Raw genomic sequence first — 72,089 nt, 5'->3', positions numbered from 1 at the left:
TTCCTGGGCTTCTAGCATGCCATTTTTCAGCTATGAAAGAAGTCGTCTGCAATATAGAAATGAAGCTGTTTACCCAGCAGAAAATAAGTGTTGCCACTTTATTGTTTTTGGCAGGAGTTGGTGGTTCATCATTTGGACACATCAGGTACTTTCTTTGTGATGATCGTATAATTTAAAATGACAACGTTTCAAATGGTGACAAAATGACAAAGTACTGATCTGTGGTGGAAATTTAGCATGGTGAGAAAAATTCAGCCAGGCAATATTGTCTTGAAAAGGAGTTGGAAGAGCACTTTGCTTTCAGTTTATTTATTTACTGTTCTTTGCCTTTGCTGAATCACTACAAGGGAACTAGGAGCAGTGAATGCTATCTTGAAATGTCTCTAATTTGTGTTTGGGGTAGCCTGTTCATGGTATTCTCTCTTCCAACATTCTGAGGACTTAGTTATACAACCCTGTTCATCACTTTGGAAATGGAGCTAAAACCTAGTGCATTTGCTGTGGTTGGAACATTTTAAGTCCGTCCACACAGTAAGGAAAAAAAAAAACCCTGCAGTTAAAGCTCACTCGGCTGGTTTAAATTGTCACAGTTGCTTTTGTGACTCAAACAGTAGAGAATATAGCTTGCATTTCAGAGATATGTGCTCTGCTGATCTTTCCAAGAAATTGCTTGATGTGCACAGTAGTTGCATTATGACTGACGGGAGCACAGGATGAGCTGGTCAGCATGGATGGCTAATGGTAGGAAAGCGCCCTATGGCTGGGAATTTACGGCGGCCATTCCTGTGGTGGGAGCCAGACTGAAACCTTGACACAGCTCCGTAATCCCACACAAACTTTCTCCTGAGGGATTGAGTGGGACTTTGATGATGGGAGTGAAGACAGATTGTGTGGTCACAAACAAGGATTTTGATTTTTTGTTTTTTCCTGTAGAAAAATAGTGTATATTATTAATGTATTGATTAAATAAAGTCTCGCTAAAATGCCTTTAGTTTGGTGAGGACCAAAGTTAAATGAGATCCTTGAAGTGTACAAACACATACCAGACAAATGCTAGTGAATGATATTACAATCTCAGAAGCTGGAGTTATTTCTAAATGTAATATAACTGTTTGGATTGAAATTAATAGGCGTATTGTGACACATTTTTAAGTCACTTTTACTACTGTTCCCATGAGAGGCTGTGAAAGTGGGATGAATTTACAGTGAGGGTGCTGCCTGCAGTCATCTTGTTCCCCATCTTGCTAGCAGGTGTCTGTTAAAAGGGTTTCCTCTCCTCCTTCCCACCCCATGTCCCTGCTGGGTTGCAGGGGAGGCACGTGGGGAGCTGGGCGAAAGTATGCAAACCAACCCCCCAGCTTTAGGTCAGCAAAGGAAATTCTGTACGTGCCACCACCGTTCATCGGTATTGGAACCACTACTACTCAGGTCTAGGAGGGTGTCCCTATCACTAGTCATTTAGGAAATGTGAATTTGGTGTCTGACTGGCTGGTTTGTGCTTTTGCTTTACGTGGCCTTCAGTGGCTATGATGAGTTGTGATGTGCTGTAAATGGGACAGTATCTTGAATGAAGCTACATAGTGTCCTTCAGATTAAGAACTAGTGCTTCAAGTATGACTGTTGTAATGGCTATTTCACAAAGCTACGCTAACTCCTGTAGATCGTGTTTCTTTTGGTGAGCAAAGTGTTTCTCTGCCCAGGAGATGTTCTGTGGCTGTGTTCAGTTTGAACTTCTCTCATTATTTTTGTGGTTATCTTACATTCCTAAACAATCGTAAAATAAAAAGTTGGAGCCCCAAATATAAGGCTCATGCATAACACTTTGAAACAAAGCATTAAAAAAAAAAAATAAATTTCCAAGTAACGTTTCAAAGGCTGTTTCAGAAGTCAGGCTGGTGTGACTGGATAGCGATGCACTTTTGCAATTTAAAGTTTGATTTCTTGCTTCTACCTTCCAGCCTATGGTTTTAATCTTCTGTAGCGATGTGCCGAACAGAACAGCTGGCCTATAATTGGGAGAGATTACTGTAGACGCTTATCTCTGTGGGTGTTACTCCTGTTCTTGGCATTATTGCAGTTAAAATGTTTATGATTTTCATCTATAGTGTCTTTCTAAGACAAAAATAAGAATGTGCCACTTATCTTTTCAGTATTATTGAATCATTTCAGTGTTGATCGATTTACTTACTATTTTTCCCAGCTGATCCTAGGGTTGGCTACAGCATAGCAAAAGCTATACTTTGTTATTGTTTACATGCTATTTAGCAGAAGTGAGCAGGATCTGAAAGAGCACTTAAAATTTCTGTTCTGCATACCACAATTGGAGTGACAAAATCTTTTGTCCTAACAATCAGGAAAAATTCCAAAGTACGGAAGCAAACTGTGCTTCTGGATTCCACAACTTGTATCTTGTTACGCTGGCTGCTTTTCATCCCACATGTTACTGTTTTCTTATAACTCTGACTGCTCCTAGGCAGGTGCTCCTCTTGTGGAGAGAGTCATTTCCTAATTTGTACAAATTGGGAAGCCAGACTGGGGTGATCAGACTTCATGCGAGTGGTGGAAGACGGCTTGTACCAAGTGTCAGACTGGGACTGTAGAAATTTGATTTCAGTTATTACCTTTAGCAGATATTCCTAGTGTGATGTCACTCAATCCATTAAGCAGCCTGGGTGTGATCTGCATCCTACAAAGATTAGTAAATATGTTTCTTTTGGTTTTGGTGGACTTCAGCTTCCACATCCACTAAGGGTGGCCATTGCTTTCTTCTCTGTTTTACAGAAGATAAGAAACAATGCATAATGTACCTTTAGGCATCTGGGGAAAAAAACAAACAAAACCAAAAACAACAACAAAAAAACCCCAAACAAACAAAAAAACCAACCAAACAAAAAATGCGTGACTGATGACATACAAGTAATTCTACTAATGATGAAAGAAAACAACCTTCTGAAGGTCAAGTTACCACACATCCAAAATCCAGAAAGCATTTGTCATGGCATGAAAATTGATCCAAAATCTGATCAATCTTGGAGAGTAAATCACCGCAGAAAGCACACACTAGAAGATTTCTTACTGAAATTCATGTGGAACTGATTCTCTGGAAGCAGACATAAGGATAAGATTGGTAATAGGACTAGGATGCTGGAAAGAGGCTTGCGACTGAAAAAAAAAACAGCAGGGACAGCAGAAAGACCAATAAATACATCAGTACTTGCAGATAGAGGGACTAGAGCTCTGCCTTTCAGCACTGTGGTAAAGCTGGATCACTCTTCAGATGTGAAATTATAAATGTTGAGCGTATAGACCCCATTTTGACAGTTTAAATGCCAGTATTTTATATAGGATAACTTCGAATAAAGTCAAACTCCATGAAGACTTTAAAATAGGAAGGAAGGGATAGCTAACAAGGGTTGCTACCATCTTAGAGCTCCTTGTATTGCAAACTCTATGTGAGTAAAAAATAAGACCATATGACTGTTTCCTAAAGCTAAGCATATTTGGTGGTGCCATATCATAAAAACCCTGTCTCTTGAGACACCGTGTGTAATAGCTGTAAAAGTATTAGATTTATTCTAGGAATTCTCTGGGTCCGTAATTTTTAATTGCTTTTATTGCTTGCAGCTCAAGGTAAAGGGGCAAAGAAGCAATCAGTAGTTTGTCCTCTAGCCACATCATTTCACGCAATCAAGCCAATGCCCTACGTAAACAGAAAGCAAGCAAAACCCAAAGATGAAAGCTCTGTCTGGTATTACCTAGGATTAACTGGTGGAAAGAAAAAAGCTATTAATAAAAAGAAAAATAGTAGAGGACTAGCACAGGTCTTCTCCTCTGAACAGAGAATAAGACACAGCCTTAAACTCTGGCAGGTCTGCTCTGTGCCTAATCAAATATTTTTGGCTTTCACAGTTTGTGCTAACATGGGATCAAACAACTGTAATAGCTGTAGGGGGAGGAAAAAAAAAATCTTCTGCTACAGTGCTCAGTTAAAAAATAATTATTTTCAGGCAGAAGAAAGCTGAATGTAGCGTACAATACAATCCCTGCTAAGGGAAGGGGCTGGCTTGGAAAAGAAGGTGGCTGAGACTGAAAGCAATACAACATAAAGAAATTTGAAGTGCAGTGTTATAAACTGTGTATTTCTTCTGCTCCTTCAGTTTATCTATAACACTTTGTCTTTAAAAAAGAAAAAAAAAATGTGTCTGGATATTTTTTCCAGCTTTCTTTTGCTATTTGTATACTTACCTTTATTCAAACCATTTCTTTTCAACAGTTCTCTGCTTGTCTTTCATCCATGACAACAAAGAATCAGTGCTCCTTTGCACAACATAGTGTCTGTGCAAAAGTAGGTACAAATCCACAGCAGTTGTTAGGAATGGGTATTTATCTTTTGTCCAATAATAACGAGTGAGTTTCTAGCAAGGGATTATTAAGATGATAGTGTTAGCCATGGTAAGTGGTGATCTGTAAATTTTGTCACACCAAGGCAGCCTAAAAACCTTCAAATCGTACAGAGCTTTATCACACCTCCCCTCTTTTGAAAGCTATTACCTATCAGCCATTCTTCTTTTTCTTCCTTTTGCTCTCTCAGATGAGCAGAGATCTTTGATGCTTCCATTTGCTCGTTCTGTGAGTGGATGAAACCAACCAAAATCCACAGGGGTTTGAAACAGGAGGAGCGGTGAAAGAGAAAGATTACAGTCAGATAGGAGAGATGTACGTTTGTCTGCTGGCTGCTTGGTCTGGTTTTGATGTTGACATTTGCAAGTGCTGAAGCATTCGGGAGAAGTAGCAATGTCATTGTTAGCGTTGTGCTGCAAAACTAGCCAACTTGAATCTTTCGGTTTTGCTTATGGCTGTGTCAGATTCCCTTTGACCCCTCAGTCTTTCACCTGTGCTCCCCTCTGCTGTCTTCTCACTTACTGGTGTTTTCACAGAAGCAGTCACTGGAGCGGCAGTAAGCTGAACACAGCTGTTGCTTCAGCTACTGTTCGAGTACATCATGTTGCAGGTCATTGGGATTTTTAATGTTGCATTGTTTTGCTTATTTATTTTCAGTGTGCTTTGGCTCTTCTTAGATAACTTGGCCTTTTACATACTGTATCTTAATCTGCTAAAGTCCTACACAATAATAAGGAAAATGCTAATGTAACTTAGACTTAGCACTCTTTCATACCATTTAAATCAATTGTTTGTTATGAATTCTTAGGTGACTGTGGCACAACTCCGCGTATCACTAGTTTGCTTCCCTTTGATGTACAGTAAAGCTTGCAGAATATCACAAAGAGAAGTAGTTCAGAACTTCTAAACCATAACATCATCCATACACACACAGAGAAATGAAATGGTGAAGTCTCTGAACATTTCTGCTCGGTTAGTAGATGAAAAACATTATTTTTGTACTAAATGCCATTATAACATACTGTCTTGCAGAAAATTTCTAGTTATTATGAACTAGTAATTAGTGCTGAGTAGGTTTCTTTGTCTTAAAAGGATCCATAGGCTAAGGAGATTCTTGAGTGGCAGTCTAGATATGAAAAATGTTGTTTAAATTAAGCACAGTTTATATTCCTGTCCATTTTTATTGTACTTTCCAGAGGCCCTACTTAAGTTTTAGGTTTTCTCTATAAAAGCACATGCAATAAAAATGTTGCTGCCGCCAGCTTGTATGCCTGAAAGCTCTTCTTTTTTTTTTTTCTCCTAACTTTATCAGTTTCTTTAATAAAAGATATTAACTCTCTTCACAAACTTGTCTCACAGAGAGAAGAAAAATATCTCCTGCTCCAAAGAAAATATCAGTTACATTTAATGATTAAAACAAATCAGTGTAGGAGAAGACAGAAGGCAGCCACAAGAAAATTCTGGTGAGTAGCAAGATATAAAAGCTACAATTTTCTAGCCATTCTGAAAGTGTTTTTTGGTTTTTATAGGAGAATTGAGTTTTAAGGAGAAGTTCTAAGTGGCAAATATATTGAATATTAAACAGACTTCAGATCTTTCTCTACCAAATACCAAACAGATACTAGACTAAAGGGTAAACAGTCCTCAGCTGAGGACTCTCGCTTCTTTCTGAGGTACTGGTCACTTCAAGGTGAGCTCAGTATCAGCAGCTTCTAGGCAATAGTGAGATTGCAAGTGGAGTTACTGCATTCCACTTGCTGCAGCTGACCCTTTGTTACTGCGGGTAAACGAGAAGCACAAAATATACGGAGAAATCTTTCAAGACAGTGGTTTTAAAAAGTGAGTGGGTAGTGCTGCTTTTCAATAAGTCGGGAAAAGAAGATGGAGCAACAGGAGATGTTGGCTTATCTTCCCTGCAGTGGCTTAGCGTACTGCAGAGCTCTGAAACCAGTTTCTTCTGTTCTTTGGGCTCTCCCATTAAAGAGAAGCTGCCACTCATGTAACTTGTGCTCCTCAGGAAAAAACGGGTTATGTGTGTGTGACCAGGCCAATATTTGGATTAGCTCTCCAGAGGCAGAGGATTAGTGCACTAGGCAAAAATAATACTCTTAAAGGTGGAAGGCTTTAAGGTTTTCAACCATACATATTTATAAACTGTCTCAGAAAGGTTTGGCTAACCAGATAAGCTGTCAGCAAGGGTCTCTTCAACCTAAGGTTATTTCTTTCCTAAAGAAAAAAAATACTACCAAAAAAAAGCTGCCTGGTCAAATTAAACTACACATTTTCAGCTTCAGAGATTGTATTTCACTATGTGTATGAAATAAGTTTTACTGGAGCACGTGAAAAATTTGCAAGTGGTCTTTTTTAAATCGTAAAAAATATTGAAGTTGCTTAAAAATGTTTGGTCTAGATATAAAACATACAGGGTGAGAATATCTTGTTTCTCATCTATCTACTCAGAAATACCTCTACAACCTGCTGGGAGCCTGAGGTTTTAGGATCTGAAATAATTTTCACAGTGTCTGGCTGAGGATTGTCCAGAGAGGTCAGATTTCCAACTCAGAGGTTCTCTGCCTTGCAAACAGAAGCAAGGACATGAAAATCTCGGTCATTTACTCCCACGGTATGAAGCTGTTGGGCATCCAGCTCCCCAGGGCAGCTGGAGCTGTGCAGCTCAGCCAACTGTCAGGGGCGATGGACACAGGCTTCCCCTTCCATTGAGAGTTTTGTGTATTCACCTGATTTCTGGCTCAGAATCACCAGTTTTGAAATGTTAGCAGTCCCAAGTAGCATGGCAGGGAAAATGGAGGGAAAGAGGTGTCTCTCAGCAGCCTGTGTTTGACTAGAGTTTTGTGAAAAGTAACCCACTCATAGGACACTAAATTAAAATTTAACCAGGTAGAACTACTGTCCTACAATCACAAAAGGGTTTGGGTTGGAAGGCACGACCTTAAAGATCACCTAGTCCCACCCCCCCTGCCCCGGGCAGGGCCCCCTTCCCCCAGCCCAGGGTGCTCCCAGCCCCGTCCAACCTGGCCTTGAGCCCTTCCAGGGAGGGGGCAGCCACAGCTGCTCTGGGCACCCTGGGCCAGAGCCTCACCACCTGCATAGGAATGAATTTCTTCCTTACATCTAATCTAAATCCACCCTCTTTCAGTTTAAAACTGCTACCCATCATCCCATCCCTACACCTCCTGATAAATGAGTGCACGGGGCTGCCTCACGGGCAGTTTTCCCCCCACCAACCCCCCCAGTCCCTCTCCTTGGGGCTGCTCTCCAGCCACTCCTCGAGGGCCCAGCCTGGGTTTGTGCTGGGGATTGCCCCGGCCCACGGGCAGGACCTTGCCCTTGGCCTTGTTGAACTCCATGAGGTTTGCCCGGGCCCCCCTCTCCAGCCTGCCCAGGTCCCTCGGGATGCCATCCCTGCCCTCCCGCCTGTCCCCCACCACACAGCTGGGTGCCGTAGGTGAACTTGCTGAGGAAGACTGTCTTCCTTTTGCCCTATGTAGTACAACCTGCTGGCCTTCCTCCTTCTCCGACTTCAACTGCTCCAAAGGCTGTTTGGAATGAAATGATCTTCAAATGCTTTTACAGGAAACTGGTTTTGGTTTAGGTTATTTTGTGGGTTTTTTTTGCCTTTTTGTTTTTTTTTTTTTTTTTTTTTTTGGGGGGGGGGGGAGGAGGGATAGGGGGCAGAGGGTGGTGGTATTTTCGTTTTGCTTTTTTTGTTTTGGTATTAGACTGATATTGCTGCTTCCTTGGAAAAACACAAGCGATTGAGATGAATTACACAGGACAACAAAAAGACACTTCCTTAACTGAAAAGGATTCTGTCTGGCATGTATCAAAGGTGGCAATGCATTAATGAGAGCACTTCCAGGAAGAGCCATTTATAGCAGGGTCTGTTAAGCAGCCAAACCCTCGTCACCACACTCTCCTTTAACTAGTAGTGTATTTTGAGAAAAATAAAAACACCAATGACAGGAGTTAGGAATCTGCAGTTGGGGTAGTAAGTAAATTTTATGATCATGTTGCAGAATGGAAATGCAACTATGAAGCTTTTAGGACTAGAGAAATTTGCTTGATGGTCAGCTATAGGTATTTCATTCAGCTTCTATTTACTGAAGTTGGAAATAAATACATTATTTACCAAAGGGATTTGATATGTTCAAAATGACACTGTTATGGAAGTAATGATAGATATAATATCCTGCTGCATTATTAGTAAGGAATATAATTACCATCAACAAAGTACAATTGTATTAAAAAACCCTCTGCTCCTACAGATTGGGCATTCTGTCATCTGTGTACTATTGACTGCTTAAATGAAAGAAACAACTAGGAAGGGGGAAGGCTGAAGAGCAAGCAGATACTCGGCTAATCCTGCAAATGAATCGAGTAGCCATAGAGACATGCAGCACCAACAGTATGCAGCTTCTGTGCTTAGAAGGTACATATGAGTAAGTTGCCAGTCAATTGAACATGTTGTATCTGATCCATGCTGAGGTCCACAAACTGTTAAAAAATACAGCATTAGCCTCCACTTAGGCCAACTGCACTCCTTCTGGATTTTGCTCACTCAGTCCTTATATATTTGTCAGCTGCTACCAATGCAGTCCTACAGGGATTGTAGTGAGTGCTACATCCTTATTGTGGATGCACTGAGAAATACATAAAGCAAATGCATATCCCAGTTTAGATTCTCGATGAACAGAATTTTAAACTGTCTTTTTAATTCCTGGGGTGATTAGCACAAATAGTGGCTTACCAGGGAGTTTTAGCAACTAAAAAACCCCACAAGTATTTATAAATTTGGTTTGCATCGTAGAAGTAAGATGTAGCAGCACAATTGCTGAACGTGGCAAAAAAAGAAAAGGTATAAACAGGATGTCATCTTTACAACTAGGGCTCCTCTGAATACGGAAGCCACGCAAGAGGATTACATCTGGTTTGCTGATGCTGTTTTCCTACCGGATCAGAGCAAGTCCCGGGCGCAGGCGTAGCTCCGCGGCGTGCAGAGCACCCGGCAGGGCCTTGCTCGAGCCCTTCCCAGAGGCAGCTGCCCGTGGGAGCCCTTTTCAGAGCTGATCATCCAGAATACGGCCTCTGTGGGACCACGTGGTAAGAGATACCGTAGTCACTGTATTTAGGCGACTATGCAGAGGTATTTTTGATCAATTTTTGTGAACGTTTTCTGTGAATGCTCCTTCTGCTTATATATTGTGAAAAGATTAATGATGCATTTTACTTAGGTCTCTGTTCTGATGTCTGCCTCCATCTCTGCTCTCAACAGTTATGAAGGCATGGGTGGTTTATTTCGCCCTCAGTGAAATGCTTACTGTCAACAGCAATTTTAGAGAAACAAGCTATTATACAAAGGTCAGGGAATTTTGTAAAGATCATAATTGCCTAAAGGCTTCATTAACCTTTACAAAATAGTGGTTGCTGGATTACACAACATACAATTAAATGACCATTAACATCCAGAGCAATTAATGAAAGTAACAACCTCAAGATACCGCAACTCACATAGATGCTACCCAGTATCAGTCTCCAAACACAAGTCTTGTTCCAGCAAATAGGCTTGGAATAAGATGTTCTACAAATGACAAAGGCTACTTCCTGTGAAGCGCCCAATCCAGGCAACGTCTTTACCTGTATTTATTAGTGCCTGTCACAACACTACAGTGAGAATGAGTGGAATATCCAGTCACAATAGCGTTGTCCTCTTTCTGCAGGTATTCCAGAAATGAAGTCTTACAAGTAATAGCCACTTAAAGTAATGACTCTATCCAATTTTTTTTTTTCTTTTTTTTTGAGAGAGATACCAGAAAATGGAAATACGTATTTTCCCCAGAATCTTTTCAGGCACTAAGCCGATGCTCCATATTTCAGTAGAGGCACACAGAAGTGAGGGTAAAACCTCTTTAATGTACCTCCAGTCTGTTCAGCCTCAAAGAAATGAAGCTTACCTCATACTATTAACCAAAATGGAAAAGATTATACGGTTTCAACATTGTTATTTCTGATGATGTTGAGTGTTTCTTCATAACAAACCATCCAGCACTTCTCCTAATAAAACTTAATAACGAAACTTCACTAGATTTGTGACACTGTTACAAACTAAAAAAGGGAAAAATATTGGTGTATATATATTTACATAGAGCAAAACACAACCAGATAATGTTAAAGATAACAGAACATGTATTCGAGTTTAAAAAAGCAGAATTACGGTTCTCTGTAATCTTAATGTAGTCCCTTTGTACATAAATAAGGAAGGGTGCTGTCCGAGTGACTCTAGGCTTAATGTATTGCACACTATTCAAATTCTCTCTGAAGGTGCAGCTATTAATTTTCTCATGCTTTCACTATTCTGTGGCACTCATCGCTACAGTATCAAAGTAATTCTCAAACATGAATTAACTAACCTCTGCAATACCATTTTATTGGTGTAAAATTACACTCAGATGAAGAACAGAGATAGTAAGAATAATGTGTTATCTACTAATTCTGGATGTACCTTATGTCATGCTTTTTTGAACACCTTAAGAGTTTTATATACGAATATTTGAAGGTGTACATGCTGTTGCTTGTGACCTCATATGAAGTTATAAGTACCGAGCGCGGAAAGGTCAACTTCAGCTGGTGAAGTGTCTCAGGGCAACTGAAGAATAGTGCCTATAAAGAGCAGAGGGCGTAAACTTGTTTTCATGCTGAGAGTGTTTCTGTAAGAAAGATGAACCTGATCTAGCCTCCATCTTTGCTCATTTGTATTCTGTCTGTGTCAAGGTCGATTATGCTGATTTGAATAGGAGGTGTATAATCTGCATTGTACTGAAAAAACAGCCAAACAAATCTTTGGGCTCTCATGGGAAATAATAATTTTTAATTTTTCCTCATTTTGTTTGGTGGTTTGGGTTTTTTTGTTTCAATCCTTCCTTTACTGAGTGAAGGTGATTGATAGTACAAGAGGTGATGGAGAGGGCACTGCAGAATGTCAGCTGAAAGACCTAGAGGCTGAGGTTATGAAACCAAAGACACTAGAGCAGACACAAGAAGGTTGAGGGTGAGGCAGAGAGCTAGAGAAGTGCTGTCCTGTGAACTTGATGAACACCAGTAATTGGTTACCATTGTCAACTGCGTTATTACAATGTTTAAGGCAATGCAGCATCTGTGCTGTGTACATGGTGCAGTCTTCAAAAGGAAGTATATCAAATCCTAAAAGGATACCATAGGATACTGCATATGAAGCACAAAGACTGTCCTTGCTCTGCAATACACTTCTGAAGTACAACAAAAGACTGGTGCAGTGGGTTGGTTTTTTTCCTAGGGCTTCAAATTACAAGATAAACCTAATACAGGCAGTCTTGCTAAATACTTTCTTACCATGACAGTAGAGCCAAAACCTATATATGAATAGTTAAGCACTGTCAAATATTTTTCTACCCTTTCAGTAAATAGGCATGTCTGCTATCAGATACTCAACCATTTCATATGGAAAAATGCAGATCATATATCACATGGCCTTTCATTTTTTGTTTTCAGAATATAATCCTAATTTGTGATAACAGTTTTATCATCACATACATAGATGATTTCCTGAAATGAAATCTTTGAGTATCTCTTTTATAATGTCAGGTGGGTGTATACTTGTGAACGTGGGTTTTGGGGAAGAGCTCCTCTCTTTTCACCTTCTTTGGGTTGGCCCCTCTGTTTTTTGTAAAATTTTTACTTGGAATTCCTATATTTTTCATGCGGCTGTTTATCTAACAAAATGCCACTTACCTAGAAAAAGGTCTAAAGTATTTCATGAATATTTTTAACAGGTCTTAAATTTAGCTGGAATATATTCATCCATATAATAGCATTAGCAAAACAGCTTTTTTTTTTTTTTTTTTTTTTGGTTGTTTGCAAGTTTGGTTAAAACATTTAGAGGGGAATTACTACCTGCTCATCTCTAAAAGCAAGCAAGAAAGGTGAACTGGTTGCATAGCAACAGCACCTACAAATAACCAGGCATTTTCAGATATTATACAACATTACAAAGAAGAGAGAAATGCAATTTGAGCCATGCTGAATATTTTACAGAAAACTTATTCTTGAGCCTACCAATAGAACAGCCACTTTCCCTAAGCATCTTCACAGCAAAGAAAGGAACCTAAAATTGGACCTCTTGATAGCTTTGAGATCCAAAATGAGGACTATACTAAGCTTGTAGTGCTGCTTTTTTATTACCACAACTTGTTCTACAATGGTCCAACTGCAAAACCTCCCCTCAGATGAGGTACTCTAGCTTTCTACTAAAATCCCTGGAATGGAATCATTTCCAGAGAAAGCACGCTTCATTAACTAACTTTAACGGCAATCTGTGTCTGTTTTCTATAGCTAACTTAGAGCACCTAAGATTCAGACAGATCAGTAGTATCCTAAATCCATTGGATAAAGTTAGAATTAATCTTGGATCAACCCAAAATGCCATTTAGCGCTTTGAGTGCAGACCATCCGAAAATCTCCAGAAAGATACACTGGTGCTAAATCAAAGTATCAGCAGACTCTTTACCAAGTTAAATACTGTGGTTTCTACACGGTATTTTTTTGTACTGTCCCATATATCTTCTTCTCCCTTCTGCTTGCTGTGGTGATTACTGTAGGAAAGTGGCATTTCAAACTTTTAGGGTGGCTGTTATGTTTCCATTATTAGTTGTCTTTTCAGAAGCAGCTATTTCTTTGTCTCTGCAGGTCTACAGTTCGGGGATGTCAGGAGTCAAATAACATAGTTAGTTAGTTAGGATGTGTTTCTGATTTTTCATTGCCTTTCAGGAGCAGCTGGGCTCTAGGCCCACATTTTGAAACTGCACTCAGAAGTATAGAAAATACTCAGAATATACAGAATTAACCTTATTTCTCCTTCTTGTCTGCCCAGTCATTAAATCCTCCATCAAAACTCCTGGGCTGTTACAATAGCTGCCATACTCATTTCAGACGATGGGTGAATACAAGATAGTAATATTGACGGATTACTTCTATATGTTAGGATTCAAATTTCTAATCTGCAAGCTATTTGTGTTTTCTTCCCTTTTTTCATTAAAGAAAATGAAGATACCCAGAAATAATCAATGTTTTATTCTGGTTTCTTTAATAAAAAGAGTTACACTGTAAGTCAGACTTAAGCACTGAAGAATAAGTGTTTGTTATTACTTGTATTTATTTTATGTTGCTGCCCTTCTGCACAGAGGGGAAGACAGCAAGGTAAAAAAGTGAGCGAGAAAAAGATACTACTTTAGTACAAAAGACACAGGATAAGTCTGGCTGGCTTAATGTTCCCTTCTGAGCTGTCCGTGAGGTTCATGTTAGGTGAGGTTCAGTGTTAGCATCCTATGGTAACAAGTGTTTTCACAGAAGTGGGCTTTTGTCTTGAAGTAGTTAACTGGTAAAGAAGCTACTTAGTGTTATCAGGGGTATTGTAGTTATATTGCAGTGATGAGTTGGATTTCATTATGCTTCATAATAGAACTTATCCCAATTTTCCTCTACCAATGTAATGAGTCAACAAACAAATGCCCCAAACCATGCTGCTGGGAGGTAACCTCTCAGATAAGGTGACCACAGTTCAGACTCTGAATTTTAGCTCATGTTTAGCAGTAGCTTATAAAACAAGTAGCTCTGATACAAGCTAAAGGCCATGACTATGTGACAGAGAAAAAGTATCTTCCACGGTGCCTCTCAGGATGGGGTGCCTCTGGCTTGCGCCGGCTGGCTGCTTTGGGGAGGGCCTGGAGCAAACCCACGTGTCCCTGCGGCTGCTGACAAACCGGGAGGGGACTGGCTCTGAGGGGTGTCCCCCACATGCATCTCTGCAAGCCTGAGCACAGCACAGACTTCTGAGCTGCCTGGCTATGAAGTCCACCCATGGGCTACTCTTGGTGTGCGTCCCAGACAAGAGTCAAAGCGTTCATTAACAGAGTAAGGAGCTGCTAATCGAAGAACAGTGACTTGAATACGTTCTTAATCTCCATTGGCCTTGATCTGTTGGAAACAGAGGTAAAAAGAAAGTACAGAGTAACTGTATGAGTTCACACATAAAAACTTGATAGGTTTGTGGGGTTTTTTAATGGGAACTCTTGAAAGCTTTCACTTTTTCTTTCTAAACCTCTATGTGCTCCCACCAACAAATTACAGGAAAATCTGTCACATTAAAACACTTTATTGGAAGTCCATTTTTTCCAAATCAAAGAAAAAAACAAAGTCTTAGCAATTCTTACAGTATCTCAGAAATATTTGTAGCCTATTGAAAAAAATACTGTTATCATTATTGATATTTGCACTCTAGGAGCAGTGACAGAGGATTTATTATGCCCCCACTTTCTTGAGCTATGAATAAGCCAAGTAATTTAGTTGAACTTTCATTGACATCTTGCCAATGTATGTGCTCATTAATGTGATTTGTCTGTTGGGCTCATACTTGACTGGTTAATTTAATACCTAAATGGTAATAAAAATTACCTATACAGTAATCCTTAGAGTTAAATTGCTATGGGAGGGAACAGCTCTCCTATACTGATGGTTGTGCCTCAAAATTATATAATCCCTAATTAACAGGGACATAAGAAGTTTCTTTAAGCAAAGGATGTCATTCAGTAGATACGATACTGTATTTCCAGAAAAGGCAGACACAGAAGTAGTTAAATCCATGGAGGACTAATGAAGACAGTAGATGTGATTTACACGGCAAGTACTACATATTTATGCACATATCCCAGTGTGAGGCTAGAATAGACAGACTGACCAAATGTTAAACACGGAAGCTATTCACCTGCTCAAGTATGTGAATGATCCTCAGTTACCCCCAGCTGCACAACAAATACCTGATGTAAGATTGGGGTAAATGGTTCTGACAACAATTGCATAAATTCGTGTCTTTATCTTACATGACTTCAGTATGGAAATGTTGAAGCTGTAGGGTATTAGAGGGGGAAAATTTTGTGGAAATTTTTACTTTAGGACAAAATTTTTCTATGTTGGGTGTTTCAAAAACCAATCTCCCTTTCCCTTTTCCTCTCCTTCCTCTACTCATTCCTGCACAAGGCTGTGTACAACATTACTTGTTTTCCCTTTCAAATCCAAGGTTCTTTGCTTTGTCCTTAAGAACTACATTCCCACCTAGCAGTTTCCATACAGCCTAATTTAATTAAAGTTACACAAAATCCTTATTGCTTCTTTCAGAGAGAATCCTAGCAGTAATGATCACATCACATACTTGACAGTAGAAATAAACAAACTGAACTGCTCTATTCCACAACTTCTGGCACCACTATGATGACCATATTTGTAAATCAGAGTACAACTCCTGGCACTTCAGTGTTACATTGCATAAATGTAATCTACGCTTTTTTTTGTCTTTTTTTTTCCCAGTAAGAGCAAGTTCACTTTCAGCTATGCTTTTTATTGAATAACATCAGCAGTTTCAGAATATTCCATTTTTCCCCTTCCCACAGGGTTCCCTGTTACATGTGTGTGATCTGGTAAGTTTTTGGGTTTCTTTTTTTGGATGAATACCCTTCAGTCAGGCTACAAAAAAAACATGAAAGGAAGTAACATCTGTCAGTGTTGATCCTCAGCTGGCCAAATCAAGTGCTGTTTAGTGATACAATACAGTCTTTCTGTGTTGTTGCTAATCCCCGACTGGCACATGCAGACCTGTAGAGGTACTTGATCCCTTCAGACTACAGAAGACTGTTAATTATTCCTATGATGCTATTATCTCCTTAGTGCTCCTTCTAAAATGTTTTCATGACATACACATCTTAATTAATGTACATGTCTTTCTAAGTGAGGGAAGAGAAAGAAACAGAAATTCAACAGAAGGCTGTGCTGAATTTATCTTCCTGGTATTCTCTTTCTGAAGGATATGATATTTCACAGTATCTTTTTTTTTTTTTTTACCAGAGGAATAATTAATCTGCATAGCAAAAAATGGAATAACAAACCAAAAGAAGAAAAATAAGCAGCAGAGAATTGAAAGGTCAAGCTAATACACCATGCTCCCGTGACTGAAAAAAACAGACATTACACTACCCATGCATCATCTGTATGTGAAAGTTTGTAAAGGGACAAGAAAATGTTACCTTACGTCTCTCATCATGATAACAGAAACAATAATGAAAATGGAAGGTGTTACAAACTGTCCAATCTCATTTATAGCCTACGTGCCTTAATTCAAATCATCACCGTTTCAGTTATACACCTCCACCTTAACCTCTGCTCAGACGGACAGAAAAGGATACTGGCAACAGACTATTGTTCTACAAGACAACAGAGGATGGCTTCTAGGCATCTGCACGGATTTTGGCCTGCCGTCTACAGCAGCACAGATTTCAGATACTGGCTCAGGGAGTCCCTTAGTTTTGACCGGGCTTCCCGCACACTCAAAACCTTACGCCTTATTTATCATCAACAGCGAGGCGTGCTCTGCCACCGGCACAGAGGGGAGAGAAACAGTCTGGTTTCTGAGCACGCAGCCAGACAGCGCGGGCGGGCTGAGCGCAGGCTGCTGGGCGCTGCCAGGGTGGGTCGGTCGGTGCTGGCAGGCTGCGAGGGGCCGCCGGGCCCAGCCCCCCCGCGCCTGCAGGCACCCGCCCGGCGGGACACGCGCGCTCGCTTTGGCACAACTGTCAGGCCCTGCTGACCTGAAATAAACCCCTGTCAGCCCTCCCCGAAAGAAACACACAGGGAAAAGGAGCGTCAAGTGCACTACAGTGAAATGCAACCCCCCATAAGCATTACTGCACTATCCTCTTGTTACTGAAAGTGGAAAAAATGGACTTACTCTTACTCCAGACCTTCAGAAAGAAATGCAGTATACAGAACGTCTTTAAACCACCTCTAGGATAAAATTGACGAGCCCTGCAACAGTCAGTTTATTAACAAACAGTTCAACAGTTTATTCACTGTTTGCTCATAGTGTTTGCTATGGGGTTTTCTTTTTTTTTTTTTTTAAAGCATCAGTGAACCTCAATTAGCATGAGCTGTTAACATGAACAGTGTTTCACCAGTTGCTTTATCGTTTCTGTCATGTGAAGTAAGGAAGCATCAGGAAGTCTGAAAGGACACACTTGTGCCAGACAATTTTAAGATTTCTTTTGATATCATTAACCACAATTTTAAGATTTCTTTTGATATCATTAACCTAATGCCTATCTGGACACCGCACACTATATAGAACAATTAATATTGTGGTACAGATAGGAATTGATAGTTTTGCACTGTTTGTACTCACAATCGTACAGGGTTTGTTCATCATCAACAGAGCTGTACACTTTGCTTGGTTTTGACAATTCCTTCTTCATTTTGTGTAACTGTTTTATCATATGTGTCCTGTTACCTGTGAAAAAGACAGACAGGTTTTGGGAGACAAGCAAGTTGGATACACACTGGACAATGTTCACATATACTTTTCCTAGATCAGTTTTTACCAGGTGCATAGATGTCCATTCACTGGAGCTCCTAAATACGAAAGTCCAAACTGGGTAACACGTTCAAAATTCTTATTCATTACAGCAAGTGATCAAATAATAGCAAGGAAAAAAAAAAGAGCACTAAAATGTACTGAGTAATTTTTTTTACTTTTAGAACACTAGTTTGAGATGCAGTACTGAATAGATATCAAAGGAGACTGAACATTACTTTGCTCTGAGCTAAATGCTAGACGAAGCCATGCAGACTAACATCATTAATGAGCTTAACATCCAAGCATCACTCTGCACCACATGACATGGAAGAGGCTATCATGAGAACATTATTTCCTTCCTATTTCTTCATTTCCCTAATGACAGTCTACTAACAACAAACAATGTGCACATGTGCATGAGTGAGACTTGCGTGAGGAAATAGCGACCTTGGAGGGCAGGTTCTTCAAAGAGTCAAAAGGAGATTACTGAAAGCAGAAAGCAGATCAGGGAAACGAGGGTCAAATTCTGAACTGGGTTAGCCAATAGGTCCATGACTTTAGAATAACTGTGTTGGAAAATACTAGCAAACTTACAGAAAGCATTAAGAATGTGGAGAAGTACAAGACCCAGCACATTCAATTGACCTAAATTTTCAAGAGCTCTTTTGATCTCTGTGAAGTTCCTTTGTTTTATAATGGGAGACTAGCTGCCATTACATCAAGATAGCCAAAGTTCTTGTAATCATTTTCAGCATTGCATCATCCAGTGTGCAGAACAGATTTCTTGGATCACTGGGATGCTGCTCTCCAAAGTAGTCCCATCGAATCCAACAGAGCTACAACAATAGGACAGCAAAGGACACTCAGAGTACAGCCCTTAGAGTTCATCAGACTTACCATTACTTGTAATGCTTCCGTCACTACATGACCTGGGATGACTGACTGACCCGTGCTATGACGCACCACTGTATGAAGGGGGGCTGTGGTCTTTGGCTACAGCCGCTTTTTCTCTCTGTTATCAGAACCAATGGCATTGACATTCAGATCAAAAGGTAACGTCAGCAGACCATGTCCAGTCTGGATCCAATAAATGTTTCAGGTGCCTCAGTGTTTACAAATACCTCTATTTGCATAAGAAGTAGTATATTAAGGCATGAACAAGGGTACTTCAGTTCATCATTCACTAGCCTCTTGTTAAAAAAGCTGAAGATATTCAGTCAGGGAAGGGAAAAATCACTTTGTGTCTTGAATCAGAGCTAAAAAATTCTGAGAGAAGTCCACTTACAGATAAATCCGTATACTGCAATTTCTGCAGGCAAATGATCTGATGCACAGTTATGAGTAACTAAGACATTCAGAGATTAGAGCAGCCTGCAGACAAGAGGAAAGAAGCTACACTTCAAAACTACAGGGCCCATTATGTAGCTGACAAAGCTCTGTTATTTAACAACAACAGTTGTTTTCAGGAGTTTTTAAATGGTCAGCGCTACATGAGTTTTCTTGCATTACTGTGGTAAAATCTGTAGAATTCAAGGTAGTGCTAAGAATTTTCTTCTTTCTGTTCTGCTTTGCTAGAGCAGCAGTATAGACACCTCGACGCTCACAGACACACAGCAGTTTGAATCTGGCTGTGATTTATTGGTACATCTATTAACAATGAGGGGGTACCAGAGGATATGAGTTTGTAAAGATCCTACTGGGATGAATGTGAGAAGTTTCAGTTTGATGAATTTGCATATTTAAAATGGCAGAGGAAGATCTGGTAAGCAGGACTGAAGGTAATTCTTCTAGGTCACAAACTACATTCTGAGGCAGGGGGGAACAAGCATTCTTTATACGTGTAAACTAACAATAACTTTTTTGGACATCCTTTGCAAAGGGAATACATTGATAGAGTACTTAACACAACTGTTGTCCCAGAAGATGTAGCACCTACAGACATTAGTAACAACATTGTTGTTCTCTAAAACATGTGAAAACCCAGCATTTTGAAACCTTGCTCATCCTCTCTTGGGGGAGGCTTCTTTTGGGTTCTTTCCATGTAGGTGAAAAAAATGTGCCAGCAACTGGGTACATGCTTTTCTTACAACCTGCCTAACCATTTAACAACAACAATAGTAAAATTCCAGGGTTACACTTGCGCATTTGCACTTTGAAGTGCTTCATCTGAAAGATGGAAAATTAGAAGACAACCAGGAAACAAAGTGATACTTTGAACAGTACAATTTTGAGTCTCCATAATATATCAGTAATAAAAGGTCTGAGGGATTGGGGTTGTCAGTTTTAGTATTCTTCACAACATACTCTAAAGTAACTTTTCCTCTTACTTACCCGTCCTATTGCTGTCTTGCCCATATATTCCACCACTGAGGTCAGCAATGTTGTGGATGAGTGGAATGCACCTCCCTCAAAAGAAAGCAGCACCAATATATTTTATTGAGGTAAACTATTATTTTTGACAGAGTTCAGCAAGTTCAAACGAGTTGTAAAATTTTAACAGTGATTTGACAAAGTTCAATAATTTGACGGCAGGGTTCACCTTATTAATTACTGCATGGAAGAAACGGACGAGGGAAAACTGAGCTAGAATGATTCACACAGAGACCAGAGACACAAAGAATAAGGAGGACCCTCCCACTGAGTCACGAGGTTAAAACTCCTTTTTGGAGCCTAGGTGGGGCTGGGTCCAATCTTAGTCTGAGACTTGGTCAACGGTTTATGTCTAATGAAATTACGCATACAATGTTTATAATACTATTCAGTAGCTACCCAGATTAGTGATGTTTCATAGTATTAATTCAGCATGCTATCAGTCACTTACCGAGGATCTGTCACAGGCAAGGGCGCTCTCTGCCACGGGCAAGGAAGGATCGCTTAGTCTCTGGTAAGGAATCTCTAAACTTGAGAGGTGTCCCTGCTCAAGGGGAGAGTCACCCAGCATGCAGTCCAGCTGCAGTTCAGAGAGAGCTCAAATTGGACCCATCCCGATGGTGATATTTACAGAGTGAAGCAGTTGGCTGCTAGTCAATAGCATAGACAAGATAGATGTCTTTGGTTTAGCTCTGGTAGCGTGTTCTGCACTTCTATTATCTTGCATTTTGGGGTTTTGAAACCACCCTTCAAAATATTTTTCAGGTCACCTTCACTCCCTTGTATGTGAGCCAGGGGCTTTCCAGCTCACAAGTTCACTGCAAGGATGTGAGGCTTGTTGCTCCTTAATCAGCCTGAACCAACGTACAGCTAAGAAACAAGTGAATCCATCACAAGCATTCACACTTGTGATGTGTAGGCCATTTCAAACAACAAATTTGTGAACTCACCACAATTGCAAAAGTTGTAGAAAGAAAGGGAACATGTACCCCCAGGAAAGGCAGGACAGTAAGAAATCCTGACGAGCTGCGGACCCTTAGTCTTCTTCCACAAATGGAAATCACAGGCTGCGTACCCACCCCTGAGTTGTACAGAAACATCAATGTAGACAGTCTCAGAAGGTTTCTACCGTTGTCCACAGTGCTTGAAGAAAATCTAGCAGTGATTCTGTATTGAAAAAACACTGCTTTTCATTATAAAGCAGGCAGCGTTGTGTAAGTGAAGCAAGATCTACACTGGCTGCAATTACTGCAGCTCAGCCAATAGCTGGTGCCCATCATTAGGAGAGGAGAGTTGGGACATGCTGCCGACATATTTATTTTTGGGGTATGGACAAATGGAAATGTTCACCAGAGGCTAGACACAGAGGCTGTTAGCCCCTGCCATTCGTGTGTGATAACTGATAATACTGCTATGAACAACAGTTGCTTAAGCCTAAGTACCTAAGAGCTTAAGCCAGGGTATTCTAGCTTGCCCATGGACTCTACCAACTGCTACCACAGACAGAAGGTCCTGTCTGCGCACGGTGCACAATCCAACAGTGTTGAAAAGAAAACCTTGTACAAATTAAGAATCTCAGAGTGGGATTGATCAATAATTTGTATGCTTGTCAGCATGGATGCAATCATTCTGTGCAACCAGCAATGTTATTATTTACGTTCATATTTGCTCAATAACTTCAAATGTCTTCATATCAAGTTGGAAAGGAATTTCTGACATATTGGTCACTCAAATACTATAGAATTTTAAATTGCATGCATACGTGCTCTCTCTAATGGAATACACTTACCATGGTCCAACACACCAGGAATATCATGAAAGCAAAACGTTTCCAACTCTTTATGAACATCAGGATACGTGAGCTGCGATCTAAAGGGGTTATTAGAGACAGAAGACCAGGATCTCTCATTTACAGAAGCACCACAGAATCCACCTAATTTTCCAAGTTATGAAGAGACATGACACCCTCTTACGCAACAGCATCACTGGACATCAGTGTTGGGGAAAGAGATTACATCCATAGAGTCGTTAGTTTAACTATGACACTGCTTTTCCTTTATGCAAGAGCAAGTAGACATGGAGCGTTGATTACAATGTGACTTTCAACAATATCCCTTGCTTACATCAGACTAACTTCTTTCTACCAACAATTTCCTTCAGACAAATTACACTGAGTTTTGGAATTAACTTAGAAAAAACATCTTCAGGCTACATAATATGTCTTCCACATTTTTTAGAAATTAGTCAAAAGTGGAAATTCAGCACAACCCTTGTTTCAGAGAGCCTGTTCACAAGAAAAAGGTAAGTTGGCATAAGGGCCATGAAACCCTTTTGTGATGCCAGTGTTTTCCTCTCCGAGTCCCCTGGGTGAGGAGGTCAGGAGAGAGCAGGCACATGGAGAATTTTACTGTTCTCCTCCAGTGGCACAACTTGAGCATAAGGACAAGCTTCTTGCCTGGCAATCTATGAATTAAATGGTTCATCTGCAGGGGCTCATGTTTTAGAAGTAAATCCTGCCAATATGCAGATTCATCTAATTCCAGGGAAATTACAGACTGTTTAATTTGGTCTTTGTCCAAACTCAGGACGAGCAGCTCGCATGTAAGTAGGAGAAAGGGAAGCCAGTGCAATCAGACACCTTCCTTCTATTGGTTACTGTGTGAAATAGCTTAAGCCAGCAAAACTGTTTTCCTACAGTCACACACACCTCAGATCACTAAGACAGCTTTCTTTGACTACAATACAAAAGGACATACTGCACTTATTTCAAGTCCCTTTTTTCCCCCGAATACACACTAAAAGAGAAAGCTCGGCTCAAGGAGTTGATGCTCCACCCTAATTATCCTTAGGTTATGTCTTGTTTGCCTATGAAGAGAGAAGCACTACAGCAGTGACATGCAACTCCCTCTGTGACGATGTCTAGAGAGGAGCTTGGGGGCACAGCTGGAGTGGACCCACGACACCACAAAAGTCTCTCGCAGGCAAGAAAGCTATTGTGAAAAAGATTAGGAGACAATCTGCTCACAGTAGCTTTCAACATTCTTGTTCAGTTGCATTACCATCTAAATCCACCCTAACACACTTGTAAAACTTTCCTGCACCACTGTCCTTTAACAGTGTGCACCAGGATCTTTCAGAGGAGTCAACGCGTATTCTCCTGCAAGCAGGTAATCTTGCAACACAAGTTGCTATAAGCGTAGCATCGACTTACACTTTGCTTCAGGACCACCTATTGACTGGCTTAGAAAAAGTATCCCTATTTAATAGTAGAACTTGGATACTTTAAAAACATCTAATACAAGTGTATGAGCTTTCCCCAAAGAAAAAAAGGCTCATTTATCTTTGTTTCTTGGAGGTATTCCTACCGTTCAAAACCACTCTGCCTAGGAGCAATAAATTGTATGTACCAGCAACTCATTTTTACAAAAGTTAGCAAGTTATGGCCCAGCAAGGCATTCCTCTCTCTCATCTGCCAATAAACATATCCATTTCATATAAAATGTAAGATATTTTGAAAACCTGATCGCAGCTTCAAATCCAAGACTATCAAAGCATCAAACGGGGACCAAGATGCTTTTCCCAGTTCATAACATAAACTTATTTACACATTTTAAACTCAGAGATTTAGTGATCTCATCTGACTTTCTTACGTGAGACAAGATGTAGAGTTAGACTAAGTAGTGCATCAAGTGCATAACATCTGACAGAGCTACAGCAAGATACTCTAAACTGATTTAAGTATTTAAAGTGACATAAAAGGTACAATTTTCCTCCATATTTTCAAAACTGTAAAAGCAGAGTCAGAGAGATACCTTTTAACCAGCCCAATTTAATCACTCTTCAGATGCCAGTCCTTCTGCCCTGTCCTCACTATAGTGCTACAATCATGGACAACTATCCCAATTACGTGCAAATTCTGTACTCAAATCGAGTGACATTTACGGTTTCTGGAACATAGTTGTATCTTGGATTAGACATTACATATGATTTGTAATTATGTTCTGTAATTATTTCACATATTCATTGCTTAGACCAAACACCAAGTGGGTGACAAACATAAGGAAATATCTGATTTTGACTCATCATATCTCCTCATATTGCTGTGTACATACCTGGTGTGTAATCTGGAGTGTACCTGAAGACAAGCATGCCTTTAAATATCTGGTTTCAGGTCCAGAGGATGCTACAGCATCTGGGTAATGGGAACTTTCTACAACCTGACTTGTGAAACAATCATGTCTAATAGGAGAGCAGTATAGAAATAATGGCTTTAATTTCTAACAAAGGCAGAAGTTATTTTGATAAGGTACCATTTGATTTATCAGAGGAAACTGGTGTGGGGGCACTTCATAAAACTTGTAATATGAACACACGTAAAAACGATGGAAGAAAAAAAATCCAATAAAATGGTAGTCTACTGCAAGTAAGCAAGAGCAATGGTATTTGTAAGAAGTGGAATACAAATCCCAGTTAGTATTTTCACCCAGTGCATTTTTTTCAGGTTCAACATTTAAAGTAAACATGTCTCTGGGTGTGAATAGTGATACAGGTATCATTGTAGAATAAGAAGGAGGTAAGTCTGTGCACAGTTCATCATCAAATTGTGTTCTGCATGGTCACTGATTGGTTATTCAAACATGTTTACAGAAAATAAGTATAAAGTTCAGCTGTAGTGGATAATCAGTCTTTACGCACCATTTAAGCACATCATTTTACTTCAGAATGATACTGATTAAAACAATTCATGGGCAATCGTAGTCTTGTTCTGACTGAAGGGCAGGAGAGATGTGACCCTATCATAAAACAAAGCACGCACTACAGCAAGCATGAGAAAAAACCTATGGGGGTGCCTATTTCCATGCCTGATTAAATGCATCTTATTGGTATAATGCCTTCAAATTTAAAAAGCTTAATTTTTAAATCACTAGATAATTGTGTAATTGTGGTATTTCTATTCCCTGTGATGAATCAGAGAGCATAATTTCTAACAGTTCTGTGAAAATAAAATTTCCTGAAAGCATCCACGACAACTCTGTTCTTTGATGTAACTGTGCTCAGAGTCTGGCCCTAAAGCAGGTCAACAACATTTGAATTGAAGATTCAGTGACAAATAGAACTTCACATAATATGTCCAGTAGACTTTTCATTCTAAGTAGTACATAAATCACCTTCCTTCTCAGAAGCACAAGATCCCCAAGGTGTTTTCACAGGCCAGTCAGGTGCTTCTGATTTCTCTTTATAGCAATCTCCTTTGAAGGTGGTTCAGGAGCACGAGCTACACCACTGCTGCATTTTGTCTGGCAAGCAGTGCTGTCGCTTTCAAAGGGAAATATAACCGTGATGAACAGATTGGTTGGACTGTCATGAAAACAATATACCCAAAGCATTTCGAGTAAGCGGGTGATTCTCAGTGCTCTTTTAAATCTTCCTATTTCAGTAAAACACAAGCTACCTGATAAATACACGTATGACAGAAGTAATTACAGTCACATTGCTGAAAATGCCTGTCAAAAATAACACCACCACCAAAAGATGCTGAGGAAAAAGATGCTACTGAATAAATACATCAGTAAATTCGGGAGAAACAGCTGGATATGTAGAAACAGGGTGTTTGCACATCGCTTCATATGGAGTCTCCAGAGATGAACAAAACGCAAGTAATTACAGGCAACTGAAAGTAATCTTTCATTCTTTCATTTCACCTGTATGGAACTTGGCACACCATTTTCAAATTTCCAATAGACTCTCAGCCCCCAGGCTATTAGTTCTGCTAAAGGCAAAAAAAAGGGTATAAGAAAAATGCAAATTCAGGCCAGTAAAAAGATTCGTCATCACACACAGCAGCTACAGGATTTTTGGTACTAAGGTATGCAAACTTCGTAGCTCTTCATTTAGTCCAAGTAAAACTGTCTCAGCAATACGGCTACAGAAGCAGTAAGTCCCGTGCTGTTCACCACCGTCACTCCCCGACACCAAGCACCAGCAGTCAGCCTGGGAGTCAGACCATCAGTGTGGGGCCGCAGGAACACCCACATCCAGTACTGACGAACAACCTTGGTAGAACAACACTCAGAAAGGGTAATTGCCACTTGGACATAAAACGTCGGTGCTGTGCGGGGTCTCTCGGACTGGCACGCCACGCTTTGGCAAGGCCTGTGCGTCTGCTGTCCTGAGCTGTAACGCCACCCCTGCCTCTCGCGTCTCATCTCCACCTCAGCCCACCGCATGGGAGGTTTAGACCACCTGGTTGGTACTCTTTTCCCGTGAGCAGGTTTTTCAGGGTTCTTCTTCTGACTGTAAAGTATGTCTAATCCCCCCCCCCCTTTTTTTTTTTTTTTTTCCCCAAAATCTGCACTGGCCTCCCTTCCCTTTACTCTTCTCAATGGAGGAATCTAGACCATCCCCTGGAGTTGCTGCCAATGACCTTTCTCCTGATGTCCGTGTCCCAGAGTCCCTGGGATGCCACACACAGATGTACAGGTTTATGCTTTGTGCCCAAAGAAGCTACAAAGAAAAACAGAGGGTACCCACAACAACGTGTGATTTTCCAAGTATCTGCGGTAAACACTCCACCTTTAAAAGCACTATCTAAACCAGGCTTGAGATGCAACACAGCAAAGCAACACAAATGAAGCCATAGCATACAGCAAAAAACCCCATGCATTACAGAGCTAAAGATGTTACCTACACAGATCTGTGTAGGGATTTTATTTTTTTAATTTAAAAAGAAATTTTCTCTTTGGGTAGTCAAAAACTTTCTACTGATACAAAGTTTAGATCTATTCATGGCCAATCTATATCCATTTAATTCTGTACCAGTATGTTAAACCAAATAATTATTGACTAATCTTGGTATTTTCTCCACTGATGTAAGCGTAAGATATTGTTGTAGTTTCTCACCTTTCATTTTGTTAATATAAACTAGTCTAGAAAAGTTATTTGAACATATTTTCAACAGATACACTGTCCTTTCTGTACACAGAAGAGTAGCTCTTTTGTTCATCCAGTCCAATAAAGTGATATATATTTTTACGGTGACTGCTTCCACTAATCTAAATGAAAGCATACCAATGGCTTTTACAGTATTTCTTTGATTATGCCAGAAAACACCATGCCTGGTACGTGAAAATTGCACTAGTTTTTTCTTGGCAGTGGCACATCCAGGGGGGTCACAGCCATCGTAAACTACAACTACACCCAGGCTTATTTTTGCTCTTCCATAACTTCCAAATTGTGAACTACAGAAGTTCTTCTTAGCAGTCCCTCAGGACATGAATTTATGTGATACATCTTGCGATAGTAAGATCCAAAATACATTACCTTGCGTAATTAAATTAATCTTATTTTCGTTATACCAATCGAAAGGCATTTAGTTCCCTGTTTATAAAGATACAGTGCTGACTTCTGTTTTATATCATCAGTTGAAAATTTCAAACACACAGAGGATTTGCCCAAAACATTAATGACTATTTTAATCAGTATTACACTCCAAATCTCCTTTTAATATCCCCTGCCATACTTCTGCCTCCGAGTTTTATACAAGATTTGTAAGGGGACAAAGTCAAAGAGTAGATGGACTTCAAATTTACATTGCGGAGATCTACCTTAAAAGGAAATCTTTGTAATTTCATTGTACACACGTTGAGAGGAGCTATTAAAATGTATGGTACTATAAGCCACTGCGTTATCTTCATACCATGTTGCGTTTATACAATAGCAAACATGCTCCATGTCTGTTCAGATATTTAAACTGTAAGTTCTTTCAGTCAAGTGTTACCCTTTTACTGCATGCTTTCACAGTTTTTAGCCCCAGGAAGACAAGGACCTTAATTGGATACAAACTATCCATTAAGAATTTAGGGAGTCTGTCTTTGGCATCAAACAAATACCCTCACCATTTACATATCTGAACATCATCACCATGTTTGAACAAATAAAATAAATGTCTCTCACCCACAAATAACTAACTACTACTTTTTGCATGAGAATTTTCATTAATGATCATCCTCTAAAATTACTCCGTAAATCTGCGTGAGTGATACCGTTAAACACAGTCCACTCACAGTGAATGATTATGTCTCCAGTACTAGGCAAATAGTTTAATGTTCTCACGTAACACTTTACCTTATTTATGAGTATTTACAAGTATTTTCTTTTGCCAAGTTTAAAGTATATATATCACATAAAAGTATTAGAAACAGATACTGCAGTATTTCATAACGTCAGAAAAGGCTAGAGTGAAACCCCTGCAACTTTCATGTCTATATACAGGCACTCCTGTAATATTGCCATCATCTACTACTTCAGACAACGAAAACAAATCCAAAAAGTTTACATTAAAATAAGTAGCAATTTATACGGGAAACAAACTGAATACATATGGCAATCCTGTGCACTATTTGAATTAATCCCTGTGCACTATTTGAATCAATTCATTCACATCATATTAAAAAAAAAAAAAAAAAAAAAAAAATCAAAATTCTCAAATTTAAGAGGGAAAAATCCTTAAATAATCCCTGAGTATATATGGTACTTCAATTAGTAACATGCTTATGCTTTCAATCAAGTGTTGACTTTTTTGTTTGTTTAAAGCATATACAGACTAAAACGCAAGAGGGAAATATCACAAGCTGAAATGCTAAGCTTGTGTGGTCTCCTGTATTCTAGGAAATCTTCTATATGCTAGAAAACCATTACCATGCAAATAAAAATGGACAGGCTTGCACGCTGCCATCATTTCTATTTCTCATAGTATCTCTTGGTGAGATCTTCCCAGTTACGCTCAAAATATTCATATGCGGCTGAGTATAAAATGTTTTAATTTTTTTTTTTCTATTACAGATGGTGCTAAAATGCTTGAAGGATTCTCTCGCAGACTGTCTATTCAAGTCCAGAGGCCAAACAACTTCAGACACTTGCACTTCCCAATGTGAAATTGTTGATACTACCAAAATTCTTACTGTCATCATATCCCAACAAGTTCATTATTATCTAGAGTATAGTAACCACTCTAGATATAACATGAAAGGACTAAAAGGGAAGTGCTTTATCTCTAGGTTTCCAGAACTTACATAATGTCAACTATGTAAAGTATATGAAACAGTGAAAAAGGTCACTTTTAAATGGAAAACAAAAGGGAAAGATAGATAAAGCAGATCATGAGCTTAATTCTAGGATGCTTTTGAAAGTCAAAAGGCAAGTAATGTAAATGTCTGCAAGTACAATGCAGATGGCATAACATACTTGTGGCGTTTATATTGTATTCTCGACTTTCATTTTGTGTTAGAAATTGTCACCTTACGAGGCACTCTACATCACCTCATCAGCTTCCTTTAATTTCATTTATTTCTTTATTAAGATTGCATAGACTTTCCACAATAGAAAAGTACAGAGAACTGGAGGGAAAAAAAGCCCCACACAAACGTTAAAGGATGGGATGAAATGTAGAACCACCACAGCGTTTTTTTCTGACAGACCTTAACATGATTTCTCACATCTGTAGGAACCACTAACATGAGTAAGTATTTTCAAGATTTGTTTTGCAGTTTTTACTGCTAGAGGTCGTTACCTGTGCTTTTCAGTTCTACTAAAGATACAGATAATGTACAGGGTATGCAGGAAAACTGCTCTTCGCTTCCTGTTGTTGGCTTCTCATCTGTTACAGGATGTTTGCAGATATGATCACGCAGTATTTTCTAGGGGGGAAAAAAAAAAAAAAAAAAAAAAAGAAGAGTTTGGTCAGGTTTCTATTAGGAAGGGTTCAGAACGTATCTAAGATCAGTCGAGAATAGCTCAGTGCACTGCTCAGTGCACCACTCAATCTTACAGAAGGATATATCTTGGAGATGCAGGTTCCTCTTATCCCTGTATCTACCAAGGTACTGCTGATTTTGAATTAATGTCAAAATGGAATTGCTGAGGAGTTTTTGCATTCTCTTCAAGCTTCTATTATCAACATCCTTAGCAAAGTGATGAGAGCTATAGGTGATCCTGTAAAGTGTTTTCAGAGTAAGACCATAGCAACACATCTTTCACACTTAATTATTGATGCATTTGAGAATGCAAAAGTATTACAGAGGTGGAAGACACCAATAAGGGGACAATCCATTTATTTGATCTGAGTATGCAATTTGACTCTGGAAATTTTATGAGTTCTAACTGTGTTTACAATTCAAGGCAATTATCTGACCCACACGCTTATGGTTTTCTTAAGATTACTATCAACAGCAAAAAAAAGCTGAAATATGAAAATTACCCAAAGACTGGAAGATTAACAACGCTGCATTTAGTAAACACGGTAAGAACCCCAGCCTAGCGGTGCCTGTTCGTTCTCAGCCAGCGTCGCACCAAACCCTCAATCCAAACCCATCTGACACTCAGCATTGCTGTTTGTGGCATCCCATTTCTGCATCCCATCTCTCTGGTGTTTTTTTTTAATCAACTGATAATTTTTCATGAAGTTATAAGTGTAGTCAGGTAAGGGAATAAAAAAACCCAACACCTTTTTACCAACAGCTGCCAATTTTTTAAAAACTGAAACTATTGGCAGGGCCCATTCCAGTGTCTGACAAAGGAGGGCAGCAGAGGTTCCTTAACTTCCCCCACCCTCTGTTGCAGAGCCGACCAGCCTGCTACTCAGCCAAAACCAGAGAAACCAGCCTCGGGCCCTGTGCTTCCCATGGCCCCACAACACATCACCCCCCTCGCATCGGGGCGCCGGTGCGGCGCCCCACGCCCCACGCCCCGCACCCCGTCCCTGCGGCCTTTGCAGAGCGGGGACGGGAGCTGCGAAGCCTCTCCCGTGGAAGCACCTAAAGCTCCCTTCCGCTCCACGGCCATCTATCTTGCAGCAATTATTTGAGGTTATCTCCCTATTTGTCTCATCTACCTCCTTTTCACAGGACAATTCCGCTGCTTTACGCGTGGGGCAAAAGCCTGCGTATGTTCACCTAACCCACAGCAGCAAACATCAGGGCCTTTTTAGGATGGGCCATGTAATTTTAGAGCCCTGTGTATAAAAGGAACCAAGCACTTGCTTGGACTGCTTCTGCACTGGTAGAGCACCTACTAGCTTTCTGCAAAATTTAGGCTAGACCCGATGATTAAAAGGGTTTCCTGTCTCTTCCCAAGGTGTTAAATATAAATAGGCAGCCATTCCAAACATTATGAATTTAAACATCCTCCTCTATTCTGCATAATAAAACGCAATTGCTACAATTGTGTCATTAAACGCCAAATGCAGCTAGTATGAAAAATTAGAGCAGCTTGGTGATTTTTCTCGGGTTCTGTCAGCAGCACGTCTGCCTGCAACAAGGAGTACCTATATCCATATGCTTTCTGTCAACCTGTATGACAAATGCAGCACAGTCTTTGTGCTTCCAGCAGAGAGAGTAAATGATATATAAAGCCCCTCTTTGTTCTGATTCATGGATAGAAGGCATTACACAGACAAAGAAAAATGTAATGTCTGCATGCTGATCAGGGATGTTCAACCACTGCAGCTGTGAGCCGATTTAGAAAAAACAGTTTTATTGTATATTTATGGATTTGAATCCAAGCTAAACGTATTTGTAAATGACTGGGGCTCAGTTGTCACTTGGCGTCCACCCACTAACGCGAGCAGTAGGCCACTCGGTCTGGGCACGCCGGTGCTGTAAGCTCTCGAGCCTCCCAGTGGCAGCGACTCCCCTCCTCGCCACAGCTGGATCAGCAGCTGAGGGTGAACCAAGGCATCCCAACGGTTTGCTGTCACAGGCCAGCAGCAAACTACAAATTCCCTGGAATAACGGGCAGAAACTGAGGAAGCGGCTGGTTCTGGGGGATTGCTCTTTCTTTCTAAAGATCTTCCAGTGGTGTAGGACTTCCCTATTGCTATGTCTAAAAGGCAAAATTTGTTTTCCAAGTGACGATGCCAAAAACCTGTGAAGTTATCATTTTTGCAAGGCTCAGCATCCAATATGGCAATGAAGGAAAACAAAAGGCCTTGCCAAAGTAAGGTCTCTCTTGTGCTCCTTCTTCCTTGGTCTATTCCCTTCTACCTCTCACATTCTAGCAGAGAAAAATCCCAGGCTTCTATAGAAACATACACTGATGTCAGAAAAACATCTTATACAAATAAAGATATCAGAAAAAATTAACATTATTAGGATGATCTCCGGACAAAAGGTAGATTTCAAGTCCCTCGAGTCCTCTAGGCAATTCGAGGAAGACAATCATCTCTTAAAGGAAATTATGAGCCACTAGATACCTGACAGACCTATTTTACAGCACTGTCCGTGAAGTCCTTCTGCTGATACCTTACATATTTGGTTGACTTGAGCGTCCAGGTGACTAAGTTAGGTTAGAGGTTTCACCTTACCCTTTTTAGATGGCTAAACTGAAAGAGTTATTAAACCTAACAAAACATTAAGCTCCTAAACTCACACATCACATTCATCACCGAACCACTGTTTGTCTTGCTCAAATATAAAACTGACTTCAGGTAATCTACAAACATGCAATTTCAGAAAAAAAAAAAAAAAAATATCACACCTGTTAAGCAACTGTGGCAGCAATGATCATTCCAGAGTAACACCACTGAAATAGGAGGTGCTGTTGGCTATTTTATTACAGCGGCTGATTCCACAGAGCTCCTGTAGAATCCACATGCACAGTAACCAGTATTTGCAAGTGAAAACAGTTGCTGACGCGTGCAACGGTTTATACTGAATACAGAACAGACATCTGCATGGGCAAGTGGATGTCAATGCAAATTTACACCCAAACTTATAGAGACAGGTTTGATCCAGAGCCACAAAATCTTCCTGAAATATTCCTGTTCATTTCAGGGATTTTGCCCATAGATGTTATTTCCACACCAATGACATTACTCCATTTCTCCTAATGATCAAGAAGCAGCTTAACTGTTGTTTTACTTACAGCACAGTTAAACTGATACTGAGTCAAATCAAGCCCCCATACTCTAAAGAGAGGATAATCTGAAGAAGTAAACTTGATAGTCATTACATAATTAAGCATGAATCGTACTGTTAGGTATTTTCTGCAGTAGATACTTGCAAGAAAATTCAGGGATTTTTTTTTTTCCTCTGATCCAGGAAATCTGTTTAATGAGAATAACCTCCCAACTTTTAAAATCTATGTGTATATGTTAAAACTTTCCTCTAAAAATGAAAAAAAAAAAAACAAAACAAACAAACAAAGAACAACAAAAACAAATAAAAACCTTCATAAAGCTCGAACACTTTTCACGGTTACATTTGGATGATAATGATCATGATAAAGGAACAAAATAACAGTAAAAATTAAATACTCTGAAAAGCTTTTGAATTCTTTGTGTTCACATTTCAATGGGTTTCATTTTGTTTAAATCCAAAGTCTCTCAAGAACTAGAAAGCTTCCAGGTTGCCATCAGGCAGAAGACTACCACCAACTCTAATATTATTCAGATAACCAACAAACATTTGATGCTTCTCTCTATTATACATTTTACCTACGGAGGGTTTTGGGGGCCCTTGATCTACTGTTCTGTGGGTGCAGGAGTATCTGCTTAAAATACTCCCCGTCACCACAGAGCAGCTCATCTGTGTGAACCAGGTTCAAATTAGCGGTCAGGTCTCAAATAACTGAAATGCGGCCAAAGCAGCAGTGACCTCTGTCTCTTCACCGGGTGGCTGATCAGCACAGAAATGGGCACTTGTTTTGCTCTGCCAAATCCTCTCATCATTTCTCTTGAAAAGCTAAAGTTTCCATTATTCTGGCTTAAGCTGCCACACTTTAAAAAGACAAGTTTGTGTTCTTGGCTTCCTGATTGATAAGGTTTGAAGCATATTTAATTTGCATTCAGTTACGTGTATTCTGGCAAGGGGCTAGAAGGAATAATTTATAAAGGAGATAAATTTGTATAGATTAGCCAAGTGCCTACTGAGTGAGAATATAGCCATCTATAAATATTTAGAAGAATTAAACAGCAAGGAAAAATAAATATTGTTGAAAATAACACATTTAGGAGGCCATTGAAGTATAACTCGGAATAAATAAAACCAAGCAAAGAGAAAGGCTAAGAACACAGAGGAAAGGTTTAGCAGTATAATCTGATAAACAGAAAAAGGTCATAGCTCTGTATCTGTACCTCTGCCATCACTCCTGATGTTGCAGGAAGAGCTCATCTTGCACAAAGAGATTGTCACAGCATCTCTTAACAAGAGAAGTCTGTTGGTGTTTTAAAAAAATTAAAATTGCATCCCCTCAAGAAGCCATCACATAATTACTGTACTGTATCATACCCTAACTACTTCCCAGACTGTAGAAAAGATCATACAGGGAGAACCTTTGTAGAATGAAACAACAGGAAAAGGCTAAAAAAAAAATATGAAATACATAATAAGCACAAGTGAACAGTGGCTATTTCTCCACTAATCATCTAACGAGATTTTGAGAGAGGTGTTCAATGTATACTCTGGGAGCAAGAAGCATCTCTTCAATCTTTTGGAAGAGTAGTATTTTACTGACATGAGCTCTTGCCTCTATTAATTATGGAGGTCCGGGTGGGGTAATTAATTTACATGAAAAAATGTTTTTGGGTTGTTATTTTAATTGAGTAATTCATATTTTGTACAGTTTTCTTTTTAAATATGAAGTCTAAAATCTCTGGAGTACAGACAAATAGCTCTGAATAATCCAAAATAGAACTTGACTTTGTATTAATTGATCTGCTAAATCATGAAGTGGTTATTGCCTGTATATATTTAAAAATAGATAAGATGATCTTAATCACTACTTTTTATCCTGAAGTTCTGCTTTCTTAGGTAGTAGAGACTGCAATCCTATGTGGTTTGTGCCTTATCTCTTACCTTCAAAACTTATTAGATTTCTTCTCAGAGAAGTCTGGTTTGTTTTCTTTGTTTTGTATAAGTATACCTAAAACCACCCTAGAATAGCTAAGAGAATTTAGAGGTTTGTATAATACCTTTAGAAAACTTGTGACTGTTTAAAATATTCCCATTGTTCTCACAATCATAATAATTTCCATCTTAGGTCCTTGTTATGTGGAACATGTCAGCTCTACCTGATAGAAAATACCTACTTTAACCTTGATGAATCTAAAACAAAATTCCAGCATAGATAGCCAGCTAAACTAGACAACATTGCAAGTAAAATGCTTCTCTCTACTGTGGGCACAGCCTGAAAAAAAATTATATATTTATTGCTCCTGCTGTTATTCATTTGTCAGCGTGTATTAATACATGGCAGAAGCATTCCTGGCTAAAAATTAGTTCTAGAAAGCGTTATTTTATCATGCACATTTACTCATGAGTTTCCAATCCTGTCTTTGGTTCACTTGCTATTTTCACCTTATGCAGTGAATGCCCAGGTTATGATTTCACTAAATAATTTGACAGAAGTAGTTCCAAAAACATTTATTTGACCTTTCCAGATTAAGTGAATATAAATTAAAGTTCCACCAATTAACGTAGTATTTATATTTTCCACCTTCCCTTATTGATTTCTTTTTCTCGCTACTTCAGTACTTTTACTAGCACTAGTTAATTTTTGCTAGTCTCGGAATCTTGTTTCAAAAATCAACACAGATTTTTCTAAGCTGATGCTATGAGGTGAATTTTACAACCAAACATCATTATGATTTTAGTCTGATTTCAGGGAAAGACAATTCTACAGACTGCAATGAAGAACAGGTTGTTCTATCGATAAAAGACAAAGCCCTCAAATATACATGGTGACAGCTGCAAACAAGCTAACATATTTTCAGCCTCTGAAAAGCATTAGGTTTTCTCACTCAGCTGAGTAATGAAGTAAGAAGTTACATGATATATATATTGTGCAAGTATGTTTTCAAAGTCATAAAGAAAACCCACATTTCACATCACTAACACTACTGCAGGATGCCAGAACACCTCCTGTTTGGTATGGAGTCCAGTCAGTAAAAAAAGGAACAATATTTATCACATTCAAACTAATTTATGTAATTTCATCTAAGTATGTTTAAGTGTTTCAAAAAAGTGGCTTATATTCCAGCCTTTAATGGCAAAACTACGTTTTACACACTTAAAAGAGAAACATTGTGACTCTTCTGAAGATGGTGACAAACCTACCAAGAATGCTCAGACTTTCAAAGGAAGTTGAAATTATTGTCCCAGAAAGACAGGGACAAGTCATAGAAATGACATTCTTCAATTTCTAGTCTCATCTAAAACTACTACAATACAAACAACTTACTGGCTCTTTTAACTGCGTGTCATCAGCCAAACCAAGATGAAGGCCATCCCCTTTGTCTCACTGAAGCACATGTGTTTCAATAGCACTTTCAAATTGTTAAAAAAAATACAGTTGCTACCATAGTTGTAATTTAAAACAACAATCCATTTAAAGTTTTGCTGACAAACCTCCAGCCTTCATCATCTTTTTATGAAAGGGATTGGACAAATCAGACTGGGAACCTTTAAAGGTATTAGCTCAAGATCAAAATGGAAGGGAATTTTTTCCTGACGAGTTTACTGTCACTCTTGGACACTTTTCCATTAGAAATAAATTGCACATTTCTTCTATAGTACCCGGTGTATTAATGCTCTTGGAAAATTACAACTCATCATAAAACCAGCTAATACAGACCTAGTCCTTTTTTAAACCAGAAACTTAATTTGATCCTTTATAGGCAACCAAATATTACCATCTTACTGGAACTACAAGCATCTAAGTATCTCCAAGTAAACCAAAACGCATGCTTTATGTTCTAGTAAGGTATGTGATTCTTTAAAAAGCATTATAGTCTGCTTTTGTAAAATCCATTAGCTCCGAGTAGTGTTATATTGTACCAAAATTCCACTGAGCTGAAATTAAGAAGCAAAATCTACTGTGCATTACGTAGTATAGGAAGTCAGTATTATTTATAAGGAATCAGATGAGTAACAAAACAAAATCTTTTTCCCAGATTCTATAAATAACTGGATAGTCAATGGTTGGGCTTATGAACATGTTAGTTAATGGTAAACAGAAGTGTGGCCTTGCTAGTATCTACCGTATCAGAGAGTAAACTACTGCTGTATAAAGATGAGGCAGCTGCATACTTTTTGCAGCTTCACTCCCCATTTTGCATGCCATAGCATGCTGAAACACAAACCTCTCATTAACATGCTATACACTGGACTTCATTTTAGGATAAGAAAAACAATCTTCCTTTGCAGTTTCTAAAAACAATATAGTACATTCTATAAAACTACCTGCCTATTGAATTTTTGTTCTTCACCTTTGGAAAATGCTAAATATTTTTAACAGTTTCATGAGTTACAATACTTGTGGTAAGAAATACAAAGATTCATGATCCAGACCCTTCCTTAACTAGAGGAGGACTCGATTTTCTGAGTCCTAGTTTAGTCTTGGACACAGAAAGCAACTAAGTCCCACTCAGACCTCTTTTCAACTTTCTGTTTAGAAATTTAGATTCCATTGTTTTTTCTATGATTTTTAGGTTATGTAGGACATTTAGAAGGTGGAGCGCTTGTACGCTTGAAAGGAATTTTCGGAAGCATCATTCATACTATCACCATGTGTTTGCTCTGGTTACATCTTTAGTAAAGTCGTTAAGAAAAGGGACTTGGAGACAAAACCAGCTTATGTCACTGGCTGGAGCTACACTCAAAAGGAAGTGCTAATTTCTCTCAGTTGATTGTTTCATTTATTCTGTGTTTTCCTATTAAAGTAGTATGAGATCAACTCCTTTATTTAGAAACATCTGTCTCCTAGAAATTCTGTTTACCTAACTGTTGATGTTTATCAATACATTGTTAAGAGAATCAGCTGGTTTTTAAGTTACTGTCACAACTAGTAGCAAGCTGTTAGGAAAGCCAACTAGGTATAACAGGAGCTGTGCTTTCTAAGTGAAGATAAAAGCGTACTCAGTATTCAAAACCAGTGGAGAGGAAATAAAATGAAATACTACAACATACCAAGTGTCATGACCGTTAAGTTAACATTGCATACACTGTGTGATGCTGAAATGCCTCAGTGTGGAGAACACATTTTCTCCTACGTATTTACAGGTATTTTCTGTCCACTCATGTATAAAATTGTACTTCAGGTTAAGCTATTTACATAGTATAAAAACCTCTAGATAATATACACAACTCCACTTTGAATTACTATAAATTTTTCAGGTAATTTACTTGGTTTTGTGTTTTGGGAATGTACGGCTATCTTTTCATTGCATGGTCATTTTCACTGTGCATTGTTTGTTACACCCATCCAACCAAGAACTCATTTTGATTCACATCAAGGGTTAGATAAATTGCTGGGGTGATTTTTCTTGCTGAATTCACTGGGTTTCAGCCAAAAAACATCACTTGCTATGTTTAAGTGGTATCGCTTGCTATCTTCAGGTCATTTAAACTGCTAGGAGGCAGAGGAGAAGATTTCTGAAGCTGCTGTAACCCTTGACCTTTTTTTTGTGTATCTGTATGTGTCACAAAACAAAACAAATTCTGCAAGATTCAGAAATCACCCTTTACATTAGTAGGGATTTCGTGACAAAAAGAAATACAGGAAACAATCTCCCATTACTGATAAATTTGCCCATTCAAAAGCACCAGGAAATTACCTCAGTTGTCAACTAAACAGATACTTTTCGCATGGGGAAGGTCACAACTAGCAGAGACCTCCAAAAGTCTTCCCTCCTGTCCTCATCTGCATTATTTTCATATTTTGCTCAGCAATAGCTGTTTTCACTTTTGCATCTCTTCGTTCAGTTTTCTCATGCCAAGTACATTCAGCAGGACAGTATCATACACAGCAGCTTCTGATCAGATTTAAACCCCTTCAATTTACTGCTCCAATCATTTGTGTGTCAGACATATCCACCCTCCTACTTACTCCCAATCAGCTGGACTCCCTCCCCCTCACTGAACTCCACACGTTTCTTAGTATTGCTTTAGAGGAAGCAGCTATAAAACCTCTGGACCTGTGCAGTTTCTCTGCTTCTACTGTTCTTTCACATTATCGATCCCTGAATAGTTTAGATGTGGGTAGGTCAAATTTCTCTTGCCCTGTCAGAAAACCTGCTAATTTTCCTGAAGGAAAGGGAAGAAAGAGCAAGATAAAAATGGTTCTCTAAACAAATAGTTTATAGTCTTACCAAAAAATGGTGAGAATGGATGTGAGTTGCCAAACTTTAGGTGCTCTGATGCTTTTAACAACACAGCCGAACTTCTTAGAACTTGACTTCACAATGCAGATTTGTACATCTGGAAAGTGGGTACAAAAAGCAATAACATGGGAATCGACCTATGGTTTTTCTGCTTATTAGTTTTGGGTTCTTATGGAGCTTATGTCTATCTAAACAAGCAGGTGGTAATTCAAGTACTCTCAAACTCACTGTGAAAGTTCAGAAAAATCATTTACTGTAAGCTCCTACTTTCCAGCTTTCCAAATCTATAAAGCACAGCATAAAACTACTGCATACGGGTATCATGAGGGTAGTTGCACAAACAGATTTGTGGGATGTGTAATAACGCCTATGTTCATCTGTAGCAAGGCTTCTCTATCGTTTTGTAACCATGGCCTTAAAAACAGTAACTTAGCTAAGTACTTGCTTTCCAGAATAGGAAGCTACGAACGTAAAGTAAGACAAGAAATCAGTTCTGGTCCAGAACTTCAGCTATTAAAAGCTGCAGATTTTGCGATATCCTTCAGCTGCTCTTGCCTTAGGGCCTTTCTGTGACCTACCTGAATGGTCAGGCTGTGTACATCAAGATGATTTGGCACATTATGCACAACCCACAGGAGCCTTTGCTCTGCAAAACAGCATGCTCATTTTTCCTTCCAGTGCACTTTTCACTACATAATTACTCATATTCCAAAAATCATGAATACACGGCCAGCAACACGGGACTTGTCCTCCAGCACGCACACAATTTCTTAATGTGACCTAAGAACCTAATACAGAAAGTCACATTTCATGGTTAGTCTCACACTGGATGGGCCAAGGAGGTTGATTAGGCTGGGATCTGTGGCCAGGTTAGAAGACACGGACAGTCAATGCAGTCAGTCATGAGACTAAGAAAATGAGCAACTCAAATGCTAATACAATCTTATTTCTGTTCTGTGATTAGACGCCTTTATGAAAAATTCCTGTAGAGGTTAACATATGACGACCTTTTAACAGAATGGTAAAACAACATCTAAAAAAAATCTGCTGGTTAAATACAGACTAGTTATAGATATGTATGGATATTAAGCATACATAACACTATGCTTATATAATATTTTATATGTACGTATCTGTAAAGTAATCTAACCACAGGAATAACACTTATGAAAGCCATCACTTTATAGTCCACATAATCTTAAAACAATTTCCACTTTAGAAATGGTTTGAAAAACAAGAGGATGGCAAGTCTCTTAGTGCATTAATCCCTTCTCGGCAGAAAAACTACCAGGCGCTATTTTTAACAGCCTGTTCTGTTATTTCTCATCCAGTCCCTTCTCTAATTGCGGACAGCAATAAAGCACTGAGCTGTCGAGCTTAAATGTATTCAGGCATCTTAATTTTAAAAAGTCACACAGAAAAATGTAATCTGTCCTTTGCCTTCCAGTTTTGTAAAATCACCGTCATAATGCTGAATAACAATATTAAGTAGTCCCCATGAGATCACGGAATAATGATCTTAGGAAATTTGCATATTATGGTTACATTTGACGTTCACATCCATCCTGTCAGACTTTCACAACACGCAATGTGACCATGAATTAGCATGAAATTCAGAGCAGCTCTCACCCCTAGAGTGCTTCTTTCACGGTATGTGCCACAAACTAGTAATTTACAGCTCTGAGTCTCTCCAGCTCCTAAGCGTATCAGCCAGGAGACCCCAGCAGATCCGGTCGGACAGACTGCCGGCAGCACACACTGCCTGAGCTCGGCACACACCGCAGCAGTCACGCCTGCGGTCTTACGACGCAGCTTGACTGCTAAGCATCACTATTACAACAGTATCAAGAGCAAAGTTATTTTTCTTCAAGTTGTAGGAGAACAGCAATTCCCACGTTCATCTTGAAGCACGTGCTTTCACCTGTATTCAGCGCCTGTCATGTTAATGACAGACTAGTACCACTTGTGAATGAGGCTAAGGATGTACTTTGCCTTGGCAAAATATGGAAGCACAGACTGCGTTTATTGCATTTATTGCTTTAGAAAGACTTTCAGGCTGGCCCGACCTCAGTGTCAGTGCCTCAGTTGGCAACTTGTCACAGGTGAACAACATTATACAAGGCAATTTCCCTTATACACATAAGATGTGCTGAGCACCCATCCCAGGACTTCCTTGGATTCCTTGCTCCCTCCAGGACAAATGCTGGATGTCTGAAGAGGCAAGCCAGCCAAGCAGCACACAGCAGCTTTAAGGCCAGTTGGGGCAATGATCATTATGCAGTCAACAGACAAATGCAAGGGTAACACAGTGTGGTCACGACTGCTGCCCCCAATGAGTTTTCAATCATTTTCTTCCACACAGTATGGAGTTGAAACTTCCAAAAGTTGTTTTAAGGGTTGATTACAACAGTCGAGCCTTATATTTCAAGCCTCTAAAGCATGTTCCAGCAGCAAAAGAATAAGTACACAAACCAGAATTATTTAGCAAGTGAAAAAGATAGTCTGTCCCAAATTTCTGGTGATCCCTGCTACTACAGTGAATACCAGTACCTACTGTCAGAAACAAGAGAAAACATGCCTTTTTCCCAAAAAACCCTGCAGCTAACATTTTAAAATCTTTTCAAAAAAGACTAATCAATCTCTTACATGTCTTATATGCTGTGACCAAGCTTTTGATAAAAGGTTCTAGAAATTCTATAAAAATTGTATTTTATTTTCCCTAGCCACCTATATTTATCAAAGCAGTGGAGAGAAGTTGGTTGCAGAACAGCTAGAAGCATCAGCCAAAGCTTCACCATGGTTTTTCCCTCAGTCTGTTTTGCAGACAGACTCTGCAGAGGTCAGTTTCTGATAAAACCTTAGAAGATAGGAGAGTTAATGACTCACATCTGCAATTTTAAATTATTCAGTTACCACTTGAGTACTAACCACAGGCGCAATAAACAGCAGCTAATACAATTCATGCATGTTTCATAAAGGGAAACTGTACCCTCTGGAGTATATTACATTTATCCCCTAAAAGAGTGACAGTGTTTCTTTCAAAATCATTTAAGACCAGTTTTTCCTGCTATTACTTTAACTTTCTGCAGTAAAACCTCCCATTGATTTGAACAGGAGTTTTATTAAGGTACAAGAGACAGATTGCAATCTATTAAAAAATATTTACTTTTGGAATTGTAAATACAGGGGAAAGCAAATGGGTGAATTTAGTTTCCCTGTGGCTTATGCAACTCTCCTTTGCGTGGGTTGCAGATCAACAGCTGCAGCCTCATGTGCTTCATATTCTACTGGGATACCCAAAAGATTGCATTCTATCCAAAAGACAGACCCATTCACGAGGAACAGGGCAGTGGTCACCAGTATTACAGCAACTTTACACACCGCAATGAAAGTCTTTCCTTGTTGGATGCCTGGGAGCAGTCAGACACTCATCAAACGTTTGCACCCTTCAGCAGGGAGCTACTCTTGCCGACTGCAGAGATTGAGCCTGACCAAAGGGCCTTTCCTGCTGTTAGGAAAGGAGTCTAGCATAGAAACACTGAACAGAAACCCAGAAAAGGGAAGAAAATAGGAAGCACTGGAAGATGCATGACTAAGTACAGTTGTAGGCAACTCACTGCCAGGTAGCAAACTTAGAAGCCTGGGTTCCTCATACACCCCACTCAGTCATTACCTTCTTTAAATCAGTTATGAGCGAGAAAACCTGTACACACGTTACTACAATTGTTATGTAGTTATCCAGGAAAACTTTCTAGTGATCTTACCTGCAGTGAAGTCTCTGCCGTTCCCGTTGGCAGTATTAGTAGCAAAGCTTGTGAGACAGAATAGCAAAGCAAACAAGCAGGATTAAAAGATAAACCCCAAACATCCACAGAAGCAGTTGGCATGAAGTAACAGTCTGCTAAAGCATAATCTAAGGAGGAAAGAAAATTTCACTTTAAATAAGCGCATCGTGAAAACGCCTGATAGATGGAGAGAGGCACCATGAGAGTCTAGCCACAGGCTGTTAACTCCAGACCTGTTTTATCTGGACCTGGCAAAGTCAATATTTTCATAACTCTGCTACACTGCAGCTCACTGAGCTGTTATCCATTTCCTTACACTGCTCATCTTTTTCTTCTATAATTGGTTCCCTATCCTTGACTTGGGAAGATAGTACCATGTGACATCGTTCTGCCAGCAGAATATTTGTTCCTCCAAGGAATTAATGGTACTACTCTGTATAAAATCGTCTCTATTGAACCAATACAGCTGCTCTTTTAACTCAATTACAGAGCAGTCATCCAGGAATAGAAGACGACTTCTGAAGCAGGAGAACTCACGTCCCTCCAGATATGCTACCTTTTCTCCAGCTGTGGAGCCGTGACCCCTCAGGATCCAAGCCATTAAAAAGTACCCGACTATCGCAGGATCTGTCATCTGATTACTGCACTCTGTCTTCAAAAGATCTCTTTCATTCACAAAGATATTAGCGGGGAGTTAAAGTGCCATCAATTTCTCTCTGCTATCTCTTGGATAGTGATTTTGTCTCTTCCAGTTAATAAGGTTAAAGAAGTAAAGATCGTCAGTGAAGTCACAGTAAATTAAAAGTGAATCTTCTCAGTCATTGCTATTCCTGAGTTTCTGCCAAATTCACCATCCTCTCCTTGAGAGTTCACTTCAAGAGAATGACACTGAATTTTTAGAGAAATAGCAGTGTTTCATGCACATTTAAAACCTTCATCTTATTATTTCCTTCAAACAAATGTGTACAGATACCCATGAAAGAGTCAATAATGATTCTGATAAAGAAATGTGCTGCTTTTATAGTAAGATCTTCAAAGACTCCAGCAAGTTACATTATTCTGCAAGCCCCTCTCACTAGTTTTCCTACCAGTTACTTCTTCATCGAAGAATGTGTGTTGCCTTTCAGCACACCCATTTCTAACTTTGTCAGGTTATCAGAGAAACACCAACAATGTTTTTAGCCTATCCATGCTTCTGTCCAAAACTAAGGCCCCTGCAACACCAATAGCACAGGGACTGGGAAATGCAAAATACCCATCTGCCAGTACATTTCATCTCTTTGCTTTCCCCCTTCTCTTCACCTGGTTCTCAGGTAAATGAGAGCTTCACAGGGGACAACATTACAGAAGCACCAATTTGCCTTTTCCCTTACTCCAACCATAAAGACAGAAGAATCTACATGGAAATCAACACATGGATTTAGAGTTGATAATTAAGTTCACAACTAAACTCCTCTTTTCCCCAAAAGGTACATAACTCTCTTTGAAGTTTCACAAAACTCCAGCTGGTTTTAAATTATTTCCATTTAAATAAAATGAACACTTGTCCCACATGTTTCATTTGGAAGTGATGAGTCTATACAGTGAAACAATGACTGGATTAATTTTGTTCACATACGGCTTGTTCTGCTGTTCTCCTGAAGAGCTTCCTAGTTTTGAAGTTTGGAATCCTGACAGTTCATTCCCAAATATGCAGAACAAAATTTTCTGCAAGATTTCCTTGCTGAGCTTAGAACTCAGCAGAACAGTCTTTGCTATGTCTAAAGAGGTTAAAAAAAAACCCAAACCAAAACAAAAAAATCCCACTGAAACTCTACAAATTGCATTACTCCATTAAGCAAACAAGTTAGGACCTCAGGCAAAGGAGAGATGTCTTTTAGTGCTGGAAACTTTGCTTATGCACATAACAACAGATATAGTAGTCCAGAACTTTCCTGAATCTAATTTTATTAATTCCTTCACATCATCTAGTATAGTAAAACATTATTTACTATAGTGATCAGTCAACTTAAGTTACTGCCTAAAGAGGTGAAATAGTACTGCTCTCACTATACCCACAAAAAATCTGAAGTAGTTTTTGACATGTATTCTGACAACTCAGAATATTTGTTAAAAGGTAAAAATAACTATCAGTTCTGCATTAAAAGACATTTTTATGATCAGAATGCTATCACAGTCTTGTGAAGAAATAAAACTGGCAAAGAGATGTGATTAATCTTATTAACAGAATAGGACTGACTACTACTGCTCTTAACAATGAAAAATCAAAATTGTCATAGGTTAAACCTGTGAAATAAATTAATGAAGTTAGGAAAATGCTTTAATGCTATAAGCAGTAAAAGAAGAAAAACATAACGAGCTAGAAATGGATATTAAAGATAATCTAAAAAGAGCTCAAATTAAATTTAATTATCACTTTTAAAAAATAACAATATGGTGGAATACAAGTGCAAAGGTAGACGGGAGTGGGAGACTAGACAAGGAAGCTACTGTAACAGAATTTGAAACCATGTGCAAAGAGGTATTATGCACGCTTCAAGGTAAAATAATTGGAGTCCATGAACCTGGAAGGACTGATACATGCTTTTGCATATCCACTAATAAGTACTATAATAAATACTTTTAAAGGATCTGGAAAGGGTTTGGGTAATGAATTGTATCTCAAATGTTTGGAAGACTATAGTGGGAATTTTGGATTATGAACTAATCCAAGACATAGATAAAAAAGGAAGGTTTTATAAAATGCAACACTAAGTAAGCAAATACACATCCATTTGGACTAACAAGGCATCTCTCAAGGAAAAATTTCCCACCCAAAGAAGGCAGATATTACCCATGGTTTGATATCATCACTTTTTGTCTTTTTGGCAGTCAGTTGGATGCCCTTGAAGAGAACAAGATCTCAGCTACACAGATTAATCGACAGCAAATCATGACCCAGAATTGTCATAAAATATGACCCAGTGTTGTCATATATAATAGTTATAAATGCTACCCTAGGATTCCTCAATTAATGCATTTCCAAAAACCACTGGGAAGCAGCAGGTATTTCCAGACATGTTAATTTTTTCATTTATTGTTAAAACCTTATCCAAAATTCTCTATGCAATTCTAGACATTTAATTTTCAAGGAAAACAAAATAATTTGAAATAAAAGCTTGTACCGAGAAGGATCACTACAATAAAAAAAAAAATTTGATTTGGGCTAAATCAAATAATTTCAGTTTAATTTAATCCATCACTTGTCCAAAATGTTTTCATGGACATTAAATTAAATCAGCCCCTAAAAAGTAAAACCAGCACCTTATTTTTGTTTTTAAGTACAAAATTTTCATCTCTAACCAAGTAGGTACCACGCACCACCAACTCCTACAGTTCATTGCAAAAAATCTGCTACACCTATTTTCTTATTTTCAAAGTCAGACCTTCTCATAAAACGTGTAAACGAACCTGTCCTTTATTCCTCAAGTATCCCTACAAAAGCAAGTACACTGCTAAGACTTCAATTAAACTTTAAGAGTTCTTACATCTATATTAAAACTCACATACCTTAAAAAAAAAAAATCATATATCAAGTCTACTGCTAATTATGACCCATATCATAATTTTTTTTCCCTTCCCTCCAACATAAGCCTTGCAACATCCATTATCGTTGTAAATTATTTACAGCAGAGCTGCTCAATGAAAAAACTAAGCTTATTGGAAATTCTGTTGGTACACAAAATAGCTTTACAATATATTACACCTTCCTACTCCTATTAGACTTATTACTTCATATTTCAAGCAGAAGTAAATATTCCCATTGTGGGAAAATACTGTCTATTTGTGTAAGACTTAATGACAGAAGGTAAATTGTGCTGTTGGTTCGAGTTAGACATGCAATGCACTTCAATAATGTGCTATTTCCTTTTATATATGATGCAATCCTAAAGAAAACATGATTAGAAAACCCATTTGTGTTTGAAAGTTCCTTTGATTGTTTTAAAGGCTATTATTCACATCAACATTGTATTATTTTTTTCCCTCATCAATTTGCATTATCAGTTTGAATCAGAGTAATGCTGTCCCAGTAGGTTTCCCAAACAGATTTTAAGTGAATATAGTGCTCTGATTAGAAAAGCAAAGCAAACAAAAGCCTACTGATGCAATACATTCTGAAAGACAGTTAACAAGAGTAATAAGAATTAAGTATTGCATTCAAAGATCCTTGTTTCACATTTTCATTAGAGTACGTATTTCATCAAAAAAGAAGAAAAATATCACTACGTGTAAAGACTTCTTAAATCTTTACAATAAATAAAATTTTCCTTTTTATTAGAAACTCTACAAACATGAAGACATAACCAATCTCACCCAGTCTCTCCTTTCCACTGCTCACCTACCAACATTTATAGTTAAAAAATGTTTGCTTGGCTTTCATATATCTAATGTTCTCTTTCTATAAAAACATACAAATAAGGATCATTGCCAACTAACAGACAAGTTAGTTTTCCAAGAAACCTGCGGAAGAACCACAAAGTGACTATACCTGTGTCTATTACTGGCTATTCACCTAAAAGTTAGTGGAATGAGAGAGAAGAAGCAGAAACTCCAGAAAGCAAACACTGGCAATGAATCCTTGAAGCTGGTCCCTGATCTAAGTGCACTCAATAAGCGGGATGAACTGAGGGGACTCTGAAGATATTTTCCTGCCAACATCTCCAATAGCTACTTAACCCACAAAGGTTATCAGAGTCTATGCTGCTTTAAAAAAGTTCAGAAACAGATCTTCATTTTTTCTTCTTATTTTTCTTAAGTACTAATTACTATTCAAGACAAGATTTCATGGTAACAATATGTTAACAAGAGATGTTTACTATTTTTCACAGTCTCTCTCCAGTGCAGAATTTTGCCTAGCAGATTTTCTTCAAGTTTATTCTGTCCAGAATTAATTTATTTCTCTGTTTATTCATGCATTTTTCACTCCAGGTCACAAAGCAGAAAGGAATAAGTAATTTAAACATTACAGAATGCCTTTATACACAGACAAGCAAAACACGTGTTGTTAGCATATTGCTGCCTATTATTCATTACTTGAAGAACTAACAATATTAAGTCAAGATTATAACACAGATGCTTTCCTAAGCATATCCAGGCAATGTTCATTACAAAAGTCATAATAAAAGAAACCAACTCTGACAAACATTTGTCAGAAATACTGTAAATGTGGTTGGTCTGTCTCCTGTCAACATCAGAAAAATAAACACTTGTCCTGGGCCAGAACAAGGGGCCATCTAATTCTGTGCCTTCTTCTGTTACTAGCCAGAAGATGATGACTAGTAAAGTTATAGACATATGACAAGTACAGATACCCAAATCCCGTACCAAATACCAGCCATTTTCAGCTAAGCAACTGTACAAAGCTATCATTCACTCATCCACGAGAGGAAACAAACAATTTTTCTTTTTTTTTTTTTTTTTTTTAAATCATCACAACTGAAGACACAAATTGTGCATATGTGTGTGTGTAGAAATAGAATAAGCTCTTTAATTCTCCTAGAAAATTACTTGGAAACATTTAATACCAACTTGGCCACTTAGGGGCACTGGGAGGCCAGTCTGAACTTCCCAAGAGCTGTAGTTCTCTGGGAACCAAGTGTTCTCAGATTTCCACAGTACCACATACTGGCACCAATTTACCAGTACTCACTTATGATGTGTAACACTTTAGAATCTTGTGAAGAGCTTCATACTACCTGTTAAGGGTTGCTTTCTACCCTGAGAATCATCATTTCCATACAAGTCTGACCTCAAAAAAGTATCACTTTTAGATAGCGTTAAGGTCAACAGAAAAATAATAATTTGACTCCATGCACTGCTTTGTTGGGATATGTAGCTCACTTATGCAGCACCAAGAGACTTCAAAAGCTTGATTATAGTTTTGGTAAGCAGCTTTCAAACCTACTACACTGACAAGATCGATCTGGACTGCTTCATGTTTACCTGTTCCTCGTGAGAGTTTTCTGTGTCTGGCTGATACAGGGCCACTTCCACTTTAACGCTGCAGAAAAAGTCAATCAAGCCACATACATAGTTTGAAGAACTAATGATTCATCCTGGAGGACAGTTAAACATGCAGAGGATAAAAAAAACCAAACTAATAGTGTGAAAGTAGCACATCCTTAATTATATCTTCAAGAAGAATTTAGTCACTTATATGAATGGAAGTCAAAGTGACCTAGGCCTTTGTCACAAAGATATACTTCTGAGTTTCAGTAGAACTATTTCCTATTCGAAGTCAATTCACCCTAAATTCCTTTTTCCAATTTTATCCTTTGCTAACTGGAAACACACAGGAGTAAATACAGCCTCCAAGACTAATGCAATATTCTGAAAGGATTAAATAAAATCTATCTGAGCAAACATAATAACATTATATGTTTCTCAAGAAGGCTGAAGGATTATTAAGTGCTCTATGATTTTCTGACTAGAGAAGCAAGCTACTTTGGGACACGTCCCAGCCTACATTAGTGGGATTTTTAGACATTTTCCACATCAACTAGATTATCAGAAAGAGTAAAATCATTTAGAGAGACAGATATTTTTTTTTTTTTAAAGGTATTGCAATAGCAAAGCCAACAAAATCTGAAGAAAATTTGATTTATAGAAGCGGAAAGATTTTATACATATGAACAATTGGCAATATGCAGTAATCTGTAATTAGCGGAGGGGTTCTAGACCCATCAGATTTTTCCTAAGATTAAGTGAAAAATACAGCAAAAGTTTGCTTTTTTTGCTGTCATTTTAAATAGAAGGTAACATTTCTGCCTTACAAAAAATGACCCCAATATATCCAAATCACAAAAATGCCACTGAATGTAGCACTCACTCATTGATTTATAAAATAGTAACAGTTAAGAATAAAGAAAATTACCTTGCCCACTCTTGAACTCTGGTTTCCATATTCAGACATTTCCTATGCTTGATGTAATTTGAAATATAACCCATAATGTGAGCTTTGGGAACCAGCAAGTAAACTATTTCCTGGGATGACAAGAAACTAATTTCCTTTAAGGAACACTAAATGGACAGCCATTGGAGAAAACCCATTAACCACTTTTAAAAAGAATAAATACACTTTGTAAATATGACATGTAAATATGAACTGTTAACTGCTCAACAAATCATTTATAATGGATTCTTCTATTATATTAGCTATTTGTATTTTCTTTAAAATTACAAAAGGGTTGCAGGGATGCAGGCAAGAATCTAAACCTTCCTTTCTGCTTTAAATGATCCGTGCAGAAATACAAGCAAACCCAAGCCCTCACAGTACAAGAGAGCAGGAGGGTACTCAGGCTACATTAGAGATGTTTCTGGTCACGGCACTGTCAGACCAGTTAAAAAGAAGGTGATGCTAATGACAGCCCAGCATCAATGCAGGGGGAGGACAACTGGGAGCTGGAAGACCCCTAATCAACACAGCCATCTCTCAGAAGCTGCACACAAGCAACGGACACCTCTAGCCTGGAGCAGTTTGGGGGCTCCAGGCCTGGCCACTGGTACCAGCTGCTGGTTATACTGAATTTCCAGGAAGCCCTATGGTCATAAAACACCACGTAGCTGCACATGTTTATTGGAAGAATCATTTTTGCAGACCTCCATTCAGTTTGTTCATTTGCCCATCGCCACCCTATCGCTTCCCGAGATTTAAACAATGGGGAACACCTTCCATCACTTGGTGTGTCCGTGGACTGCGTACCGCAGGCAACTGTGGCACGTCCGAAGTGGCAGAAGATAACACTGAAGACTCAGATAAAGCAGCTGCAGCAGAGGAGCTTCTGTATTTTAAAGGGAAGGGCACTAACCCAACACTTCTGGCACAAGGTGATAACCACTGTAAGAGCAGCCACCTCTTAATGATCCAATATCCTTACCATTAGTTTTACAGGAAGGAATACTACCAAACTGTCAAAGAAAACAGTATACCTTACAAAAAAAAGGGGGCTCAAAAATTATATTTCGTTTTCACTGAATTTTTTAAAGATAACACAAATTTTTCTTTCATATATCATTTCAGTTAAATTTTAATTGAGATACAATCAAGAGAACATATATTTCGGTAAAAAAAAAAAAGTATCTTTTGTCCAAAAATTTCATGCATTCTTATTAAAATCAACCCCCTAAACTTAATGAAATGCAGTTCTGCTGGGGAAGAATTCTCAGAACAAATATTGGCACCAAGATGGTTTGTGGTGAAGATTATTCCTAGGCTTGTATGAACACTTCAGATTGCATCTGTAAAAAGGAATATATTATATTCCACTATAATAATAATAATCAGAATTTTTTAAAGTATAAATACTGGCACGATCCCAAATCAATACCAATTGCTCACTAATAATTTAAATAAGAAATTAAGTTTCTAGTCATACAAGAAGTGAATTTCTGAAACAGCCTTTTGAGCTAAAATTAAAATTATGAAAAGGACTCTGACTGTGTATACGAATTCCTACAAAGAAAAATTAAGTGTGCAATCATTAATTCATCAGTGATTTGTGCTCTTCCAAAGTCTTTTGTGAAGAAATTAATTTACTTTATCTTTGCACCATTTGCATACTACTTGAATCCTAACTCCCAAAGGATTCCACTTGATGGGTGCAGGATGCAGTCAGTTTAGATCTCTATCACCCATAGCCACTAATATCCATGACAGATCACTGGATTTGTTGATTTGTCATTCTTGAAAAAAGCCTATTCTGACAACTGGCTTCCCACCAGGAATTTAAGCTTATTGTAGGAGGCTGGAAAGTAATCACATAGGGGTGGGTGCAGCACACATCAGTGAATACTTCTGGTCACCCTTCATTACCCACAGTTTTACAAGATCAGAACCGATTGTTCTTCTATAGAATATATTTTTTTAGGCTTGTTTTTTTTTTTTCAACATTTTGTTTATTAAGAAGTCCTTCAGCTTAGCTTTTCTGCAAGTTTGTTTAGGAGGTTTTTTTTTGTTATTTCTCCTTTTAGAGCAAGTGCCAGAAGAAAAAATGCAACTGCCTTTTTTTTGATGTTTTGTTGTATGCTTACTCTCACTTCTTTTTAGTATGTCTAGAATTTATGACTGCTAGGTAACTTTCTCCTGATATGAAGAAAAATTTTAGTGACCCATAAAATTTGGAATTTAAATTCATTTATTTTTGTTACCATTAATTCCTAGTGTGACCATCACTGCTCACTGCAATTTAACACATACTGCACACTTTAATATAGCTGAAGCAATGGGCTCTCGGATCCTTCGAACAAATGACCATATTGAATGTTCTGTTCCAGTGACTTTTCCTATTTTTTCTTAGTCACACAGTGTACCACATGTGAAAAGTGACTGAAGACTGTCCTTGGACTCCTGAAGCTTACAAGATGCAGCATTAAAGTAGGTGATGCTTAGAACTTGTTGGTTTCTTTTCAAATCCAGTCCCCAGCTATAAAAGCTAAAGTATAAACATTTGTGTTAAGCAGTTTTTTACTTTTTAAAACCAGAAACATTATTATATGCACATTTACTAAACTTAATGAAAGCTTCCTTAGTGCCACCAGGAAAAACTCTTCAGTTCTTGGGGTTTAAAGTCCAATCAGGACTGGAGAAGTCTACTGATTCATTAATGACATAATTAACTGCAACTGGTGAACTATAACTTCAGGATCAATAACTGCAATAAAGCAGCCAAACCACAATAGTCAACACTCACAAAATGTTAACACCTACAATTTTCTAAGTACTCATCTATAACTAGTCCCAAGAAGTCTTGATCGCACGCACAGAGCTACATGCACTGACCCGCCAGCATGGAGCGTGAGCTGCAAACCTGCACCTCCCGTGCTGCTGGGAGTTTCACACCCACCTCTCCAGCATCTGGGGGCAAGCTATTCACACGTAGCGTTTACACTGGCCACTTCACTTTGCCAAGGATGGAGGGGAGCAGGAGAGGTGCCCTACAGGAACCCCTACACTGGAAGACAAGAGATTCTTTCTGAAAATTATAATGAAAAAAATTCCCATTGATTTCAGGTTGATAGTATTTTATCCCTCGTGCCCTCACATTTTTCTTTCTTGTATGGAGTTAGAAAGGTCAATAAGAACTGACATTGTTTTAACTGTTACTGTCCATTTATTTAATTTGGAATTGCTACATGCAGTTGTTACCTTTACAACTTAAATTTATTTACCCAGATCTAAGACTTGAAGATCTGAGTATCAACACAATCTTGATTAGTATTAGGTAATAAAATAAGTGCTGGTTTTATTTCCAAAAGTAATGAAGGTAAATTAAACTTCAAAATAAATGCAATGCTGTTCAAGAAAAAACACATAGTAAACATGTATGCATATACCAAACAAGTTTCAGTCAGCCTCAGTCAACTTTTTCTCCCTTTAAACTTTTCAGATATTCTACATGAAAAAGGACTGCATTTAAAGTTGCTTGCCACAAGTATGAACAGCATTTCGTATAAAAATATATCACTGCAGGGAAAACATGTTCCATCTATACATGAAGTTTCAGCACAGCCTGTATTGAGTGATAATAAAGAAGTACTTGTCTGACTTCCTACGCTGGACTGCTTTTGCTGCCAGCATCCTTGAAAACAAGAACTGCATTGCTCACTTTGCTGCAAACAATTCGTCAAGTCTTAGAAAATCTACATGTTAGTTTCTATTACATTAAACAACCTCATTACCATATTTCCAAACTTTTCACCTCCAACAAAAATAAAACCAAATACCAGAGTGTTTGCCTGGGCTGTACCACTTCAGAGTCCAAAACCCATGTATTCTTTTATTTCTGTTCAAAAATTATATAAGGCAGCAACAGGATGTTATTAAAGAACTGTCATAGTTTTATTGATCTCATTGCTTGGAAATCAATTATCCTCACAAGTGTCTTGCCTTAAGCTTGCTTAGATAATAAGACCTTTAATGGTCACTGACAGAAGTAGCATCCGTGTACCACAGCTGCCCATATACACAGACACATACACATTCATCTGCGGACTACAGCGGACTATACACTGCATAATGCCGTATTATGTTTATGCAGCTAAGCAGTACTGAACAAGGCAACAGGAAAAGGATTACTTTATTGATTCATGAACAGCACCTGTCTTGTACTACTCTGCTGACAAGGACTATTGGAATTGATGCCAGAGTAAGACTGCTTATAAGGAATGCAGCCACAAACAAGCTGGCTGTGGCCATTTGCCTTCCTACCCTACACACATTACTGGAGAAACCATACAAGCCTGGGAGGTGGTGGAGATGCCAGGCAAGTTGGTAGTCCCATGAAGGGTCCTTAGCTGGGTCGCTGGGTTTGTTGCCCAACAGCCCCTTTCTGCTGCTAACACAGCCCACAGGACCTGCAGTGCAACACCTGAACCCAAACTTGTTTTTCTGATGGAAAGGATACTACGAGCCATGCCTTGCATAAAAACTACACCACTCGGCTCTCGCCTGCCTTTCCATCCAGACAAGATGCTGTCTTTCTCAGTGCATAAAATCCTTCTGTTTTAATTTGGTGGCTGAGGCTGGGATGTGTGTGTGTGTGTGGGGGTGTCTGTCTGTCTATGGCTTCCCTACCAAAAGGTTTTCTATATATTCTTGTACTATGGAGGACTTCAGAGCAGCCCTACACTACTGATGCTGGCAGTCAAGAGCTGACTTCCATGCAAGAAGAGTATGAAGTTGTTGAAAAACATTATAATTCTCAGATTAGGAAGTGATGTAAAAAGTAGCCCTTGTGTCTGAATTTTGACAACTGTTCTAAAGGTTAACTTGTTCCATTTCTTTTTCTTCTATGTTGCTAGGGTACAAAAACCTGCAACAATCCATTACCCAAAATACAAGACTTCAACAATGACTGAAAGTAACTAGCATATGTTCATTTACAGCCAGTTCAGAACTTAACAGAATTATTAGATGTATAGTAAACTACAGGTAATTAATTCATAGTCTCAGACAAGTTCACATCACAAAATTAACTTCAAATATGACAGATATCCAGTTAGCTTCCAAAAACTTTAAATCAGATTGCTATGCAGCAGGAGAGCTGTAGACTGATTTAGGTTTTTGCTTGCCTATTTCCATCATCCCAATGGAATGAAACTTCAAACACAGGAAAGAGTTTTCCTGTGTGGGACAATTTTCTGTTATATTTCAGTTGCATTTAAGAATTGTATATTCTAGAAGTTATTTTATTAACATGAATACACTATTACGTTCTGGGAAAAAACTTTTAAGTAAAATGACATTTCCATGTCTACTAATATGTAACAGACCAGCTGAGTTTTTACTGCAAATCTGTCTTTATACAGTGCAGATTATAGTTAAAATACCATAGAGACAAGTCATACCTCTTGGTCAATTCTTGAAATAGTGTAAAAATAAAACACAAAGAAGAAAAAAGAACCCCAAGCACAGTAAGCAGAGCTCCTACAGAGTCTAGTTAGTCAGACTTCAAACTGGGTTTTCTTTTTTTCCCGTTGTTCTACAAACTTTCAGGTGTCTATTTTACACATTCAGGTTTCTGGGCTACTAAATATGAATTTATGATGAACTATAAAGACTATGATCTTCCCCTGTTCCATTTTCTTCCAGAGCAATTCTAAGTATCTCCTTAGCCTATACTGCATGCTAATGCAATAACCTGATAACAGCCCATAGGTATCAGAACGCTCATCAGTCCTAGCATTTCAGAGCAAGTTACAACAGCTATTCTGCATTGAGGGGACGTTTTCAATCATCTCTACCTTTGATAAGCAGGAAACGTAAGGATTTCCAAGCCTATTAAGATATGCTTTAGCCTGTTAAGCATAAAATGGAGATTGGAGTGGTGGAAGTCTACGCCTAATTCAACAGTTGCTATGCATTCTGCTGTCCAGATGTCTAGAAACATATTTTTCTATTTTATTAAAACATGTTTTTAACCAGGCTTTAACTGGAGTGTTTGCAGCTGATGCACCTATTGGTCTTTTGAAAAGTCAGTTTTTATGCGTTTGGATTTATGGTATTTCTGAAAAGAAACTGGGCAATCTTTTCAAACTTACAGAATGTGCTTTTTAATGGGGTTGAGATAAAATCCTTGGACTGCACTCAAACTCTTAAATTGGCTGGAAATAACAACACATTTCAGCTATCCTCAGCAATGTCCTGCCATTCGTTCATACAGACTTCTTTTTCAAGACAAGCTGAAAACTATCAAGAAGTACCTCCACTGATCTGAATATACAGAATTCTTCTATTATTAGTACCTAATCTACATATAAGATCAAAACAGCAACTGCATGAAAAGTCCCTAGAACAAAAAGAGAGATTAAATTATATTTTCTTCTAATAGTCACATAGAAAAAACCCCAGATTATATCTATTATATCCACGTGGATTAGAAATACTAGCTACATCAGAACACAAATACTGTCAGGGAATATAAATTCAAGAACATTTTTTACTGATAAATTAGCACAAATCCCAAAGCTGCTACAGCAGTGAAATCTACATAAAGGAAGACCTCAAAACTGTTCGTCATATTATACTAAATTAAAACATCTGTGCCCATGAGCCTGCAATTTCATACATTTAGACAGATTACTGTACTTGTGTGAAATGCAATCAACTTGAAGACTTCACTGTGGGTCACAGATGCTAAAGCAATCACAGTTAACATCGAGTTATTACTTACATACCAAGTTTGTATCAAAATCAGTGATTTTACGAATTCAAGGTCAGGCCTTCAAACACTGAAATTTCTTGTCACTGAGTATCTAGCAATGATTAAACTAAAACGATTAAACATCTGGTTCGACTAGAATACAGTTGTTCAAGGACTCTAAGAAAAAAACAACCACTAGAGAGGTGGTAAAAAATAGAACTGATTGCAGGTTTGTTAACCTGAGGTAGTAATTTGACTGCTTATGGCTGTTTCATCAACGCATCTTTATATGTTGAATAAAGCAGACACTAGATTACTGCTTTAATCAGCATCATAAAACATCATGTTTCTCTCTGCTTCCTAACAGCTGGTTTAAGAGGAATAAAGGGTTTATTTGATGGGTAAATTGGAATACCTCCAAGGGCCCTCTAAGCTGCTGCATTTCTACAGTTGGACTTCCAAAGCAAGTTGAGCCTTTACAAATACTCTTATCTTAGTTTTTAGAGCATAAAGTTTCTCCAAAACAAGTCAAGATAAAGTTGCTGCCACCAACACAAGTATCTACTCACTCATCCTCAAACATAATAATGTCATTTATGTCTTGTTGTGCCAGTAACAAGGAAAAAACATTACTTCCTTTAGATACATCAACTTAAAATCTAATTCCATAAAACAGAAGTAATATTTCACTACCTACAAATCATGCTGCTGAACTGTGATGTTTCACAATTATACTTCCATGTTAAATAATCTTCTCCAAAAAAATCCCCCTCTCTGTCATTTTCCTTTTCCCTTGCTGTGGAAGAGACCCATACAAGGAGAGCAAACTGATCAAGCCTGTATGTAGGGGAATCTCTATGACACAGATGTGAAAAAGTATCTCCTTGTATAGCACTGTATATAGGACCCAAGAAACTTCATGCCAGGCAGAAAATGAGATTTTCAGAGGCTCTTTATGTCATCATCTTATTGCTACTTCTACTGAAATACGTTACCACAATGTTGAGCACTGATAAAAATCCCAAAAGTACATAGCAATGCCCCCCACCCACCCCAAAAAAACAAACAAAACCCCAAACCAATCACACACAAATAATGTAGTGCTAAGAAAAGTTTTCTGGTGTTGTTTTTTTTTTTTCTTTTTTTATGGTTATTGTGGTTTAGGCCTGGTTGGCAGCCAACCACAACACAGCAGCTCTCTCTCCCTTCCCCTCTGGCAATGAGAAGGGACAGAGAGCCAGGCTTGGGGTTCAAGATAGGACTGGGATGGGGAAAAACTCCCCTTTATGATCACGAGCAAAAGGCAGACTCGTTAGGGGAAGAAAAAAAAACCGATACATTTATTACAGACACTAACAACACGTAACAGAGTAGGACAGTGAGAAGCATTGCCACATCTTGAGAACACCTTCCCCCCACCCCTCCCTTCTTCCCGGGCTCAGCTCTGCTCCCGATATCTCTACCTCCTCCCCCAGGGGCGCAGGGACAGGGAATGGGGGGTGCAGTCAGCGCTGCCACTTCCCTTATCTTTGGTGAGGGGAGTTTCCAGAACTTGTTCCTCCTGCTCCATCCTGGTCCCCCTCTCACAGGAAACAGTCCTCCCCAGACTTTCTCCGACATGAGTTCCTCCCATGGGTCACAGCGTTCCCCACACTGCTCCGTCATGGGTCACTAACTTCCTCCGACTGGATTCCCTCCCACGGCTGCAGCCCTTCCCGTGCTGCTCTGGCGTGGGACTCCCCCGCATGCTGCAATCCTCCCAGCACTGAATTACAGCAGCGGGGCTGCCTTTTCCCACGAGACCCCGGCCTTCTTCGGGCACAGAACCTTGATCAGGCGAGCAGGAGCAACAGGCCCTAAATCAATGTCTGCTCCACTGTAGATCTTCATGGGTGGCAGGGGGGGTCGCCCTGCCATCTCACCACAGGATACAGGGGAGTCTCTGCTCCGGCACACCTCCCCCCTCCTTTCTTCCTCCGTTCCTCCACTGACCTTGGTGTTCACGCAGCTGCAGCTACTCCTCCTCACAAGTCCCACTGCACGTCACCACGTCCCTTCTTAAATACGTTATCGCAGAGGCGCAGCCGATTGGCTCAATTTCCCAAACAGAGGTGGAGCTGCCTTGGAGCTGGGGGAGCTTCGAGAAGCTTCTCACAGGGGGCTGCCCCGATAGCCCCTTCCCCTGCCACCAAAAAACCCCACCACTCACTCAACCCAGGACAATGGTGTATCTGGAATTACCTCAAATTATTAAAGATAATAATAATGAGGTAATTCAGTTGAGGATTTCTCTAATTAAGGTTTACTCTACTTTCCTTACCAAGGTTGGAAACAGAACAAACAAGCAGCCCTGCTAGATCCCTACCTATGCTGGGAATTTTCTAGTGATGCTAGCTCCTGGAAAACTGAGCACCTTTCCTAATGTCACCTTATTTTATCTCATGCTAATTTCACTGTGACATACACCTTTAACGTGACTGTGTAAAACTGTTCTAAAATTCGTACTTACAGTTTTTGTGGGGTTTCCCTCTAGTGTAAATTCTCCACACAGTCACAGATCTGCCTGCTGGTGCCCTCAGTGTGAAGGTTCAGCTCCTCTTTGGTGATAAGCTTTGCCCTTGTACTAGCAGAGTTAATTTGCCTCCTGGGGAAATTGAATTATTTCTCTACACATTACCTTCACTTGAGTAATTGAACAAATACAACTGACAAATTAAAAAAACCTCAGTCACCTCGTAATTTCAGCTTGAGTTACATTGTCACAGGTGTGGAAATGTAAAGTGCAGGCCGCTGATTTTTGATATTTAAAATGCGCAATTTGAAAAATGGTCATTCCATACACTGATAAGTGATTTCAGTACAGTGAGAAAATAACTTTCAAGTAGAATCACAGGCTTCAAGGGTACATTAGACTTAGGCACACATGCCACGCAATACTGCAAAAATTTCTTATTCTGCTGCAGAAGTTAACAAGACAGTCATAGATGAAATGAATTAGAACAGACTCCCAGAAATCTCAAAGTTTTGCCTGGGAGCTCTCCAGATCCACAAGGATTGGTCAAGCACAAAACTGTTTTACAGATATCTGTATTCCACCCTGCCTATTAAAGGTACAGCGCAGCACCTCCAGCAATATGGATTTTGAGGACATGCTTTATTTGCAAAAATAAGAGATATCGAATTTGATATATTGTTCAATAATCCCATCCTTATTTATCAGAACATTTAGCATGGATATGCAGGAACCTAAGACTTCCATTCTGCACACACACACACACACACACACACCCCCCTTCACCAAGATCAAGGCTGCAACCGGACAAGGAAAGTAGTTACTGGTTTTATCATTGGGGTTTTTTTGCTCCTCTCCCACCAAGTTTTGTATTTTTTTTTTTTTTTTTTTTTTTACAAGTCCACATAGACATTATTTATGGTCTGTCTACAAAATCACTGAGTTCTGGACTGACATCCAGGCAAGAATTGGTATAGATGGCTTATCCAGGGTTACAGTGAAACCACAGGTATGCATATCAGGATGGTGTAGAACTACAGCGTAGATAAAAATATGTGTCCTCCAGACTTCTAAAGCTTATGTTATTGTTCCACATATTCATTCAATTATCTGAAGTTAATACTAATTGGGTATGGCTCCATATATTAAAATTTCATTTCCAGATACAGTAGGGAATACATTCAGGTATGTGCATATGTTGAAAAGCAAGCACACAAAAGCAATCTATTTTCTTTAATGACAAAGAATAGCAAACCAAAGACAGATCATTCTCAGTGCAGAGCTTTTAACAGGCAGACAGGAGAGAAACCAAGGCATCCACTACAGTGAAATAATACAGCAAGACAGAGAAGAAGAAAATCCTCGTGAAGTCTCAACTCGGGAAGCTTCAGCCAGAGACACTGCAGAATAAGCAGTAATGCCTCCTTCAGGACAGTAAGCACAGATAAATTAAGAAAGCAATTAGCCCTTTCTCTTATGGAGGTGCTCTATACTTTGTCTCATCAAAATATCTTGAGTAGCTTTTATCCATTGAGATAAGTATCCTATGTTAAAGTACTGCCTGAAGCAACCGTCTTAGTTTTCATACACACAGCTCCAAAGCAAAAAACAAACCAAAAAACAAGCAGCATGCCAACATGCAGAGAAATAGCACTGCATGTCCAGGAACTACACACACAGCACCTTCTGCTTAAAGAGAAATCTCTTGTCACTTGACCTCCAGCACCGAATTGCCTCAGCTGGTCCACAAGGAATTATGGGGACAACTGGCCTCTGTCCTCCAGAAGTGCCCTGAGCAGAGCCCAGGCTAGTTCTTTGTTTCCAAGACAAAAGGGGGAGGGAACATAAAATCAACCCCAGACTCAACCAGAAAAAAAGACTACAGAGACAGAAACAAGAGACAAAAAAGTTGACAGGCCAGGAAGGTGTTTTACACTGCATCCTTTCATTCCGCAGTCATTCAGTCACACCAGATGTAACGTTCCTTCTTTAGGCAGCAGGAAGCCCTGCCACAAAGACCAAGATGGAAACAACAGAAGATTTCTTCCCACTAACTCCAACTGCTTGGGGAAATTTAAACTCCTAAGTAGGATTTATACTGTAGATGGTCTTTGAAAGCAAGATAGATAGCAAACAGCTATGTTGTTTACTGGCTGCGTGACAGCTACTGGTTTATTGGTACTCTTAAAAAAGGCAGTGTTTTGGAGGAGGGAATGCACCAACCAGGCAACCACAATTTGGGGGAGCATCAGCATGTTTGGTTTAATTAACTACATGCAAGCACATCCTTCTGTATTGAACTGCTTATGCTGTTATCAACACAAACTCTGTTGAGCTGACATTGCATTGTATCCAATCAATTACAAAACAAAAAAAAAAAAATCTAAAAAGAAAACAAAACAACAAAACAACAAACCCAAAGTCCTTTCTAGAAGAGAAAAGGGAAATTTCTAGAAGATGAAGTACAATTCCTTTTACTTTTCATCCTTCCTATTGGTACATTAACAAGTTTGCATTTTGACTTCAAAATAATGTGCCATATAAGTGTACTTACCTATACCTACAGTATATACCAACATATTGGGTTTGCAGGGCAAGGTTTTGGTTCCAAGACAGACCCACCACTGGCCAAGGCTGAGCTCATCACTGATGGTGGTAGTACCTCTGGGATAACATATTTAAAGGGCAAAAAACCCTGTGCAATGGCAACTGCACTCAGAGAGAGAAGTGAGAAGATGTGAGAGCAACAACTCCTCAGTCACCAAGGTCAGTGAATAAAGAGCGGGAGGAGATGCTGCAGGCACCAGAGCAGAGATTCCCTGGCAGCCCGTGGTGAAGACTGCAGTGAGGCAGGCTGTGCCCCTGTGCCCATGGAGGTCCTCAGTGGAGCAGATCTCCACCTGCAGCCCGGGGAGGACCCCACACCAGAGCAGGGGGCTGCCCAAAGGAGGCTGTGACCCCGTGGGAAGCCCACGCTGGAGCAGGCTCCTGGCAGGACCCATGGATGCAGGAGCCCACGCTGGGGCAGGTTTGCTGGCAGGACTTGTGACCCCATGGGGGACCCACGCTGGAGCAGTCTGTTCCTGAAGGATGCACCCCGTGGGGGGGACCCACGCTGGAGCAGTTCGTGAAGAGCTGTAGCCCATGGGAAAGACTCATGTTGGAGAAGTTCATGGAGGACTGTCTCCAGTGGGAGGGACCCCACACTGGAGCAGCGGAAGAGTGTGAGGAGTCCCCCCCCTGCGGGGGAAGGAGCGGCAGAGACACGGGGTGATGAACTGACTGCAACCCCCATCCCCTGTCCCCCTGCACTACTGGGGGCAGGAGGTGGTGGGAGGAAATTGTGAGTAAAGTTAAGCCTGGGAAGAAGGGAGGGGTGAAAGGAATGTGTTTTAAAGATTTGTTTTATTTCTCATTATCCTACTCTGATTTGATTGGCAATAAATTAAACTAATTTTCCCAAAGTCAAGTCTGTTTTGCCCATGACAGTAATTGCTGAGTGATCTCTCCCTGTCATTATCTTGACCCATGAGTCATTCCTTCTATTTTCTCTCTCCTGTCCAGCTGAGGAGGGGAGTGATGGAGCAGCTTTGGTGGTCAACTGGCATCCAGCCAGGGTCAACCCACCACAACCCTTAACAGTATATACCTAGCCTACATAGTACACACCTGTAATTACACCCCGAAAAGAAGGTGAGAAGCTGCATATTCTTTCAGCAGAGACTTACATATGCTGAGAAGACTGATAAGGCAGCAAGAGAAAGTTTACACTGGGAACTGTTCCATCTTAGTGCTGGAGATTAGGAATAGAAGTTGTTCTCCTGTTTATATAAACCAACGGTTTCTATTCATCGGCAACACAACATAAAACCTCCCTGGTTTGATGGATATCCAGGTGAGTTTTGTAAACATTTTTTAGATTATAATAAGCAAGGTGGTTTTCACTTGTTCTTTTTTAATATTAGAGTGCACTCGGGAAACAAACTGGCCCAAAGCTAACAACATCCAGTTATTACTTTACTACATAAGAAATCCTTTAAATTTCAAGAGCTAGGGACCTATGGCTTTTAGTCTGCCTGACATAAAAATCTGGCAAACACACAATTATTTGGAAACTGATATAGCAGGATTAATCAAAATGTAATATATCTTTTGCTATTTCCATCTGCAAGTAGGCAGATTGTATTAAGTTAAAACAGGAAGGCCAAGCATTTGTGTGGGGAAATAAAGGATAAGGGGGTAAAATAAAAGTATTTCACAGAGCTATTTTCTGCATCATACTACCTACTTCAGCCCCAAGAAAATAAATAGCAATGGAATAAAAGCAGTCCTTCTACAGACCAGGGACTGTGACTATTCTCAAAGGGAGAGTTTTGAACCAAAAGCAGGAATAACAGTTTCAAGTAAAAAGAATTAATATGCAAATAGGGATTTGGAAAGCTCAAAATACTAAGTGCGAAACAGCTGTTGCACAGATAGGTCTCAGGAGCAATACCTGCCATTACCTCGGAAGGTCCACATATGGTTTTGCTTTTGATGGGAAGCACAAAAAAGGCATGAGCTCTTCCATTGCTTATAGCTCCAGCCCAGCCTGTGCGTGTCCCCTCCTTTCTCAGTTGTCATGTGGAGCGTTCCCAACGCAGAAGCAGCCACTCAGGAGTCTGTGCCCTCGCTTCCAATTTGTATGATCCGATATTTACTTAGAAAAATAATTCCATATTGAGGTTGAGAATGTCATCAAAAGCTAAGAAAATATTTGAATTTGTGCAACTTGAATTCTACTCCTTGTCTGTACAATTGTGATAGAATTATTAAAATACTGTATTTCCTCCCCTGTTCTGAAACCTTGGGTCTAAGTGCCCACAACTGATGATTTCCATACACTAAGAAGGTAATGACCAGTCTAGTTCATTATGTCCACATCCATATCCTGCACTGAATATATAAAACAATTACTTGACTAATTTTTTCCTCAATGTTGCCATTAGTAATTTTTTTCCTGTACACATATCTGTCAGTGGTACATTAGCATGCCACAAGTTGTAGCATCTTGAACAAGAGTTTTGCATGAAAACTACTTACAGTCTGACAGCCGGAGGATGCCAACCTTGGTAGGAACAGAGTAAGCCTAACAGATTCATAGTCTTGCCTCAAGAAAGCCAAATGTTTAAAATCCAATGTTCGATACAATTCATTTTTTTGAGAGAAACTCTCTGCATAATTTCTAAGAAATTCACAGTGTCAGCCAAATAAACTGTTTTTTACTTGAAGGCAGAAGTCAGAGTCGATTGCAGCAGCAACAATGTGATAATTGTTCATTTATCCTAAGTGATAAATCTCAAAGGACTAAACTCAAACTTTTACACTTGTTTTCTTTTTAATAACCCCAATGTACTGATAGAGAGTCACTATAAGGGGAAGAAGCCTAATGCTCTGTGTAGTCAATTGTTTCTCATAATTAAATGTTCTGTGCAATATCCGAAGTAAATCTATCTTTGGAGAGGGAGAGTGAAATGATGTTGGCAAATAAAGCTAAAATAAACCAACATAAAAAACCCAAATAAACTATAATGTATTCAATTACACAAAATTAGTAAAAATGCTCCCACACATATGGGGAAAAATTAACATATGATCAAACTAATAGGATTATGCAAAAGAAGCTTCTAATAATAGGTCTGTAATTAATCTTTTTTAGTCTTTGGGCTTGCCTATAAACATTCTTCATGTGCATAATTTAATTTGGGCAAAACCTAATTCTATTCAAAGGACATATCTTACAACAACCCTCCAATTGTGAGGACTACTTTTCCTAATCAAATTATGGTTCGGCAGATGGTACAGAGTCCACTCCTGTGTCATGCTTAGCTTTCTTCCATGCCTTGTTTTACTGACAAAAAGTTGTTTTACTGGGACCATTAAAACACAGTTCCCTTAGTATACTAAACACATAAAATCAAACTGAGGAGACGTTGTCAGAAAACCTTATGACTTCTAAAAGTTATCATTATGGATACTTTGCTGGATTAGACTTACTAGACTCCTTAATTATCTTATTTTCCAGGGGTTATTGCATGATTTTTGAAAAATAAATGATCTGTTCTTGAATCAAATAGCATCTGTAGCATGAAAGACACTGTCTGTTATTTCATGCTGTGTATGTGCATGCACGTATGTGTCTGTCTTCATATAAAATAATATATTCTTTATTGTAAAGTTTTTATATTTTTAAAAAACAGATGATCCTTACAGCAAAAATGTATTAAAATATCCCTAAATTTTAATTTGCTTTACAAGGCAGAATGAAGGCTCAAAAAGTGAAAAACAAGGAACTAAGCAAGGAAATGCTATAGACATTCTACTTACTCCATTAATTTTTTCTTAAAAAAACATGCAATATAGTGAAAATATTTACCGGTTATGGGAAAAAAGTTCATTTTTGAGCTCCTACAACTAATTCAAATCCTCACACATGACTAAGAAAACATTCAGCACAAGTGGTACTCTCTTTCCCCAAGTTCTTTTGTCCAGTTATTTAATTATGGAACACCGCTACTGGAAGTCGAGACATTCTTTAGCATATATTGATTTTCCAGCTTCCTAAAATGCAATATACTACAGGTGATAACTGAGCCAATATTCTCTCCTGTTCTCATAAGGATAATGATGGTATTCTGGTTATGAACCACACAGGAAAAAAGTTACAGCCTGCAGCCAGCTATCAGAAGGACCTCAAGCACCATCACTTCAACCCCTCAGACCTCACCTCTGCTCATTTCTTATCCTCAAACTGAGTACATAAGAAAATTTACCTGTTTGCTGTGTTCAAATGGGGTTCAGTTTTCGCCACGTATGGTGTTAGACCAGCTCCCTCTAAGACAAATACTGCAAGTTCCATATTCACTTGTTATCAATGTACATAAAAAGCAAACTAATAAGGCATTGCAAAAACCCACAATAAGGGTTAATTAAAAATTAATTTCTATGCTATGGGCTACCGAGCTCTCACTGATATTAGAAGTAAGAGAAAAAAGGCTTAAAACTTTAATTAGAGAGAACAAAAGATTATGGAATGAAATCTCAATATATTCTGAGCAAAATCAGTGAAGTTGTTCCAAGTGTGATTCAGATCATGATGGGAAGGGTTCCTTTGTATTGATTTCTTTCTTTTAATTTATATTACTGCTACTACAGGCCTCAGCTGTAATGTTGGGAGGTCTGAATTAACATCAACATATCCAGGGATCTGTTCAGCTAACATAATAAAAGCATTGAGTCTAAGCCTGCTTCAGAGCAGCATACCAAAACCTTGGTGGAAAGGGAATGCAGCTCTCCGCGTAAATTGACTGAAAGCTAAAAGCTGCAGTAGTAAATCTGTGTAGCCATAGGTCAAAACCATATACAGAAACTGTCCCGAGTAACAACAGAAAGGAGAATTAATCACTGGCCAAGCTGCAGGGAGGTTGCAGAGATGCAAAATGCTTCTACAGCTACCGGAGCTTAAAAACAAACCAGAACAAAACAAAGCAATCAGAAGAAACTTAAGAGCGCTTTGAAAAATTAAGGGGGGGAAGTAGCATTTTTGAGGGCAAAGTGGTAGTTTAACAACTGTTTTTCACATGGAAGTTGTAAAAGGAATAATCCTTCCTACAGCACAGCACACACAAATCCATAAACAAGAACAGTCAACTGCAATGCAAGATAAGGATATGTATTTCACCTTAGCAATAAAATAGTAATGTTGTCATTGTAAAAAAAACACAGCCAAGGAGAAACTGTATCGTAAACCCAAAGCCAGTGTCCATAGAGCTGCGAACGCCCCACTTAAAAGAACGTTTATCCCAAAATCTTCCTGAGCAGACGTGCTCTGCCATGAAGCAAGACCCTGTGCGTGGCAGCGTGCCTGCTAAATGTGTTCATAACACCATACATCTCGGTCCTTCCCCAAACTGCACAGGAGGCTGCTGAGGCACAAAATCTGTTTGCACTCTGTTCATCTCAAATATATTAAGTCAGGCACAGTAGTACAATTTAGGGGTTTTATACTACACATACGTACGTCCATAATCTGACCTCATGACAACATACAGATACAGTTTAAAAGCATCTCTGTTTCATCACGTATGCCTTCAATTCTCCCTGTTACTCACTCTTTACAGACGTATCATTGCCCTTCCAGACTGTTATCTGCTTGCAGTCTGGCAAAGCAAAATCAGACAGAGTTTCTGCAGATTTAATAAGAATGCTTATAATGTGTCACAAGCTTCAGTGACTCTGGGGATTAGATGTATTTAGAAATGCTATGTAATCTTCAATGTTCTGCAAGTAACCATGGTTTGGGATTAAAATATATAAAAACTTGTCAAGACTCTGGTATACTTAATATCTTCTTAGTGATATCTCATTTAGAGAAAAGATTCATTAACCTCAAAATGTTATTGTTTTTTTCATAGCAGCAGTACGACACACAAGGTTGAGCTGGTGTTTGCTTTATGAACAGATTTTAAGAGTCACTGTCTGAATGGATTCAAATCTCATCAGCCTAAAATTTAGTACAACAAGGTATCAGAAAAACACTGAAATCCATTAAATAGGTTCGCATACTGGAACCCCCCAGGACATGACTGTAAACTAAGTTGAGGCTATTTCTGTTAAATAAAATTCCCTAAATAAAAACAACTAAAATTTGTCTACCAAGCATCCTGAGAACAGGTCTTTGGTATTGTGGGGAAAATATTTGAAATGAGACAGATATTTTTATGCAAGAATGAATATTAAGTACTGAGCAGGTGCAGTAGTTAATTTTCATAATGTTCTTGGTTATGCAGCAAGTATAGCATTGCAAGTTTCATTACAAGGTAAAATAGATTCTAACAAATTTTGTTTTGACACTAACTGCCATTCAAATGAGTTAAAGTACCCTCATTTATTTTAATGACAGCTGACTTAAAAACACACCCGCAAATAAGACAATATTACGTAAAGCAAAAAAAGTCAATAAATTTACAAAACAAATAAAATGCAAAATATAGGGATGATATGGTCTTCACCATGCTTAAACATCAAAGAACAGATGATGAATAAACAGAGTCAGAAAAGAAACAGAGATAATGTACGCACATGTGTCTGTGTTGTATTTACACAGAACATATTTGTAGTTCCATTGAAAGAGCACTTAATGCTGTAAGGAGCTGAAGAAGGGGAAGTGGCAAAATTCCAGGTAACCAAAGAAAGCCCAGCCTCTCCGGGATTTCTGCTCAAACCAACCTCTGGACAATTGGAGATTCTACAATAACTTTTTTGTCTTGCCCCATTCTTCATTCAACATCACTATCAAAACCACTGATCAACACTCATACAAACACATACAACAAAAAGCAGTATGCCATTGCTCTGGTCAGGAGATGGACTGAATCATATTTGGTCTTCTATGCTCTTATTCTTGTTTCCTCAAACATCCTCACTCTTTAAATGTTGACTGAAACCCAAGCAAAGACTCCAGGAGAAGGGAAATTTTTTTGGTTTTGTTTTGGTTTTGTTATTATTTTTTTTTTCTCTATCAAAGCATTTTTACAATGTCATGTAAATAATAGCACCGTTGTATGAAACCGTGTAACTGAAATGCTGTAATTAATTTTGGTACCTGTAATCGTAACCTGTAATTATCATGTAACTGGAGAACTATAATCAAGGAGCAAAGCCCAATTACATATTTGATACATTTCGCAGCAAGGGCTCTGTGGTTACACATCTAAATAGGAGAAAACTACAAGCCGGAAGATTATCCATGCAATGCATACACTTTTAAAAGTCATTGTAATTAGAGATGCTCAACAAATAGTACAACTGAATAAGAAGGGGAAGAAGTGAGGAAAAAAATAGTGTTTTGCTGGTCTTCAGAGAAATACTAAGTTTGACATTTTCACCACTTTTTACTGTAATTATAACTACCTAAAATGCATTATGGACACTACAGCTAAGTCATTCATAAATCTGTCTCAGATGCACTCAGCTGTCTATACTATACTGATTCTCCAACAGTAAAGCAGAATTTGTAACTATTCATAAATCAGTCAGGGCAACTTTTGAGGCCATAATAATATTTGCTTGGAATATCATAGTAATATTGTGACAACAAACCTAAATGAATGCAGGAAAGCATCTGTAAGAGAGGAAAACCATCATACTTAATAAATTATATTAAAAATTAAATAAAATCACTTACACTCATTGTCTCACACCCACACATTTGCAGGCACAGAAACACATGCATTGAAGTAGTCTGTCGATCACGACCCACACTGTCATGGAGCAGAATAGACCAGCTAGCAATGTTTCATGTCTGCAGGGCTGTTCTTACAAGGGAGAGGATATGGTTGTGCTTCTCGTACCTTTCAGGAGTTGTCAGGGATTTTGACATTTACACTCTCCATTCTGCCCTATCCCTGAGGGGATAAGACAATGTCAGCTACTTACTCACTGTCTTTTCTCTCTTTATTTGGATGTCCGATAGTTTCAGTGCTATTCTTTATCTTCACTTCATCATTTCCTAACAGCTTCTATATATTATTTCACTCTGTCCTTTCTTTTTTTTTTTTTTTTTCCCGCCAGTTTCAGGATCTTGAAAACCTTCATATAACTGCGCTGTGATCTTGCTGCTCTAGGTACCCTCAAGCCTTGACTCATTTATTCTTCTTTCACTGTTTCTTCTGGTGCTTCCAGACCCTTAGCTTATTATTCATGTTTCATTCATACAAATCTTATAATTTTTATTAGAGATCAACTTGTATCACTACAGTGTGTTTTCACAAGGGTCCAAAACTCAAACTCTGGACTACGCTGTTTCCTTCTAGATTGAGGAGTTCCTATCTGCAGAGTGAGATCAAAGTAAAACTGATCTCTCTAAATCCATCTACAGGACTTGAGCCTGCAAAATCATCTGCATACGTTTAATTACACAAATTATAGAGTGCTTTGTTGGGTTTTTCTTACAGTTCACACGACAGAACAACAGTGAAAGAAAACCTGCAGGTGTAGCCAAGTTCACTCCTACGCAAACAAGAACTCAATTTGTTCTAGCATTTGGGTGGTTTGTGCTATAATGAACTTTTCCATCATTCTCGTGTTCTGTGATAGTATAATTATCTTTAGGGACATTCATGTAAAACTGGCATTTTTCTGGTGAATAATTACAAATACATACAAATGACATGCTTACCATTAATGTCAGTTAGATGAAAGAGTACAAGTAGGAACCTGAGGAGATTACATGCTGTTGTTTCACCGCCTTGTGCAAGCAAGATTAGTGGGGACTCTCAATGCACTTACCTACTTTTTCCAAACAGCTGATCTCAGACAAATCAGGCACAGATTGATTTTTAAAAAGACCAGCGAGGAAATTCCATGGATACCACATACAGTGTCCTGTGCAGTGTCCTGACAGCAAGCGTGGAAGAAGATCAAAGCTGACATGTTGATACTGATCAGAATGGAAAAGATCAAGTATTAGATCATCTTGTTCACAAAGATGAGTTGACTGAAAATAATTTGTACAAGCTCCAGCTATTACAGCTGTACTTAAAATAATAAAGATTACATAAAAATACAAAACGCTTTAGCTGTGCTACAGCCTACTAAAAAAACCCTCAGTCTAAAATGTGAGAATGCCATGTATTTGGTCTATGTTATACATCAATTATGGAAAATCTCATACCTCCATACTTGTCCTCAAAACACTTAATACTCTAATATACACTATCAATCCAAAAAAAAAAACATTAAACCATTTTTTTTAAATTGCAGGAGGCACAACTCATCCCTTAGTAAAAACCAAGCAAGTGGATTAAAGGCAAAGAAATCTTTGCAGCAATCCCACTTCATACATGTCCTGGGAAACTGATGGATGGATAGAGGAAAGCTAATTATTATGAGAGCTACAGACTGAAGGTAAGCGCATCTTTTTAAGAATTCCTTCTGTATAAACATTTCTTCTGGTGAACCCAGCCCAAAACATAATGAAAAGGTTTCCACTACATCCAATGGAGGGATTAAACAGTCACAAATTTTTAATAACATGCTGCCTGGAATGATAATTATGATGTTCCTTTTATGAATATTTTATTTTCTATTGGGTCTTATGTCCTTGAGCTAAAGCCCATAACTTCTATCAATATTAATGACAATTATGCATTCAGATCCATAGAGATCAGAGAAGTTACCCAGAGATCTTAATATGCCCAGTCTTGTTTAACTATATTGATTATCAATTTCATTTTTTAGTTGGTGCTATATGACAAGGATACTGAAAAGATACAAATTTTCAGTCTTTAAAGGGCACAAATAATGATGACAACAGTAGTTCTTACTAGCATCTAACATAAGTTAAAAGGTTAATCAATTTGAAAACAGTTGTTAACTACTGTTGTTAAAATATATCAAACTTATAAACTTCTGAGAAAGAGGTGCTGCAGAAACAGCAGGAATGTTGACAAAAACTATTCCAGGGCAGGGAGACAGAGTGTGAGAACAAAATGGTTTTACTGCTGCTCTGGTTTACAAACTGTCCGTGTGCAAGATAAGGAATTGCTAATGCTTAATTAAAAATAGGTAGGGGAGTTTGGACATAATTTATCTTCCTTTAGCCTCAAGAGGAAATAACAGATGAAATGCAGATATTGTGAACCACAGGGTGAGAAAGGAGTCTTGGGACACAAAGCCACCTTTATTTGGGTAGCTGAAGCTG

This window comes from Tyto alba, unplaced genomic scaffold (genome assembly GCF_018691265.1).
Source record: "Tyto alba isolate M040663 unplaced genomic scaffold, T.alba_DEE_v4.0 Super-Scaffold_7, whole genome shotgun sequence".
NCBI lineage: Eukaryota > Metazoa > Chordata > Aves > Strigiformes > Tytonidae > Tyto > Tyto alba.
The sequence above is the reverse complement of the archived record's forward strand: the minus strand, read 5'-3'. Positions refer to the sequence as shown.